This window comes from Triticum urartu, chromosome 7A, assembly GCF_056163025.1.
Source record: "Triticum urartu cultivar PI428250 chromosome 7A, HENAU_Tu73, whole genome shotgun sequence".
NCBI lineage: Eukaryota > Viridiplantae > Streptophyta > Magnoliopsida > Poales > Poaceae > Triticum > Triticum urartu.
Window position 1 is genome coordinate 558558757 of NC_141879.1, and position 72089 is coordinate 558630845.

General features: G+C 44.9%; 1 protein-coding gene across 2 annotated transcripts; it reads left to right on the forward strand.

Annotated features, from left to right (window-relative positions):
• Positions 1 to 9279: 9279 nt before the first annotated feature.
• LOC125519103 (NOL1/NOP2/sun family protein) lies at positions 9280 to 36767 on the forward strand. 2 transcript variants are annotated; one of them, XM_048683985.2, is made up of 12 exons: positions 9280 to 9530; positions 11679 to 12003; positions 12663 to 12810; positions 12982 to 13119; positions 16486 to 16548; positions 18560 to 18681; positions 25011 to 25248; positions 25592 to 25785; positions 33445 to 33545; positions 34126 to 34207; positions 35714 to 35778; positions 36407 to 36767. In XM_048683985.2, exons 1-12 carry the CDS (start codon positions 9349 to 9351, stop codon positions 36519 to 36521), a joined length of 1773 nt encoding a protein of 590 aa, XP_048539942.1. In that variant the 5' UTR covers positions 9280 to 9348; the 3' UTR covers positions 36522 to 36767. The 2 variants fall into 2 exon arrangements, with proteins under 2 accessions (XP_048539942.1, XP_087393323.1); XM_087537197.1 differs by lacking the exons at positions 33445 to 33545; positions 34126 to 34207; positions 35714 to 35778; positions 36407 to 36767 and adding an exon at positions 32947 to 33290.
• Positions 36768 to 72089: the final 35322 nt, after the last annotated feature.

The following is a 72089-nucleotide window of genomic DNA, read 5'->3' on the forward strand; positions in this document are numbered from 1 at the left end:
CCTGAGACACTGTCCGGTGTTCGGAAAGAAAAAACCGGACAGAGGATCAATCTCCTATTGCAGGAAACTAACTAAATTTGTCTGAAATGTATGCACAGGCATCGCTGTTGGCCACGGCCTTGCATACTGCTGAAGTCTCCGGACTGAAGTAGAAACTGGCGGAGGCCGAGGAGGAGCTAGGCCAGGTGAAGAGGAAGCTCCAGGAAAAAAAGGTAAGTAATAACCTGTTATGTATTCGAAAAAAGTAAAATGACATGCATTTGACCAAAGTGCCATGATATGTACAGAAGCGACGACCGAGGTCGAGGCCCTGGTCAAAGCCGAGGGGAAGGCAGTCAAAGAGCAGGCCGCTCTAAAGAAGCTCAAGGCTCGGGTCAATGAGGTCCAACAGGAGCTCGAGGACGTGGTGAAGAAGTGTGAGGCCTTGAAGCGCGATGCGTCGGTTCAAGAGATCGAACTCGCCAAGGCTCGTCAGAGTGCGGATGCAGCCCTGAATGAGGCCCAGGGCGCCGTCCAGGAGATCCAGGAGGCCAGGAAGATCGCGGCGGGTAAGGAATTCAATATGCAAAGCAAGAATGTGAAGATGAAATATCATTTACTAACCCGGATTCAGAGTTCTCCAGGGGCTTTTACTGATCTGCCACGCAGTGTGGCTGACGCCATGGAGTTCTTCCGAGCCGAAGAAGGGAGCTCCTCGGAGAAGATGTTCTGGTCGCAATATCTTGCGCCAGAACATCCGGTGCCCTTCAGCGATCAGCTAAAACAGCTGGTCGAGCTGCATAGGGTGGTCGAACTAGCCATGAAGGATTTAATAATCCGGTTGTGGCCAGCCGAACCTATACTCGGCAGTTACTTCGGCCTCGTGAAGCGACTGGTGGATGCCTGTCCTCGGCTGGACGTCGTCAAGCGGTCCGTATGCATCGAGGGCGCATGTCTGGCCTTCTCCTATTGCAAGGTCTGGTGGGCGAAGCTGGACGCTGTCAAATTAGCGACCGAGGGGCCGCCGGAGGGCAAGGAGCACCGCACACCCGAGCGATACTTCGGCGATGTCTTGGAGGGGCCCCGCATTGTTGCGGATCATTGTGCAAAAGACACTATCTTTGAATGAATGTATTCGAGTTCCCTCTACCTTGTATGATAAAACAAAGTGATTGTGCAATATAATGTTGGTTATGTTTTTCAATTTTTACTTCCTGTGCGGCCGTGTTGTATGAAATCTGAGGGTTAACCAGTCGTCGGCTTCTGCCCCCACGTAGGTAGTACGGGGGTGTTCAGGATGGAATCTAAACAATCTTGGTCCAATTAGATGGTCCTTGAAGAAGTTGTTTAGCGCAACGAACCAGGCAACCAGACTATGCGGCTGTAACGCCCTCACTTAGCCATAGGAGTTCGACAATAAAAACATGGACGCACCCCCTAGTTTCCGAACTAGAGTGCTATAAGCGTATTATCGGGAAGTACCGATCCTTCGCGCAACGTGGAAGAAATCTCCAACGATTTGCAACCTCGGAACAGCTGATCGGCTCTCACTGCATCATGACAGTCAGTTTTCGGCTTTCTCTATTGAGGTGCTCCTTTGGATAAACCGGGGCACAATCGCAGTAGTTCTCCCTTTACTACCTTAGCCAATATAGCAGAACGTAAGGTAGCAAGCACAGGAGCCGGGCAACCCAACTATTGACCAAAGACATGATTCGGAGCCAATGCATATAATGCTAAATTCAGGGTGCCAAACTATACTTATAAAAAGTGTTCGGACTTTTGTTGCTGTAGTGTGGGGTGCTATGAAGCCCCTGCCAAACATCAAACGTACCAAAGTGTACGGGTGCTACCTGATAAAGTTACTAGAAAAGACAAAATAGAAAGAAGAAGAACAAGTGATAAGCTAGGGCCGTAAAATTTGAGCCGCAAACTGTTCTTATTATAATTTCATTGGTGCGTTAAAGCTCGTTTATACAAGTAATGCAATAAGCAGGAGGCTAGTTACTATGCCTTGACCAAGGGAGAGCTGCACGTGGGTCCTGAAAAACAAGTAGAGTGATCGTTAACGAAACCACCTAGAGGAGTCCCCCATATGCCTGTGCTTCTTGCCGCCTTGGTGCGTTTTTCCTTCAAGAGGACCGATGACCAGACCACCAGATGGGGCCTATGGGATTGAGACTTGAAAAGGAGGCAAGGAAAAGTGAAAGTATGTGTGTATCCGATGTCGGTTGAGCCGTACTATGGACCACAAGCTAGCTATGCCTCCGTCGATGCCCATGGGATTTTGAGTGCGTAGTTATGTACGCGTGGCACGAATGCCACCACTCGATCGGGACTGAGACGGAGGCCGGATTGCTAGTCGATCTCCTGACGAGCCGAGCTCTCCTGTTGCAGAGTAGTTCGGATGCTCTTAACGGTGTCCATGGGCTCGGCAGCCGAATTAAGGTTCTGCTCGAGAAGGTCGCTCTACACTTCTGCTGCTAAGGCAGCTATGTGCTCTTCTGTACGGAGGGAGCGTCCGTATTTCCATTGATCATTATGACGCCGCGTGGACCGGGCATCTTGAGCTTGAGATAAGCATAGTGTGGTACTGCGTTGAATCGAGCAAACGCAGTTCGTCCGAGCAGTGCGTGATAGCCGCTACGGAAGGGGACGATATCGAAGATTAAATCCTCGCTTGGGAAGTTGTCCGAAGATCTGAAGACAACCTCTAGTGTGATTGAGCCTGTACAGCGGGCCTCTACACCTAGTATGACTCCTTTGAAGGTAGTCCTGGTGGGCTTGATCCGTGATGGGTTAATGCCCATTTTTCGCGTTGTATCCTGATAGAGCAGATTGAGGCTGCTACCTCCGTCCATAAGGACGCGAGTCAGGTGAAACCCATCAATTATTGGGTCTAAGACCAGTGCGGCTGAATCACCGTGACGGATACTGGTCGGATGATCCCGGCGATCAAAAGTGATCGGGCATGATGACCATGGATTAAATTTTGGGGCGTCTGGCTCTATCGCGTAGACGTCCCTGAGCGCACGCTTGCGCTCCCTCTTGGGGATGTGGGTAGCATATACCATGTTCACCGTCTTGACCCGAGGGGGAAACTTCTTCTGTCCCCCTATGTTCGGTTGCCGGGGCTCTTCGTCATCATCCTCGCTTTGCGATCCCTTTTCCCTGTTCTCGGCGTTTAATTTGCCGGCCTGTTTAAAAACCCAGCAATCTCTATTTGTATGGTTGGGTGGTTTGTCCGGGGTGCCATGAATCTGGCACGGACGATCAAGTATGCGGTCCAAGCTGGATGGGCCTGAATTGTTCTTTCGGAATGGCTTCTTCCGCTGACCGGACTTAGAGCCACTGAATCCGGCATTGACCACCATATACTCGGTGTTGTCACTGTTGTTTCGATGCTTGTATCTATTGCGTCGAGACTTGTCTTTGTTATTTTTAACTTCAGGGGTGCCGGCATCGCTTGCATTTTTTTGCTATGGGCCAACCAACTGCCCTCGCCTGCACAAAAGCGGGTCATGAGTGCCGTGAGGGCCGCCATGGATTTTGGCTTTTCTTGGCCTAGGTGGCAAGCGAGCCATTCGTCGCGGATGCTGTGTTTGAAGGCTGCTAGGGCTTCGGCATCCGGACAATCGACGATTTGGTTCTTTTTAGTTAAGAACCTAGTCCAGAATTTCCTGGCGGACTCTCCGGGCTGCTGAACTATATGGCTTAAGTCATCAGCGTCCGGAGGTCGAACATATGTACCTTGGAAGTTATCGAGGAAGGCCTCCTCCAAGTCCTCCCAACTGCCAATAGAATTTTCAGGCAGACTATTGAGCCAATGCCGAGCTGACCCCTTGAGTTTTAAGGGAGGTATTTGATGGCGTGGAGGTCATCGCCGCCGGCCATATGAATGTGGAGAATGAAGTCTTTGATCCACACCGCGGGTTCCGTGGTTCCATCGTATGATTCTATATTCATGGGTTTGAACCCTTCTAGGAATTCGTGATCCATGACCTCATCAGTGAAGTAATGAGGGTGTGCGGCGCCTCTATATCGGGTCGTATCGCGGCGTAGCTCTGATGGAGTCCGTCTGCGGTTTCCAGCCTGCGCATGACTAAGTTTGTCACGTCCGAATAGGTGGCAGTCGTCGCGTGTCAAGGCACGTCCTTGAGATCCGTAGATTGATCTGGTGTGTCCTGTTTTATTGTTCAGGTTTTGCCGGAGGTCATATGTATGGCCATGGGCTAATTTACCTCTACCTGTGCGATGAGGCGGGGCGGGCTGGTGTTCGGCGTGAGTTGCCGTTTTGTCCCGACCACGTGGTGGTCGGTCGGCCACATTGTACGATGGTGGTATGTATTCCGGCGCCTCCTCGTCAAACTAGGTAGCAATTTGCGCTTTGGGTAGATTTTTGTTGGGCGCTTGAGGCCGTGTTCTTCGGCTGCTAGGACATCGGTCCATTTATCATTGAGCAGATCTTGGTCAGCTTGAAGCTGCTGCTGCTTCTTTTTCAGGCTCCTTGCAGTGGCTATTAGCCGGCGCTTGAAGCACTCCTACTCAAGAGGTTCCTCAGGCATGATGAAATCATCGGTGCCGAGGCTCACCTCGTCCTCAGAGAGCGGAAGATATCTTCCGTCCTCTGAGTCTTCATGTGTGGCCTGTTTACCAAGGTTGACCTGCCCATCTTCCCGCTCATCTTGTTCATTAGTTGTATCAACGGGGTCTTGGTTGTCTTCGGCACCTTCTGGAGTGTTATATTCTCCTGTGCCGGTATTGCTGTCTTTACTGCGGCGTGACTTAGAGCGGCGCCGCTGACGCCGACGCTTGGATTGTATTTTGGAAGGTTTATCCTCAGCCGGATCTTCCTTGTCATCACCACTGTTCTCCTTTGGTGCATCCACCATGTACACATCGTACGAGGAAGTGGCCGTCCAACGTCCGGTGAACGGCGGGTCCTGGGCCTCTTCGTCTCCGGCATCATCGTCCATACCGTCGATGTCATCGGAGTCGTAATCGAGCATGTCGGTTAAGTCTTCGACAGTGGCTATAAAGTGGGTGGCGGGTGGGGAGCGAAATTCCCTATCATCAGCTTCTAGTTCGAACCGGATATAGTTCGGCTGTGAGTCCCCCGCCAAGGATAGGTTCTTTAATGAGCTTAGCACGTTGCCCAAGGGTGAGTGCTGGAAGATGTTTGCGGTGCTGAACTCGAAAATCGATGAACGATCGAGTTCGGCGTCCGTGGGCTCACATGGTTTGGAACTTATAACCGGAGACGAGTCAGGGATTTCGGTGACACATATATTGTGTGAGGTTAAGTTCATATGCGACTCCAACGCCGGGGAGTCTGTGGCCTCCGTGGTGGGGTCGAGCCTCCGATCCTTAGATGTCGCAGTGTGCTTTGGATCTAAGCCAGAGTGGTCACATGAGCTATCTCCTGGATGCGGTCTGACGAGAGATTTAGGTCATGTTCGTCAAGGTGACCAGGAGCGGTCGCCGCGGTCTCGGATCCGGCGGAGATCAAATCTCCACGGATGTCCGCAACTTAGTTCGAGCTCCCAAACCTGACCTGATGGCCAGGGGCGTAGCTCTCAATCTACTCTAGGTGGCCAAACGAGTTGGCCCGCAATGCGAAGCCGCCGAACACGAAGATCTGTCCGGGAAGAAAGGTTTCTCCTTGGACAGCGTCACTATCGACGATTGAAGGGGCCATCGAACCTTTCGTCGAAAACACATTGGAACTCTCAATGAAAGCACCAATGTCGGTGTCAAAACCGGCGGATCTCTGGTAGGCCCCCCCCGAACTGTGCGTCTAAGGTCGATGGTAACAGGAAACAAGGGACACGATGTTTACCCAGGTTCGGGCCCTCTCTATGGAGGTAACACCCTACGTCCTGCTTGATTGATATTGATGAGTACGAGTATTACAAGAGTTGATCTTCCTCGAGATCGTAATGGCTAAACCCTAGAAGTCTAGCCTGTATGACTATGATAATGAATCTCCCCCTCCGGACTAAGCCCTCTGGTTTATATAACACCAGGAGGATCTAGGGTTACATAAGGTCGGTTACAAAGAAAGTAATCTACATATTTGATCGCCAAGCTTGCCTTCCACGCCAAGAAGAGTCCCATTCTGACAAGGGTGCAGTCTTCGGTCTTCGTATCTTCACAGCCCATCAGTTCGGTCCATGGCTAACAGGCCAGACGCCCGAGGACCCCTTAGTCCAGGACTCCCTCAAAGGGCGAAGAGAGAAAGGAAGGGGGGTCGAACTCCTCTTTTTCCTTCTCCAATTCGGCCACATGCCATAGGGGGGAGCGCCACCCCTTGTGGGCTGGTGTGCTCCCCTCTCATAGCCCATATGGCCCATATATTCCCCTCGAGGGTTCCGGTAACCCCTCCGGTACTCCGATAAATACCCGATACACTCCGGAACACTTCCGGTGTCCGAATACTATTGTCCTATATATCAATCTTTACCTCTCAACCATTTTGAGACTCCTCGTCATGTCCGTGATCTCATACGGAACTTCGAACAACATTCGGTCACCAAATCACATAACTCATATAATACAATATCGTCATCGAACGTTAAGCGTCCGGACCTTACGGGTTCGAGAACCATGTAGACATGACCGAGACACCTCTTCGGCCAATAACCAATAGCGGAACCTAGATGCTCATATTGGCTCGTACATATTCTACGAAGATCTTTATCGGTCGAACCGTTATGATAACATACGTTATTCCCTTTGTTTATCGGTATGTTACTTGCCCGAGATTCGATCATCGGTATCTACATACCTAGTTCAATCTCGTTACCGGCAAGCCTCTTTACTAGTTCCATAATACATCACTTTGTGACCAACTCCTTAGTCGTTTGCTTGCAAGCTTATGATGTGTATTACCGAGAGGGCCCAGAGATACCTCTCCGATACTCGGAGTGACAAATCCTAATCTCGATCTATGCCAACTCAACAAACACCTTAGGAGATACTTGTAGAGCATCTTTATGATCACCCAGTTACGTTGTGACGTTTGATAGCACACAAGGCATTCCTCCTGTATTCGGGAGTTGCATAATCTCATAGTCGAAGGAATATGTATTTGACATGAAGAAAGCAATAGCAATAAAACTAAACGTTCATTATGCTTAGCTAATGGATGAGTCTTATCCATCACATCATTCTCCTAATGATGTGATTCTGTTATCAAATGACAACTCATGTGCATGGCCAGGAAACCTTAACCATCTTTGATCAACGAGCTAGTCAAGTAGAGGCTCACTAGGGACATAGTGTTTGTCTCTGTATTCACACATGTATTTAGGTTTCCGATCAATACAATTCTAGCATGAATAATAAACATTTATCATGAATAAGGAAATATAAAATAACGACTATTATTGCCTCTAAGGCATATTTCCTTCGGTTTAAAGAACTGAGTGACAAGGTAGCCGCCTCCTCATGGCGAGATTACCTCCTTATTCTTAGTTGGATGTGAATCCTTTGACTTAATTGAGATGAATTTGGGTTGCTAGCATGACTTAATTTAGATAATCTCAATTGCATCGTGGTCTTGTAATCCTCAACCCTTTGTGTTGTTTTTGAAGTGGTATAATTTGTGGAAAACCAATTCGCCTCTTGGGAGTATATGCTCTTGTGCATCAAAAATATTATTTTACAAATGACAATATTTTTATTTTAAAAAGATGTGTTCATTGTGACATCCAAATGCTACCCACAAATTTTTAGGGAGAAAAGTTAAGCATTTTGACCTTTAAAAAAAACCAAGTCGAACGCTAAATGTTACCTCCAAATGTTACACTTAATATTGTTTCTTTTCACCGATGAAGCACTGCTACCCCATTTCACATGAAAATTGTCAAGCACGCTTGTTACACTAACAAGAATCTAATAAAAACATTTTTTTAATTTTTTTTTTACCTACAATTGATTTCGAGCTAATTATTCATCCGGGAGTATTTGCGCCCGAGAGCCAAAACGATCATCCCATTTGCTTGGGCGGAGATTCTTTTCCCCTTTTCCCAACTCCCTTGCGATGATTTGTAAAAGAACATTTTACAACTAAATTTAGGTTTAACCTACAAAAGAAAACACGACCTTTCCACACCTACTAGTATGAACCCATGGCCTACCACGGGAAATATCCTTTGACTCCCGCATGTATATACACCCTATATGGGGTATTTCTTTTAAATAATTAAACAAAAAGTCAAAGTACTTCAAAAGTATTTTTAGATTAAACTTGACTTACTTGCGCATTAGTATATGAATTTTCGCAAAAAAAACCTATGTTGACTTCACAGCGAAAAAGACAAAATTTATTTGCTATTATAGGTCACTATTCATGCTATATTGACCAAAAAATTGTCTTTTTTGAAAAGAAGTCAAAGAGAAATTTTCTTGTTGTGGAACTTTTCTCACTAATACAATGAAAGGTCAAGTTTATTTCAAAAATATTTTCAGATTTTTTTGACTTTTTGTTGAATTGCTAATTTTTTTCTCATATAGGGTACATATGTACCCAAGAACCAAAAGTTCCCCTCCGGCCTACCACACCTTCAAAGGACTACAAGAGCATGCAGAGCCTGACCAGTTCGACATGCACATGAAAGGGTGATTCCAGTCTCTCAGATCATCTCCATGACCCTTGATGAGTAGATTTTCTATCCTTGAAGAAAGCAACAAAAGCATAAGTTTGACAACTATTTGAGGAGGGTAGTGTTTTGACTAAAATCAAAACTAATAGGTTTTTTTTATAGAAAATGTGCTTTTTAACAAACATGTCCATGTATTCTACATGCTTGCAAATTTGCATCGAAGAATACATGTGCCGTGATTTTAGAAAACAACAAAAACATGTTCAAAGGCTACCTTTTCTAGCATGGATTTTGCTGCTTTCGCATGTTGCAACACATGTTCCTTTCTCACATTTTTTAGATAACACGAAAATGTCTGCCATAAACATTTATAGTTTTTTTAATTTTTAATTGTACATTATTTCTATTGTATTGTCAGCTTGAACAGAGTTTCTTTTGAGGCAAAGCCTGAGCAGAGTTTTTTTTAAGTCGTTGCCCAAAGAAAGTCCAACGCCAGTTTTTTCGAGCGACTTAAAAAATAAGCTGCCTCTTCCCAGTTTAAAAAATAAACCATCCTCTAAATTTGTTGAAACTAATAAATTAGTTATTTTATAACTAGCTTAGAATTTTTTTCAATAAATAAAAGAGACGGTTTATGAAAAAGGCTGAAGAGAAGGCGGCTTATTTTTTAAAAACTACCAAGGCCCTAAACCCAAAAACTCGCCTGAGAAACAGAAAAACCCCAAAACCGCCCAAGTGCCGAATCCCGACCGCCCTCGCAGTTATGGATTCCTCCCCCTCTGCCTCCCCCGCGGCGGCGGCGGCGGCTGCGCCTGCTGCTGGTGCTGCGGCCGCCACGGACCGGTACACGTTCAGGCCGGGGCTGCGGTGGCAGCCCGAAGTCGAGGAGTACTTCGCCTCGGCGTACGGCCGCGACCACTTCGCCCGCATCTCCGAAGCCCTCGCGTGAGTTCGGTTAAATTCCTGCTAATCTTAGGTTCCTTGCTGGTTATTGCCTTGAGTTTGGACGAGGGTAGCTGGAATAGATCCTTAGGGTCTTTGCCGCGATAAGCTTAAACATTTTTCTGCGGGCGGCCTTGCCCTTAGACAGCCGGTGCCTATGCTTTTTATTTTTGTGTGCTTCAATGTTCCACTGGAACAGCTGCGCTGACTAAGAGGAAACTCGAAAAGCTTTTCATCTCGATGCGTTGATAGCAGAATGGTTATGTACGAGCGCAAGGAAGGGCCGGAAGCAACATCGCTAGACCCACTGCGGGGCTGCCCCTGCTTTCGCCTGCAGATGGACCTCAGCCCTGATTGTGTATAGGAAGCTAGTGGGTGTTGGGCTGCACATTGTCGAAGACGGCGGCATTGTGTTGTGCTGCTTGGAGGTCCACCATGCCACAGCATGCTCACTGAATAGGTGCCCTTCCGAGGGGCGGTGTCGGCAGAGTGGATGTCTTGCTGCCACCAGTCCACGAAGTCTTCTCCAATAATGGGCAGCCGGGTGGTCGATCGAATCCATGAAATGGCCTCGTGCCATAAGGTGCAGGGAAGGGGCAGCCAGTGAGGAGGTGGGCCATGGTCTCCTCTGACTGTTCACAAAGCAAGCGCTGTGGGGCATGCTGCAAACCATGCCTCGCGAGCCTGCCTGCAGCAGTCTAACAATGGTCATCTGTTAAGGTTCACCTGCGGAGGAGCCCAAAGAGTTCAGTTAAGCTTCTAATGTCTTGAAAGAATAAAGGTCTCATTGGTTCGAAGACTGTGGTTTAATTTCTCCTATATTGGATGATAGGAATACTTAGCCCTTTCTATGAAACCAAAACAATTTCATAGGAATCAAAACATTTACCTCTTCCTCTATTTTGCACATGCATTTATATCATATTACTTTGCACAGTTTGCATAGATTCATGCGGATAAAAGAGACAAAGAGGCCCTAAAAATCCAAATAGAAAACAAGCTTAACTCTGATCTCTCCTGCATGGTTCGAAAAACAAGCTCAACTCTGAGACTGTTCTATCCTAAGTCAGTCAACTATGATTCTGAAGTAATGTGAGACTACAGTGCCTGTGTACAAACAGAAACAAGGTGCTGATATGATTATGGAAAGACCAGTTCTTAATTTAATGGCTAAAGCAAAACACAACTAGAATTACTGTTTCAAGATTCCTCAATACTTGTTTGACTTTAGACTTTCTACTTAGTTGCTCTGATGATTGAAGGAAAAAAAGTCTTTTTGCATAGTAGTTAATTAAGAAATTTTTTGTGTAAGTAAAAGTTTAGGATTTTTTATGTGATTAGGTTTAAGGACGAGGAACATGAGCATTTGCCTTTGCTTGTCTTGTTTTCAGTTTCCAACCTGCGAACTTGGTTGTGTAATTAACTTTAGCACTGCCTTTTCAGTACAACGAGGTGCAAAGCTTTTGCGTTTTCTCAAAAAAAAAACATGAACATTTAAGTTGGAGAGAAATATAACTCAAAAAGGGGTATTTAAGAACAGAAGTGTGCTTTTACTTGGCCAATTGGTTTATAGAAAATTCATCTTCAACTCACCACTAAAGTGTATTGATTGTCAAATTTTCTGACCCATGAGTGTCTGTTAATTTCCTAACTCATATGTGTGAGGAGAATGGGTTTCGAGAAAGAGATGAAAAACAAGATGATTTGGGTTAAGAGTTAAAGCTTGTGAGGTTTGAGCATGTAATTGCAACTTGGCTCAAACCCCATCCACTGAACTTTGTTGTGCATATGCTTTCGCTGCTTCCACTTATTACTACAAACACCATTTGTATCACTTCACTGAGCATGTGGATGTTGCTAAATCGTAGCAACACTTCAAGGATATTATGATTATGGTGAGTTTTCTTGGGATAGTACTTTGTGTCCTTGGCTTCCTTCACAGTACACTGTACATACTTTTCTTTGCTATGTTTAGTCTTGGGAAATACTAAGTGGAAAACTAGAGTCACTCATGACTTCACCATGCAGTCAAGTAGAGATTGATGGCAGCAGTTGTAAAAGGAGCTAAATTTGCAGTTTCTTGCCAATTTCCAATGACCTACGGTATTAATGTTATGTTATGACTAAACTAAGTTTAACTTTCTTGATCAGGCATCCTTCTTGCTACTCTTGCATCCGTGTGAATACTCTAAAGTCTACCACTGATACTGTCATGCAAAAGCTGCTGAAATTGGTAAATCAGAATGAACTTTCTTGTGGATTTAATGGTTTGAAGATCGGTGAGCAGAATGGTGGAGAGCAAGCACATGAAGGGAGTTACCTGGTGCACAAGTGCCCGTATTCAGGCCTTGAAAATGTTTTATTTGTTCGAGGTTCAGGACCACATGCTCTGCATTACGATGGCCAACCTGGTCACTCTATGAAGGAGATAATTATAAGTCGAAAATGTGCAGAGTCGGTTCTTCGAGGAGCCCAGGTGTGTTCTAAAAACCACCACCATCTTTCAAAAGACACCGTTGGTTATTCCTTCCATATTTTTTTCAGACCCTTCGACATTGATATAGGACATTAGACTTCTTTTTTGCCATTCAAGTCTTGCATGATGTCCAAGTTTTACGTTATCACTCCCAATCCCAAATTTAGCTGCCACATTTTTTTCATGCATATTTATCTACTTCTCAGTGAGTCAAAACATCGTTCGTAATGTCACAAACATGCTCATGATGCACTGGGAATACCTACTGTATCTTACTAAACTACCTTTAACAAGTTCGGAATGATTGTTGTTGCCCTTCTACAGTTAAGCTAATTTATTTCCTTTTTCTGGTTAAATGTAATATGCTTATATTGTTTTTTGCCTTTACTGACTATTGCATCTATTTATTTTCTCTTGAGCTTTTTGACCTGCATTCGACAAATTACTGAAAAAAGTTCTCAGAAGTCCTTGGTGCTACTGGGTGGTGTACATAATCTTATTGTCTTCATCCATCTACATCTTTCCCCTGGAATTTGAAATTTGGAATACCTTAATTACTACTCCTAGATGCTATCTCACTGCAAGTTCACTGTTATCACGAAGTACACACTCCCTTTTCTGTATGTTTGATCTCTCCTGTTCATTTGCTTTTTCTTTAGGTGTATGTCCCTGGTGTTTTAGCTTGCAGTGCACATGTTGAAAAGGGTGATACGGTTGCAGTGTCAGTTGCTATTGAACAACCGGTCAAGGATAGTGGTTGGGCTGTTGGTATAACACGTGGAATCGTTCTACAGGGGTTGCAGTCAGGCGAGTTTTTGTAGTGGAAGTTGCCAGTTCTCTTTGATGCCTTGTTGAATAAATTGATATGTTTTTTCTTATACGCCTTAGAATAGATGGTTGTTATAGTTTGGTGTACAATGTTGTTTCCCCTGATCAAAATACAAGGTCATAAGTTGTAAAGTCTACTTAACATTGCAGATGCACATTATGAAGAGAGAAAGGGTTTGTACATTGGTCAAGGGATTGCTGCAATGTCAAGGGCAGGAATATTTCGTGTTCTTCATGGAGTTGCAGTAGAGATGACTGAGAGGGTATACAAACTACCATCTTTTAATGGTATGTTTTTTTTCTTGAATACGCAAGAGAGCTGCATATAGTTGCATTAAGAAAAAGTGTATAGAAGATTAGAAGTACAATCCCCACAAATCCCCACAAACAACACCAAATTACATATGCGCTAGCGACAACAAAACGACCATGACCGAAGCAATTGAACTACTAAACAGCCTCGGTTGACAGTAGCCTTAAGCTGCATGAACCACTTAGCTCCTGCCAAATAGTATTTTTTGATACATTTTTTGAACATTTTTCTGCAAAGGAGCAAAGAACATCGCTTCCATGCCAGTCGAAAGACGTTGGTCATCCGCTTAAGGCCGAGGTTCAACCCGTCTGCCTTCTCCTTTAGGAACCGCAGGGCGTCCCGTTCGTTGTCATTTAGAAAGGGGTTGAGCCAGGACTTCTTAGTCTCCCGGTGGTGGAGAGCAGACAACATTTCGAAACGATGCCCTAGAATTCTGATGGAACCTGGGTCATGACTGCTTTGGCAGAGGCACAGGGCAGGCCGCCTTGCCTCTGCGGTGCCAACGACGAGCATTGGGTGAGCTTGGGATCGAAGTGGCTGGATACCTCGGCTTAGGGCCACATGCGTCACGTGCACATGGGTCACACCTTTGTCGGCTAGATCGCACACTCTACGGTGAAGTCTCTTCACCGTGGCTGTTTGTACCAAATTGTTTTTGGGACTTCACGAATGGTGTTTGATTGGGGGAACTGATTGGGGAAACCTAGCTAAAAGGTGTGACTATACCAGCTTGGGGAGGGTTGTGGACGTAGAACCAATCTTCCTACCATGTTTATTGGTTTCGGCCTGCTTGTAGATGGTGGCTCCTCCGCACTCGCAGGTCTCGCTCACGTTTGTTTGGTGCTTAACTTGGAATTACCTCCTCCAGAAGCCGAAGTGGGTTTTGACACAAAGAAAGGCCTCACAAAGGGTGATGAAGCACAAGATCGAAGTGGGCGCTGGGGGGGGGGGGGGGGAGACGGTGGATTTTGAGGCAGTAGACATGCAAAAGACCGTAGATGATGAAGGGGGATGAAAAATAACCCGTTCGTGTGGTTCCGACTTGGGCACGGCCTCCGCCAGGACATCGCCGTTCTCCGCCACGATGACCGGAGAGCCTGATAAGGCGACGGTAGGCTGAGGGAGACGGCCACCGTTTGTGAGGCGTTCTAGTTGGCCGTCAGTTAGTGGAAGACATCCGCTTGCCCTTGGTCTTCGACGGTACCTCCTTGGAGGCGTTGACCTTCCCGGTGTTGATGGGCTCGCCGTTCATCAGGCAGCGCTTGCCCATGGTGGCGTGGTGGTGCTGCATTGGGGCTGTAGTGTGCTGATGCAGCGGAGCAGCAGGACGAGACAGTGGCGCGAGGAAGAAGGAAGCGGAAGAGGTGAGAGCGTAAAGCCCTCCCCTCTCTGTTCATTCCCCTTATATAGGTGTATGGGAGGTTGAACAACGACATCAATTAACGCCACGTGGCAAGCTATCTCTTCGTATCCTGATAATAGCGTTGAAGGCGCATGGGGATCGCGGAGTCTGCCGTTAACTGCTTGTGGGAATTGAGGCGCACATCGTTAGTTCATGGGACGTGGCCTTGGTGGGGCCCACTCCCACACGTCACTTTGACCGGCGGTTCAGGTCTGACACATGGTCCGGTTTGACTAGCTGATGAGACCGGTCTGGTCTGATGAGCAAGTCTGACACATGGTCCGGTTTGACTAGCTGATGAGACCGGTCTGGTCTGATGAGCAAGACTGGACAAGTTGCATTTTTAAATGTCATGTGGGAATTCGGCCCGCGAGGATCGGATGCGTGGGAAACTTTTTGTGGCGCTGGTCAGCTATCTTCATCAACAATTCAATACCGAAGCTGTTCGTGCAACTTCGGAAGTAGTCCGTCATTCGAAGGCCGAGTGCGAGCAGATGTTGTTAGGGAAAGCTCGAAGAACCAGTTTCAACCTTGGCTAGCTGAAGACAATGTGCAGTTCGGTGCTGGTCAAGGTGCAACCAAGTTTGTAGACCGATTCGGGGGTTACTGGCGGTGTTACCGCCCAGGGGTGTCGCACCTTGTTGGTTGCCGGCCCAAGGGTGCCCCTATGCCGGTTTTGCCCTAGGCCATCAGTACAGCCCACAGGCCTTGTAAGAGAAGACTCTGGAAGCCTTTCCGTCAAAGACAAGGAAGCCAGAGCCATGGTGGACTCCCCTCCACGTACGTAGCCGACTAGGTTGTGTAACCCTAGGGACCTCGGTATGTTATATAAGCCGAGGCCGAGCTAGTTGATAGATACATTACAATCCCTTGGTTCATACCTGTACTTTGTACACCCCAATCGCAATATACACAGCAGGAGTAGGGTTTTACCTCCACCAAGAGGGTCTGAACCTGGGTAATCTCGCCTCCTTGTTTCCCCTCCGACAATCACCACGCCGGGATACCCTACCGAGGGATTTGCCGGAATCATCTCCGACCGTTGGCCATTGGAGCCTAGTCAAGGCCAATATATAGATGCATGTATAAAAGAAGAGGAATATAGAAGCGAGGTTCCAATTTTTTCTCCAAGTTAACCACATGGTATCAGAGCAGGGTTGATGGAGATGCTCTATCCTGATGGCTGCCGGCAGCGCGTCAGTATGACGACCTGCAGATCGACGATGCTAGGAAGTCAAGTTAATAGGGGGCTTGAATGTGCGCGCGTCCATGTGTGTGTGTGTTTGTCAGAGCCTGATCCACTTAAGAAGAGGAATAGAGAAGTGAGGTTCAAGAAATTTCACCAAGTTAATCACATAGATAAAGTGATTATACGTTGTTATCATTCTTAGTGTGCCTCATTAGTAATTAATAGACACCCCATATATATATATTCAATATACTTTTCTGTGCGTAAACTTAGGGCTCTGATGATATTTTCTCATAGGACTTGTATTTGAGGTATCTTAGAATAATTAGTAAGATATTTTGAGAATGAAAAATCAATATAATAGATTGGTTTAAGAAGTATATTGAATATGGGAGTACCATGGCAATGATCTTCATGAAGCATATCTGGCCTGAAGCTAACTTTACCTGAGCAATCATCTGTGGCAGCGAGAACTAGTGCCAATGATCCCCACGAAATTACCATTAGCCATAGTTAGCTTCCATATTTCCATCGGACATTTCACTGTAAATCATATCTGTTGTTCTGGACTAGTAACTAACACATATTTATCTTGAGTTTGACCTACTAGTTCGTGGTGATATGCATTCCAAAGCTCAGAAAAAGTGATATAGCATGGAACTGTGGATGATGCAAAATGCCTTTCGCATCTGTTGTACTGTACATCTTCAGATTCATTAAAACTAACTGTCCTTTTCTTTTATCATTCAGACGTGCTTGAAGGGGAGATATTTCTTCAAAATTTGCCAAGTATTGTGGCTGCTCGTGTCCTTGGTATGACTTGTATTTTTTTTAGAACATTTCTTTGTTGTTACATCAACCAGAAGTGTGATTTTATCCAACTCATTTTATCTGTTGCTGTGGTCTTTATTATTTGTATATATAATATGTATCTGAAAACAAACTGCTGCTTGCTTTCTAGCAAGTTAGGATTAAATAAAGGTACTGGGTAAACAATAAAAGAATGGCTACAGCTAAGGAAATAGTAGTTATAGGATGGTGTCGCGACCTCACTGAGACCGACTAAGAGTCAGGGACAAGCAACCTAAGGAGGTGTTTGTGGAGGGCAGAGGCACCGCTAAGCACACCCGTCGGCCACCCTATGCAGAAGAGCATGAATGTTTGGCCTAGCTCCCTCAAACACCCTGGCACTCCAATGCTTCCAAACTTCCCAGGCCTCTAGGACAGATTCCATATGCTAAAGGACCTCCCTTTCGCACATGTAGTCCCACATCCTTACCATGGTCTTGTCCAGTATCACCATCCTGTTGATATGGTGTGGGGTCAGTTCCACCATGCTGAGAATAACAATGGGAATGATAATGTGTCTGATCAATTGCCTGTGGACCCTGGACACCCTCCTACCCTGGTTAGAGACCAACAGCTGCAAGATGGTCAGTCTTCAGAGCCTCCTTCCTCTGTTAAGATCTAGCTGATTGATAATAGTGATGCATATTCAGACAGTGTTAGCGACAGTGCTCCTGATCATGAGAGTGTCACTGTGGACACTGCTTGGGCTAACTCTCCTTTCAGTCTTTAGGAAGCGATGGAGTTGCTCCGAATGGCAAAATATTCAGATTCTTAAATGTCTTTTTCTATTGTTAACATCAGAGCTCCTGAAAAGAGGGTCACTGTAGACATGCAGGATCTCAGCCCACCCTTTCCCTCAAACTTACTGTCAATATGAGTACTTCTGCTGACCTTCGTACTGCCTCTAAGAAGCTTTGCTTTGATCAGAATCTGTCAGAGGACCCGCTGCTACTGCTCCCACAGCATGTTTCCTGCTTTGATCGTTTTGAGGATCGCTTCCAGTATGCTAGAGGTGTTCGGATCACCTACTTCAGGTGCAAACACAAACTGTTCATGTCTCTGAAGCTTCACTCAGGAGGAGCCCTCACATAAGCCAGCTTCATGATGGTCTCAAGACGCCATACCCTCTGCAATCTAAGAAGGGCAAGCTCCCGGGGGTCTCATCTCCTTCCTGCAAGAGGAAGCCCTCTTCTAAAACCTGGAGTTGGACATCACACCACCTTATTGCCAGCCTGCACCTTATCTGCCCCTGGACACCATCCAGGCCACGGGAGCTGGCTACTGTGGCATCCCTCCAATGCAGCAAAGCTTCAGCTTCCAAGGATTATCAATGAAGATGTGGATTGATGGCCTTGGTGGGACGGGCTCCTTTGTGTCCTTCAAATCTTTTGGTTTCTTTTAACTTTATCTATGTTATCACTGCTGGCCTATAGCCGTTTGCTTATGTGTCATGTTGGGATTGCTTTTGGATTATCTCATTTGCTATGGCCATGCTGTTAGGTGTATGTCACTGACGGACAGCTCTGCGGCTCGTCCTTACGATCTCTAACTGTTTAAATATGGATAGAAATGTTTCCTGTGGAGGTGGCCACCGAACTTGGAGTAGGAGCTGGCGTGGGGCTGTTGGGAGGGGAGGCACCGGGAGGGGTAGGGGTACGTTAGAGGGTACGAGCTATAGTTATTCAACTGAAACTACAAAAGAAGTTGTTGGAATAGTCAACCAATTACTCTTGCTAGAAACAAAGCAGTTGAAATGTTGAATCGTGGGACATCTGATTTAGTTTTCTCCTATCAACATGCATGTCCACATATGGTTGACCTACAAGATATTACTTGCATGCTTTAGAATTTTGCTGCTGTAATTATATTGGCCTCTAGACCTTATATTATCCTGGGTTTGAGTGTTTTTTCATAAAAACAACAGTATTTCCTGTCCTGATGTGTTTATGTGCAATTTTTTTATTTTATTTAACAGATCCCCAGCCAGGAGAGCAAATATTGGACATGTGTGCTGCTCCAGGAGGGAAAACAACAGCAATTGCTATCCTTATGAGGGACAAAGGGGAGATTGTTGCCCTCGATAGATCTCACAATAAGGTAATTCATTATGTTAGATTCAGCATATGATGTTGCTTTGAGTTAACGTTGCCATCTGAACTTATGTGGTCATGTTTCTCCCCTTTATGTTGTGTCCGGGTCATGGCTTGATGCGTTATATATGGCTTCATGAAATATTCTTCTTTCATGACAAAAGGCAAATATAAACTACAGTGGTTTGTGCTGGTCTTTTGTGGAACTAGAGAAGGGAAGAAAAGATTGCGAATCTTAGGCTTTGATCGGATTGGTAACACAATAATGCATGCTCACCCTCATCTGTGTCAATGAGCTCTGAGCTATGGTTGATTTATTCTGGGTTGGGTGATCCTCTTCTTTAGAAACACCGAGTACAACTTAAAAGCACACGTGTACATGCACCTACAAAAGAATAGTCACAGAGCTTTAAGATTGATGAAGTCACCACAGGCGCCTCGCTATCGGCAGGAAGCCTCTCATTGAAGGAACATCATGCTTGATGAAACACACATGGCTGCAAACTTGGGGTTTGAACCCTGGTGGGCTAGGGGTACAATTAGCCTTCCCGCCATCCAACCACAACTTGGTTTTATGGGTTGGGGTGATCCTGGCTAGGACTTTAGTCTGACTCTTACTGTAGGATAACTCAATTCTAACTCCATTCTTTCCTAATCGATGATCTGACTCGTATGCAACATGGATGCTTTCTGTTTGCTTCTCCAAAAGGCTAAAGCTAGTGCTCTCATCCTATTAGACCTTATTCCATTTCTTACCCAGATTCAGTGATTTGGGTTTTATCTCCTATAAAACAAACCACTTTGCTTAGTCCGGCACGCTCCACCTCAAAGCTTGGCGCTGCTGCAAATTGGAACTAAAGAGTGTCTGCTAAAAATTGGACTTTGTTGCGCTACGTCAGATATATGTGTCTCCAAAAGGAGTTCACAACATTTATTGAGGGTGGAGGACCAATTAAATAACAGAGATTCTTGTGATAGATAATCTTATGACGCTGTGGCATGTCAAGGGAATTTTGCCCTATGGAGAGATCACATGCATGCATGTTATGCATGCATAATCGTCGACCTCATGCTTGCATCATCGGCTTTAATTGCTAAATCCAAGTTTTCAAAATGATTTATCACACAAATTGTTAATCCAATTAGTGACCCGTCTTCACCTGTGAGTTTGTCTCGACGAGGGGCTTCAAAAGTAGTAACAACTACTTTTTAAACCCTAGAAAAGTGGTTGTTACTGTTAGAGTAATATATAAATAGCCGTACCCTTTGTATTTTCCATGTGGCTATTAATTAGAAGAAAGACTGTTTCAGACGCCTACAATTGAATAGGAGTGCAGACAACATAGCAAAGTACAAGATGGCAAGGAAGATGTTTGCGGCGCGGGAAGACTACAATGCAGCGCCACAACGTAGTACTCCCTCCCTTCCTAGATATAGGGTGTATAGGTTTTTGAGGAAAAATCTAGATTATATGGTTCATTGTATTTGTTGACAATTTTACCCTTCGACTGATCACATCCCACGCATCACGTCCCTAGAAAAAAAGGAGATGCTTTATTAGGCACAACCCCAACCCATGCGTTTTCTGCATGCTGCGTGTAGGTTTGTTAGTAAAAAAATTAGACGTGGTGTAGATCTTGCAACTACCCCTTAGTTTTAGGAACGAATAATCTTGTTCCTTTTTCTTGTTCGTTCATGTGAACAGATCGAGCTGCCGGTTGTCTTTCTTCCTTCTCATGGACAATCAGCACACCAAGGAGGCAACCTCCCATCCCATGGAGCCGGCGACCTCCCTTCTCAAGGACGAGGAGATCAAGCCGGCAGACTCCATTCCATTGGACAAACAACAAATCAAGCCGATGACCGTGCCATGCATCATGTGTCTTAAGTGCCCGGGACGACGAACGACTTAATGAATTGGTTCTTGGACTTGGCATCCTACAGGTGTACCGTCTATGGCGAGATATGAGTTTTTGTTCGAGCCGCTCTCAAAAGAATCTTCAATGAGCAGCTCGGAGTTTAAGCCTTTAGTCCCAAACAAGTTGGGGTAGGCTAGAGGTGAAACCCATAAGATCTTGCAACCAACTCATGGCTCTGGTACATGGATAGCAAGCTTCCACGCACCCCTGTCCATAGCTAGCTTTTTGGTGATACTCCAATCCTTCAGGTCTCTCTTAACGGACTCCCCCCATATCAAATTCGGTCTACCCCGCCCTCTCTTGACATTCTCCGCACGCTTTAGCCGTCCGCTATGCACTTGAGCTTCTGGAGGCCTGCGCTGAATATGCCCAAACCATCTTAGACGATGTTGGACAAGCTTCTCTTCAATTGGTGATACCCCAACTCTATCTCGTATATCATCATTCCGGACTCGATCCTTCCTCGTGTGGCCACACATCCATCTCAACATACGCATCTCCGCCACACCTAACTGTTGAACATGTCGCCTTTTAGTCGGCCAACACTCAGCGCCATACAACATTGCGGGTCGAACCGCCGTCCTGTAGAACTTGCCTTTTAGCTTTTGTGGCACTCTCTTGTCACAGAGAATGCCAGAAGCTTGGCGCCACTTCATCCATCCGACTTTGATTCGATGGTTCACATCTTCATCAATACCCCCATCCTCCTGTAGCATTGACCCCAAATACCGAAAGGTGTCCTTCCGAGGTACCACCTGGCCATCAAGGCTAACCTCCTCACACCTAGTAGCACTGAAACCGCACATCATGTACTCGGTTTTAGTTCTACTAAACCTAAACCCTTTCGATTCCAAGGTTTGTCTCCATAACTCTAACTTCCTATTTACCCCTGTCCGACTATCGTCAACTAGCACCACATCATCCGCAAAGAGCATACACCATGGGATATCTCCTTGTATATCCCTTGTGACCGCATCCATCACCAATGCAAAAAGATAAGGGCTCAAAGCTGACCCCTGATGCAGTCCTATCTTAATCGGGAAGTCATCGGTGTCGACATCACTTGTTCGAACACTTGTCACAACATTGTCGTACATGTCCTTGATGAGGGTAATGTACTTTGCTGGGACCTTGTGTTTCTCCAAGGCCCACCACATGACATTCCGCGGTATCTTATCATAGGCCTTCTCCAAGTCAATGAACACCATATGCAAGTCCTTCTTTTGCTCCCTATATCTCTCCATAAGTTGTCGTACCAAGAAAATGGCTTCCATGGTCGACCTCCCAGGCATGAAACCAAACTGATTTTTGGTCACGCTTGTCATTCTTCTTAAGCGGTGCTCAATGACTCTCTCCCATAGCTTCATTGTATGGCTCATCAGCTTAATTCCACGGTAATTAGTACAACTCTGAACATCCCCCTTGTTCTTGAAGATTGGTACTAATATACTCCGTCTCCATTCTTCTGGCATCTTGTTTGCCTGAAAAATGAGGTTGAAAAGCTTGGTTAGCCATACTATCGCTATGTCCCCGAGATCTTTCCACACCTCAATGGGGATACAATCAGGGCCCATCGCCTTGCCTCCTTTCATCCTTTTTAAAGCCTCCTTGACCTCAGACTCATGGATTCGCCGCACAAAACGCATGCTGGTCTCATCAAAGGAGTCGTCCAGTTCAATGGTAGAACTCTCATTCTCCCCATTGAACAGCTTGTCGAAGTACTCCCGCCATCTATGCTTAATCTCGTCCTTCACCAAGAGTTGGCCTGCTCCGTCCTTGATGCATTTGACTTGGCCAATATCCCTCGTCTTCCTCTCTCGGATCTTGGCCATCTTATAGATGTCCCTTTCGCCTTCTTTCGTGCCTAACCGTTGGTAGAGGTCCTCATATGCCCGACCCCTTGCTTCACCAACAGCTCGCTTTGCGGCCTTCTTCACCATCTTGTACTTCTCTATGTTGTCTGCACTCCTATCCAGGTATACGCGTCTGAAGCAATCTTTCTTCTCCTTAATCGCCTTCTGGACATCATCATTCCACCACCAGGTATCCTTATCCTCGCTTCTCCTTCCCCTGGACACTCCAAACTCCTCCGAGGCCACCTTACGAATGCAAGTCGCCATCTTCATCCACACATTGTCCGCATCCCCTCCTTCCTCCCAAGGGCCCTCCTTAATGACCCTCTCCTTGAACGCCCGAGCTTAATGGGAACATGTAGGATTTGATCGGTACTCTACTTTTTGTTAGTAGTAATCCTTGGGAACATGTATCTAAAACTAAAATACATCTAGATACATCCATTTCTCCAACAAGTATTTCCATACGGAGGGAGTATTTACTTAGCTAGGGAGTAGTAGACTAGTGGTAGGCTGGCTGGAGCTTCCTTAGTAAGTTAGTGCATGCATTTAGACAACAATAGTCAATTTGGTTTTTGCATGTACCAGCAGTTGCTAGAGCCGCATGGTCGGTTTGCATAGGAACCGACTTCCCCGGTACTATATATATGCCTCAGGGCAGCAATATGTTAAACAGCTTCAGTGAACCACTTTCCTGTCCACACTAACACTTTCGATGTGTTCGTGATGTAGGAGTTCAAGATTATGACATGCCGGTTTGAGTATGAATAAATTTATTTTTGTATGTGTACTCTACTTTTGATGTGTTGCCGATGTATTCATATAGCTCCACATGACTTTGAGCGTGCACATGTTAATCATCATATATATATTATTGCCATTGAGTGTAAAAAAGAGTTAAAGCCAAGAAGAAAAACATTGAATGGAACACCATTATGAGTAACACTAATCCGATTACATTATTGAAGACCCTTGACTAAACCAATTCGGAGTTCAACGCGAAACACTAAGAGTTGAACGGGAAACCGCTCAACGACATTATCATGGTAAGCACTACACATCCGGTGAATATTCAGTGACATCGGTAACAATGCTTGGAGCGCATAGTAATGCCACCAGGAGATCGCCTAGCCTCTCTCCCAGTTCTTGCCAAGCCTCTCTCCCGGTTCTCCCGAGCCTCTGTCCCGGTTCTCGCTAGAGGCTCAGCGATCTCCCTGTGGCATTACAATGCGTTGCAAGCATTGTTAATGGCCATTGGATCTTTATCGGATGTGTAGTGCCTACCATGATAACGTTGTCGAGCGGTTTCCTGTTCAACTCTTAGTGTTTCCCGTTGAACTCTAAATGGGTTTATTCAAGGGTCTTCACTAATATAACAGGATTAGTGTTACTCATAATGGTTACCCATTCAACTCTTAATGTTGTTCTTCTTGGCTTCAACTTTTTTTCTACACCCAGTGGCAATAATACGTGTATGGTGATTAACATGTGCACGCTCAAAGTCATGTGGAACTGTATGCTTACATCGGGAACACATCCAAAGTAGAGTATATGCATGACAATAAATTTAGTCAAACGAACATGTCATAGTCTTCAACTCCTACAATCGGGAACTCATCGAAAATAGGAAAGTAGAGATACGGCAATAATTTTATTCATGCTCAAACCGGCATGTTCTAATCTTCAACTCCTACATCGGGAACACATCAGAAGTAGAGTACCGGTCAAGTCCTACATGTTTCTGTATTTGCTTTTCTCAAACTCTCTAATCTTCAATCCGGCGTCCGAGTCTCTACCATTATTGTTGTCGGCGCTGCCTTTATACTCCGAGCTGCTTGTTGAAGATTCTTTTGAGGGTGGCTCAAACAAAACTCGTATCTTGCTGCAGACGGTACACTTGTAGCATGCCAAGTCCGAGAACCAATTCATTAAGTCGTTCGTCGTCCCGGGCACTTGAAGACGCATGGCACGGTCGCCGGCTTGATCTGCTGTTTGTCCAATGGAACAGAGTCCGCCATCTTGATCTCCTCGTCCTTGAGAAGGGAGGTTGCCTCCTTGGTGCGCTGATTTTCCATGGGAAGAAAGGAATAAAGACATTCGGCTGCTTAATCTGTTTAGACGAACGAACAAGAAAAAGGAAGGAACAAGATTATTGGTTCCTAAAACTAAGGGCCGGCTGCACGATTTGCACCATGTCTAATTTTTTTTCTAACTAACCTACACGATGCATGCAGAAAACGCACGGGTTGGGGCTGTCCTAATAAAGATGTATGGTACTAGGTTTCTTGTATTTCTTTTTTCGGATTCCTAGTTTATCTCCTAAGGTCATGTTCACATTGATGTGTTAGAAAGCTTTGGGAGATGTCAGCACCTGAGCAATAAAAAATCTGTCATGGTGCACATGCACATGAAAGTATGCCTTTATTTATGTATTTAACATTTAGCATGTGCTCCCTGATGGTGTATATCTTATGTATCTAACATTTATCATGTGTTCCCTGATGGTGTATATCTTTATCCCGAGAATCATATTGTCATTGTAATAACATAAAATTATATTCCAGGTGATGGGTATTTTGAAGTTGGCTGATGAGATGGGCCTAAGTTGTATAAGAGCTTATAAACTTGATGCTCTCAAATCTGTACGGAAGGCTTATGAGGAAAGAAATCTTGGCGTGGCTGATAATTGCTCTGAAGCAATTGTGACGTTAGCGGAGAACTCTGGCCCTATTCGTAGTATAATCGCTGCCAGGGTTACGAATGCAGCTGAAGACAGCTCAACTGCAATAGTTGAGCAGACTGGTAAGCAGCATGCCAATTTATACCCATGTATTCATTTTTCTTCACCACATCAGCTCTATTCTGTGCATCATGTTTCTTGGATTCTTTTTGTTCACATGATGGTATCATATGGATTTTTCAGATCTCTGGATAACATGGATGTTTTAATGTTCCTTACGTATTTCTAGTTTGGATTGAGAACTGTGTCTAAATTTGTTTGAATTATTTAGACACTAACCTAAATTGTTACACTATTTCCTGCAGCGGCAGCAATTGTATTTGTTGTACATGTTGGACACTGTATATGTTGGTCTTTTCCACTATTTTGGAATTTTATTTTTTCTTTTAAATGATGGAAAACCAGATGCCAAAAGGTATGTTAGCAAGGCAGACCTCAGGAAGAATTTAAGGCGAATGAGGAACGGGACAGGAAGAAGTAACTGCTCTGGAGGTAGAGTTGAAGACTCAAAAGGATTCTTTCCAAGCAGCTTTGATCGTGTCCTCCTTGATGCTCCATGTTCTGCACTTGGCTTGAGACCTCGTCTCTTTGCTGGTGAGGTAAGGGACTACTGTACCTAAATTGCGTATGTTGTTGATCGTTAAATTGCACTTTACATTCTTTGCATCACTATATGTTTCAGTTGTTTGCCTATATACAAGAGCAACAAAACAAATAATCATAATTTATAATTACTATTCGTATTATATTTTATATTATAAAATAAACTCAGATCTTTCATGTTTAACATAGTGACAGCTAGTCAAGCTTCAATCCATTATTAAGTTTCATGCACCAACTAGTAGGACCAGAAGTTGGAGAAGGTTGGGCCTTCACATATACTTGAACACCTACATGTGGAAGAAACAGGGCAAGCAAATATTTATTTAAAATGTGAAAGCCAAGACTTGAGCCTAGAGGTTTGGGATTAACAAAGCTTGGAGGTGACGTACTTTCAAAACAACTCGCTATCAGCATAAAGAACTAGGCACTCTGAAGTCCCTGACTTCTCATACCAGGAGGTACCGGACCCAATCGGGCACCCTACGAAAATGATTTGGTAGATGTTGATCTTGTATGGGCCTGGTCCATCACAACTTAGGCCCATAGGGCCGAACTCGTGTAAGTGACTTAGAAGAGGAGGGCTGATCAATGTTTGGAGATGAGCGCATAGAGACAAGCTGCTGGTACACCTCTCCTCATTCAACATGGTAACAGACGCCGGCAGGCGCAGGCGACAACGGGGCCTGACGGGAAGGCGGCTAAGGGGCTCATCTCGGCAGCGGGTACTCATCTCGCGGCTGTGCGCTAGCTAGCGGGGAGGTCCGCAAGTGGCTGCGTGCGAGTGCGGGAGATGTGGAAGTGGCACGTGAGACGGTGGCGGGGCCGTGCGGGAGACACGTCGACAACGTGGCTTGGTCAGAGGAAGACGCTTATGCTGGTAGAAACTGCTGCTACTAGAGGCTTGTGTTGCTGCTGTGGCTGCTGGTTCTATGTGGTTGTGCAGTGATATCATGGACGAGAGTAATGGATAATCCATTTTTCATTTTTATCTTGCATCCAACAAGATTTTCCAGGTCTCTCGAGATTTTCTTCATCATTAGCGCATCCCTTCTGGAGACCCGACCCTGTAGAAGAAATTAGTTCTTCTTGACCACCCACATTTGTAAGGGTGGCTGAGAAGCATTGTATCTAAGTGCGCCAATTGAGAATTTAGGCATTGAAGCAAATGCATTTCTCTTCATAGAGGGGTTAGTATAATCAAATAAATATACTGAGAAATTCTTCGAAGATTTGTGAACATAGTGGTTCGAAGAATAATGCACATATTCATTAGACCAATGATTGTTTCCCTACGAAACAGAGGCATTAGCACGACCATAAGTGGGTCTGCGACCATTTGAAGACTTTGGTCCATATGAAAAATTTGCCCTTAGGTTTTTCTTCATCAATGGTGTCATGACGACATTCACCTGAATACTTTCCAGAAGGCTTTTGGGCATCTAGATTTTCTTCATTGGTGGACCATTCCTGTAGTTAGTTCCAACAAATTTGGCGAATACTTCACCATTTTGATTTTTGAACAGTTTATAGTTGGAGTCAAATGACTCAATAGAGAGATAATAAGTAGCACAGTTATAGCCAAACAAAGTGGATGGATCGACAGGAGGTCGTTTTGCAGGCATCCAGGTGGTTTGGGGGTACTGCTCAGGTTTTCAATAGGATCCATCTCCATTGATTCTTCTTTCAAATGCAATACCCTCTTTCCTAGGGTTCTTCTTCAAGATCTGCTTCTTAAGCACATCGCAAAGGGTTTGATGCCCTTTGAGGCTTTTGTACATGCCTGTCATATACAATTCCTTCAACCCTGCATTTTCGTCAGTGATATTTGTGGCTTTCTCAGATGAGGGGTTAGTAGCCTCCGAAACAGTTGAAGAAATTGCTCTTTCAGAAGCATTTGAACATTCAGTAGAAGAATTTGTGTTTTCACGTTCAAGGCATTTCAAGTATGGTGACACAAATTCTTCATGAGCGGTACTGATCTGTTGAGCGAGCAAGGCATCGTTCTACGTTCGAAAATCATCATGAGACGCTCTCAGTTTTTCGAGATCTCCTCCTTTGAAGAAATTCATAGGAAAGCTTCTCATGATTGCCTGAGAGGGCCACATGACGACTTTGAAGTTCGTCATACTTTGATCGAAGACTTTGAAGATCACCAGTCAAAGATTGATTTCGATCCATTTCCTCATCCAACAGATCATCGCTTTTGTCTAGCAGTTTTTGAATCTTTTCCATAGTAGTTTGCTGCTCAGTTGCAATTTTAGCAAGTTTTTTCATACCTAGGTTTATTTTCACATCCAGAGTCATCTTTACTGAAAGTATCAAAGTAGGCAACACGTGAGGATACCTTGGCGCCTTTTGCCATGAAGCAATAGATGGGAGCAGAGTTGTCGTCACAGGCCTTAGCGTCGGTGACGTAGCCATTTTCTTCATGGTTGAAGATGGACTTGGTGACAAAATCGGCAGCGAGAGCTAGGCCGGCCACAAGAATCTGACTCCTCAGATTCCTCAGCTCCCTCTTGATCGGATTCTTCCTAAGAGTCCATTTCCTTGCTGATGAATGCACGTTCTTGCTAGAACTGCTCTCTTGTATGATGAAGACTTTGAAGAAGACATAGGATTTCTTCTCATCAGAACTGCCATCCTTGCTCTTCTTCTTCTTTGATTCCTTTTCCCAGAGAGGACAGTCAGCAATATAGTTGTCAGGCTTCTTGCATTTGTAGCAAGTTCTCTTGTAGTCTCGAGCAAAATCTTCTTCAGTTTTCTTCCAGTCATACTTTGAAGACTTTCCAAAGCGGTTTTTCTTTGAAAACTTCTGAAATTTCTTCACCATCATTGCAAGTTCTCTGCCAATTTCTCCGGGGCCACCGGAACTGCAGTCAGATTCTTCTTCAGATGAAGAAATTGCTTTGGCTTTTGCTTTTGCCTTCATGGCGCGAGGTTGTCCATAGCTTGGACCATACATGTCTCTCTTCTCAGCTTGTTGAAATTCATGAGTATTGAGCCTCTCAAGAATATCAGCTAGGTTAAGTTGCTTGTAGTTAGGACTCTCTTGAATCATCAGTCCCAAGATGTCAAATGAACTGTCAAGCGATCTCAACAATTTTTGCACCACCTCATGTCGGTGATGTCAGATGCGCCAAGAGCTTGAAGCTCATTGGAGATATCAGTGAGGCGATCGAATGTTTGTTGGACGTTCTCATTGTCGAGCTTCTTGAAGCGGTTGAAGAGATTGCGAAGAACATCCACTCGGGAGTCACGTTGAGTTGAAACCCCCTTGGAGATCATATCCCAGATAAGATTTGAGGTCTCCAAAGCACTCACTCTGCCATACCGTCCTTTGTTCAGATGCCCACATATGATATTCTTCGCTTGAGAGTCAAGTTGTTTGAATCTCTTCACGTCATTAGCATTGATACTCGGTCCAACAGAGGATACCATTCTCGACGACAAATCAGAGATCGTTGTCAATAGCCTCAAGATGCATGCACATCTTGTTCTTCTAGTACGGGTAGTTTGTGCCTTCGAAGATAGGGCACGCAACGGAGACTTTGATCATACCTGCGGTCGACATAACTAAAACTCCAGGTGGTTAAACCAAAATCACACAGAACAAGGGAGTACCTTGCTTTATACCAATTGAAAGCGCAGGTAATCTTCCGGGGGTGAATGGGAGATTTTTACAAATTCATCAAAGTTGGTAGAGTTTGACGAATAACAGAGTGACGAAATAGAAACAGAAGGGAAACTAAATCATCACAGTGAAGCAAAACAGGCGCACATGATAGATGCAAATGAAGAACATGCAGTCATACATACATTCAAAAGTAAACATGATGAACTGAAGGAATGAAAAGCATCAAGATGAAAGTCTTCAGAATGCAAGACACAAATTCTTTAAGTGCACAAGTACTGAAAGTAAAGGGTTGAGGAATTTGAAACCAGGTTGGCTCGGTGAAGACACGGTGATTTGTTTGACCAGTTTCAGTTGTTGTATCAACTGTACGTCTAGTTAGGGAGGCTGAGATTGAACTCAGGAGACACCAAGTCTTCACCTTATTCCTCTTGAGCTAAGCCACTTAGACCCCGCCCAATCACTCATGGTAAGTCTTCAAGGTAGACTTCCAAAACCTTCACAGATTCGTTCTATGGTACTCCACAAATACTTCTTGGATGCTCAGAACATGACTCCTAACCGTCTAGAAGAATGATAGTCTTCAAAGGTAACAGGCGTCGGATCACACATAACAATCTCTTCAGTGATGCTGAATCACTCTGGCTTTGGGTGTTTGGGTTTTTCCTCACTTGAGTTTTTCTCAAGTTCGTTAGAGGAAGGGTTGCTCTCAAATGACACTTGTCGATCTTTCTCTTGGAGCAGCCAACCAACTACTAATTGGGGGGGGGGGGGGATATTTATAGCCAGGGGCAATCCGACATGATAAGACATAAATCCCCTTGGATAAGGATCCACTCAACAGCTGGCACTTGCGCAACAACGGTCGGAACGACAATTTCATCGGAACTCTCATTTTCCTCACATGGTATGCAGATCACACTGGCGAAATCCTAACTCTTCAGTCAGACCAATTTCGTCAACGAACAAAAGAACTTTGCCTCTGTCACTGAAGAACTCGATTGCACTGCAAGAGATTTCCAAAGTCTTCAGTCGAATAAGTAGGTATGTTTTAGGTTTGAGCATCACTTCGGAAATACACCTATATATCACCTAGACCCTCTTTCACAGTATGGTGTTTCCCATTGACTCAAATAAAGAAGCAATAAACTATGAAAACAAAGTCTTCAAGCTTCCAATTCTTCACATCAATTTCTTCAAGGACGCAGCAAATTCTTCACTGAAGAAATACATTTTTAGGTGTCGTTTTTTGTTGGTTAAACCAAATCTTCAGGGACTATATCTTTTGTGTACACTCACAAACACATTAGTCCCTTAACCCATTTGTCTTAAGGGGGCACTAGATGCACTTTTACACCAAAAGAACTCAAAGGAGAGGAAGAAGATGGTGAAGATTTCCCGACACCCGTAGCTAGGTTATACGTCCCAGCTGCGAGAATTTCTCCATCGACCAAGAGTCGAAGTAGGCGCCCCCCTACGGTATCCACGCGTACCGAATTAGTAATTCAGCAAACTCTTCGTCGTCCAGGAGACTGCATCTCAGGATTGTCCTCAGGAGTGCTAAGAAAGAAAATATATTTTGCAAGCAGCTATTGTAGGCGCGTGCCCTGGTGACAACGCTACGGATGATGATATAAATGTCTAGACCAAAAGTGACGACTCCATATTAGTGCAGTACCTGATGCATGCTTCAAAAACTTTTTTGAGAGCTATAGTGCCTACAATATGATCGGTGGAGCTAAATGCTTTGTTCCAGCAGCAAGGTCCAAACGTTATGAGATAACTAAGGCCATGTTTAGCTTCAGGTCGAATTACCCGACACTAGTCGGACTTTAGGACCCATCTTTAGCTTCAAGTCGAATTGCGTGACACCAGTCGGATTTTAGGACCCATCTTTAGCTTCAGGTCGAATCGCCCGACACCAGTCGGATTTTAGGACCGTTCAGTCGGATTTGAGATCAATCGGGCCATCCGACAGTAGCTTCACTCCAATTGCCCGACTGATGCCTCACTCGGATTTAAATACTCGGTTGGATTTATCCGTCAGGATTCCTTCAGCCTGTGTTCCTGATCTTCTTTCGGCTCTAAAGGTTGCATACGACCTTGGATTGAGATGATCCAAAGACAAATTTATTCGTTTCGACGACGAAAATTTTGCATGTTGAGCACTACTTCATTTGAGGCCATATTAATTACATTTTATGCCATGCCATAATCTAGTGTTAATGTGCACACCTCTGAACTTGTTATTACTTCCGCATCCGAACTCTATTTTGGATCATCTTTATATCAACTTTGATCTTCCCAAATAGGGTCATCCAAAGGCAAACTCCATACTTAAATCTGACCTTATACTGCCATGGTTTCAAGCTATCCTTCACATAGCAGCCAGCCTGTGGAGCATGCCGAATCAGCGAGCCGCTTGCCAATTGGGACATGGCAACTTGTATCACCTTGGGAGAGCTCTAACTGGTCACTGCAGATCTGAGTGCTATATCTCGTGTGTGTACCTTGCTCTTGAGTGCTATGCCTCCTGGCTGCTTCTCCATGTTTTGGGCACCTTCCCTAGTGCGCCTCACCTGGGTCTGTCACGGCAGGAATGCCTCGTTCGGCAGGAGTTTTGCCAAAAATGAGTGCAGACACTCTTCAACTCGTCGGCGTTCTACATCTACCTTTGGGGTTCGTATTAGAGCTTAGTAATTGTTACTGTGTGTTTGGCCTTACGCAAGAACATTATATTAGGATCTTGTTTATTGCGTGATGGATATTCATTTCAAGTTTGAGAACAATGGTTGTTCTATATATTTAAAGGATATGTTTTATGGCTGTGCACCTGTTAAGAATGAGTTGTTTATTATGGATCTGGAATGTAGTAATCTCGTCTATAACATTGTCTAGCTAATTGCCTGTGTGTTACAATAGGGGTAATACATATTCTAGTGGTTCAGCACCAATTGTGTCTAACATAAATCTTACACCAATCATATTCTAGATTTTGGTAAGATTTGATCTGATTTGAGTATGGGCAGGGGAAGGCAAGAAATGTTTTGATTTAGTTGGCTCGTATGGCCAGCTCATTAATTGGAATCATAACATACCACTTTTGAAACCCCAGAAAAGTTGTTAATAGAAGAGCTAGGAATTTTTTCGCCTAGAATAAAATAAATTATTGAACATTTTATTTTCTCTATTGCATTTTCTTTTCTCCGGGCCATGTCGAAGTGGAAGTCCACTAGGACTTGAACTTATATCTATCTTCTAGTCAACATCCAGTCCCCCTGCCATCTTTCGTTGGATCCGGTTCCAAACCTACCCCGACATGGACTTGGACCCGTGACCAACGACCCATCCTAGCCACACCTCATTAGTCCTGTGCGAATACATCTTCTACAGCTCCGGAATCTTCCCTTGGAGATCTAAGCCAACTCAGATATCAAAATTATATTGACATTACAAAATTGTATGCAAATTTTATATACAAATTCACATGCAAATTGACAGACAAATTCACATATACCTAAAACAGGAGGACTGCATTTACCTCGGGCCAGCGCACTAGGAGGCCGGGTCTGGCATGGCGGCGTTCCTTGGGACAAAGTGACAGAGATGGAGGGAGGGTGGAGAATGCCAGGTCCGCGTGGCAGTTTTTGTGGACGCCAGAGCTCTGGCCCAATAGCATGCGCTGCGTGGAGGGGCAGAGCCCAGTAAGAGGAGGAGCTGCACGGCGAGGGGGGAGGCTGGGGAGGTTGGAGGCGAGTGTTGCGCAGCGGAGGCCCGCTGGTGAGCTCCCGACGCAGGAGGGAGAGCCATGTGCAAGGGAAGTTTCCTCCCACTCTCCGTCGTTAGGTTTTGGGGCCTGAGGGTATGCCTGTGGGAGTTGGGGCTGGGTGGGAGGGGTGTTATGGGGGGCCCGCATTTTCCTGGCTCTAATAGGGGGCCTGCTGGAGATTCTCTAATATCTAGATGGCTAATTCTAGTACAACTTGCTAACTTATTTGCTGTTTCATAAATTGCATTATTACAGGAAACTCTGGAATCGCTGAGAAAGAATGCGACGTATCAAAGAAGATTGTTTGATCAAGCTGTTAAGCTAGTTCGCCCTGGTGGGTTAATTGTTTATTCCACGTAAGTATGTTGAACTTTTTTTTATTGTTACTGGGGTGGACGGTCAAAAACTCGTGCTACATTGCTCTTTTTTCTGGTGCTGGTACACAGTAGTTCGATTCACGTTTTCATTGCTTACTTGACACAGCTAAGAGATACTGAGTACCCACTGTATTTCCTGTACTGGGATAGTGGGTCTCTGTTTGGATAAAAAGCACAGAGCCTGGATTATAAACAGTGCAGCTAGTGGTCTAACAGAGATTCATTGTAACTGCTGTAGCAATACCAAAAAAAAACATAAATGATGTTTTTTCTAGTCATGCACGAACATTTTATTAGTATTCAGTGGGTGAAACGATCAATTTTGTTCCATCTACATACACTGCTGTGCACGATATCAATGTTAGCTACTTGATGGATAATCGTAGTTGCTCCATAAATTGGATAACTTGCTAGTAGTCATTTTATCTTGCATATGCCCGCCATTTATGCTGGTGTATTGTTTAAGTGACCTACAATTTAAATGAGAAGCAAATAAGCAATACAACTCGACGAACAGTGTTGATTACTACTGGCACCTTATTTATTTTTCTGCTTCCAGGTGTACCATAAATCCAGGAGAAAATGAGTCTTTGGTCAGATATGCCTTGGATACATACAAATTCCTGTCACTAGGATCACAGGTAAGTTCAATGACTTGTATGTTGTCGTGTCTTCGCTGCGGTGGATTAATGTGTCAGAAGATTTTGTTTGTGCTACTGCACATGTAAAGTTTTCCTTTTCTCTTTAAAAGCGATGCATGTCTTTTATCTGCAATGTGTCTACTTGATTCTGCTGTTGGAGAGACGTGTCTTATTTTAGCCATTCGAAAATTTTAACTCCCTTCTGCATTTTCTACTTATGTCACCCTTGTTAGCTCAGACACCTTCTACGGATGTGAGTTTTACATTTTTGGCAGAACTGCAGCCGTGAGAAGTGAGCTCAGATCGTTAAATTTGTAATGTTACTTTTTCCCCTTGTCTGTTCTCAAAAGTTACCCAGCACATTTTCTGTGTCCTCTCCGTCCCTCTCCTTTCACCCACGAGTCCCTTCTTTTTCTCATTCATTTGCTGTTGGGAGCCAACTGGCATGATTGCTCGACCCTGATCCCCAGCCATGCGGATCTGTTCCTCTATCTTGGTGCCATCGTGACACACAGAGTTATCCACATTTGCGGCACTACATTCCACAAGTATGCCTCCTCGCCTCATTACTGTATTACTGCCGTGTCAAGCCACCTCAGCGCTGAGATGCCTTGAGTTCCACTCATGCTGGTGCTCTCCAGGGTGTCTTCGTCTTGGACAGTTGGATGCCGCATGGCTGCTTGGCTCGTTTACCATCGTTGACGGTGTGCCAACGGCGCTGGCCCCTGGTCCTGAGATCCAGGACTGGTAAAACATGAGTGCCCAATTTTCTTTTAACGGAGTTGAGCGGCAGAAGTACTAAAAGCAAACAGGAGTGGCAAAAGCAAGGGACACCTTCTCCAATGCAAAACCCAGTAGCTATATATTTGCAGCGCAAAACTTGAAAATATGCCATTAATTCATCTGTTGCATTTCATCACTTGTTTAAAATTAATGGTTGTTGCAAAAGTTGGCGCAAAAGCTTGATCGGTTTGTGAAGATGCCACTGAGCTGCTCACCTGCCTGGGCTTGAATCCCTCTGCCTGCTTTGTTCATAACATAAGTGAAATAAAACTGGAAATTCGTTATTTGCGAAACAATAGTTTACTCAACATTATAGTGCATGTTAAAGCTGGTGAACTTGATTTAAAAATGATAGCATGCCACCTTAAGACAATGTAGAAGCAAATTAGGTCTTGGACCCTTTGGTGGTATCTGCATTTTTGCTTCAAATATGCATACGTATTTCTAACTTGAGTAGAGAAACTGAGTGCTTTTCTTATACTCCATTTGTTCCGAATTATAAGATGTTCTAACTTTTTTTGAATCTGATGTATATAGACGTGTTTTAGTGTGTTCGTTCACTCATTTCAGTCCGTATGTTGTCCATATTGAAATATCCAAAATGTCTTATAATTTCGAACAAAGGGGATATATAATATGTGTACTTGAGACAATTAAACTTGCTGTGCTATATGACTCATTGCTAAACTTCCGACACCATTTCTATTGTCAACCCTTTTTCAGCACCCAAAAGTTGGAGGACCTGGTATTATTGGCTCGTGTAAGCTGCCCAACAAGGCATATACTGAGTAAGATCGAAATATTTTTGTTATATCTTTGTTTGAATTTGGCTCCTGAACCTGTTATCTAGATTATGTTCTGGAATGACCATTTCATGATTTGGCAAAACTCCATGCCATAATTTGGCACATGGCTACAGTCGGATGTGGTACATTTGGGGATTGCATCCCAAACTTTCATTGTTTCTTTTGCGAATAGTAGAATAACATGAGGCATTTCATATGCATAGGCATCAGCAATCTACACTAGTTTGATAAGCCGTCCTTGTGCATAAGACTGTATTGGGCCAAATAAGCTGGTTTGTTAATCAAACTGCTGGACAAGGTTTGTTTTAATAATTCTGGCCCTTCTTGCAGCGTGCTGCTCTGTAGTACTAGAAGCATTTTACATTGTTGGAAGATCTTTTGGTCTATGGCATTTTATTTATTAGCATTTTCAGCTGTTCAGACATATAACAACTAGCAGGCGACACTTGGCTGAATCAATATATGTTTAATCTTGCTTCAGTATATAAAATGGTTTGTATTACTATGTGTAAAATAGTCATGTACCTACCCTTTATCCATGAGACTTTTATTTTGCATGTGTTCCAGTAAAAGTTGCCTGGACAACTCTAAAAATCAAACGCTCTTGCAGGCAGTGGTTGACGGAGGATGAAGCACAACTTGTCCAGAGGTTTGATCCATCATCATCACTGGATACGATGGGTTTCTTCATTGCGAAGTTTAATGTTGGGCAGAAGGAGGACTGAGCAAAGGGCGGTTTGTGTTGAGCACCATATGTTGGGTACTAAAAATCTTCGATAGAATCAGTTAAATTGCAGGCATTTTCAGTAGTCACTGGCATGTATTGTTGCAACTACCTGCATTGCATCCAAACATTTCTTGAGAATTTTGGTTATCTAGGGGCTTATGTAGTAAGGAAATCACAAGATGACTATGATTTAAACATGTGTAAGTTTGATATGATAGAAAATTTTCGAGGTGTTTCTAGGTTATTGCGGGATGGGTGGTGGGTTGGAACAGAATTAAAGAACAATGTTGGGTTGGCCTTCATGATAGGCCTTTCGCTGGAGAGGTGACTAGTTCAACTGTTCATGGTGTATTGTTTTGCAAAACTACAATATTTTCTTATTATTTGGTTTTTGGTTACTTAAAAACATCTCTAGCAGATGGTGTTAATCCAGTAGTCAATATCTTCACATAGGTTATTAACTGAAAAAAGATTCATGTGTACGTGATTTTGAGATCTTGTTTTGAAGCCCTATAGGTTATTGTTAAGTTTCATGCACTAGCCAAGCAACGATGGCCACGTTGTGCCGTCTCTAGTATTGAGAGCCATGAAAAAGATACACATAATGACATGTTGCGCCCGTGGCGTAAAAAAGACAAATGTGGCCAAGAAGTGATAGTAACTATACGAAATTGTATATTAAAGTTATTCTAAGGGACACGTAGGTATATAAGATGGGTTTTGATGTAACCTAATATGAGTGGTACAGTGGGCTGATGTAGTTTCATTCGGTCTTCGGAGGAATGCCTTCGGAGCTTGTCATGAGTGGGCAACTCAGGTGTCGACTCGCGATCTATTGGAGGTGTGTTCTAAGGCCTTGTTTGGTTCAGCTTTTATCAACGGATTTCGCTGCCGCGCGCGCAGCAGAATCTGAACCAAAGGGCGAACTCATCAGAATCCGATTCTAAAAATTTGCTGCCAAAATTTGAACCAAAAGCGGAAGCAGCACAGGACGTGCTTTCCAAAATCTGATTCCGCTGCGGGCCAAAATCTGAAAAAGTTGTATCAGCTGGTTTGCCAAATGACCTACATCTTTTTCACATCAGATTTTCCATAACTGTTTTTTTACAGCTACTTTTAGAAATCCACAGCCGAACCAAACAAGGCCTAAGTGCTGCGTTGTTGCTTTGGCTATGGGACAGCCAGAGCCCGGACACATGTCATTTGTAAAGTGTTATTCCAAGTAAGGATGTCGCTCTGATTTTGAATACACGGGGTAGATTTGTTGTGTAGAGCGACAGAATCGATATTTAGTATAAAGTATACCTGGCCATACCTCGGGCCCGGCCGGGCTTCGGGCCGGGCCTAGCCAAGCCTGACGCAAAAAACCCAGGCCCGGGCTTGGCCATCAGGCCTGTTTTCTGGGCCCGAGCCCGGCCCGAACACGTAAAAATCCATTGGACTTCGGGCCGGCCTGGCCCAACCTTCAGGAAAGTGCAAAAACGACGGCCCAGGCCCGGCCTGGCCCGACCATCGGGCTCAAAATCTAGGCCTGAGCCCGGCCCGGGAGCAGCGTTGGGCTGGGTCGGGCTTTTTCGGGCCGGGTCGGGCTGGCCGGGCCGGGCTTCCCATGGCCAGGTATGGTATAAAGGTAGCATAGTCTTACATGTAAGACTAATGCTCCCTTACCCGCAAAAAAAAAGACTAATGCTCCCTCCTTGACACCTTTCTTTTCTTGGGCTCCGCCATCTGGTAGAAATTCTTGCAGACGACCAACCCTCTCCTTTGCCTCGACGTTACCGAGGTGGCACTTGTGTGTCACTCATTTGGTCTTGTCCTGCTCGCCACCAGACTTGGCGTAGATCACCAGTACCTTATTCTTACCAGTCAGGTTGTTGGCCTTCAATGCCAGTCTATTGCCGGTCTTGTGCTACGTCGTCACACCATCTATCTTGTGACGTTTTCTCATTCTACTCTTGCACGCCTTGGAAGGACAGAAGAATAAATGCTTGCTCATGTCATCCACTATCACGCCTGCTCAAGCGATGATCAGACACAATAATTGATAGTTAGTTTAAGTATTGTTGCGTGTGTCTGTGAGATGTGAGCTTTCAGCGTTATCTTGGCCGCAACGAATCGGAATATATGACATATTCCATATCCTAACCAAACCTATGTTAGTATAAGTACACAGTCCAACAAATATTGCTAGCGTACGGTTCAAATAGTATCTTTGTTCATGGCTAGCTAGCTAGGAAGGAAGGAATGTCGATGAGTGTCTCACCTGGAAATTTCTCAGGCGCAACATATGCCTTCCTTACGGCTATGGTGGGTAACAAATGATCAATCAGAAGGTGAGATCTCATGCCCTCATCTTTCACTTTGGCCTCAAGGTGCTCCATTAGTTCTTGGTATGTGGGATTGAACACGAAGCTAGCCAGCAACAATGAAAAATACTTTTTGCACTACAAACCGGTCAATTCCCTTGCAAATGTGCTCAATGTATCAAATCCACGCCCGACCGACAGATAAGGAAACTGCCAATTCAAATCTACAAGTACAAGAAAACCCCAACAAATTTAGCACACCTGATAGATTTAGAAACCCTAACAACAATCCAATCCCTTCCATCGATTAGTAAAACTCAATAAATGTCCAAATTTGTCGGACAAATACTTACAGGGCAACCACGGTGATAGTTCCTTCCTCCATGAATTATGGGGTAGTGTAGATGTTCATAAACACACTTGTATCTTGCCTTGAGTGTGTGTGTTGTGGTGTCGAGTTGTATGATGGTCGATGCTTTATCTATAAAGCAGGCATGTGACTTTTTGGGTAATTCTAGGTTCAGATCACCAACCCACTTCACATGTTTCTATGAGTGGGTGGAGCCAAGTACATATACATGCATACATGTAGCAACCCTACATATCACATACGCCACCACTGTTCCTCCCTACATTTAGGTTACGACAATAGTGATTAAGGGTCTCTCCGTGGATGTAGCTAAAAGAGGTTTTCCATAATCACCTATCAAGAGATCAAGGGAGGAGGGAGCTAGCTTCTGTCACTACAGTACCTCCTCAACCCACCATCTTGCAATGATAGTAATATGCTTCCATCCATAAAGGAAAATGTCGAGTGGTTGACCTTACACAACATTGGAAGAACATTAACATAAACATACAAAACAGGATTTCATATCCTATCATCGTTCATCACCTAAACATACTAGGGTTCCTTCATATCCCCGAGAATTAGGGGAGTTACTCAGACATAGATACAACAAGCATCATAGGCATAATCATGGCAATCATGGATGAATACATGATCAATGTAAAACATGTAAGAATCCACCTAGGGTTTTGGTACTTCAAAGAGATTAATAGAGGGGTGATGATGATGACGATTGTTGATATTGGAGTCTCCACGACCAGGTTGATGGCATGGCAGAGTAGTTATGCAGATTGCCCCTTCGAAGGCTAGGGTTATTGGTTTTGGTGCGTATTCTGATCTATTTGTGTCTCCTATCCGCGATCCGACGGCACGGGGTTGAAGTAGTCGGTCAGGGGATGGGGGCGCCTCGTGGTATGTGAGCTGGTACATCAGGCGCGCTCGTACTAGACACCGTATTGCCTCCGAAAGCTCCATTGCTGCAGCTTTTCCTACCACTTCATTGTTGCTTCGTTTGGTAGGTTATTATCACACTGATTAGTGCGGTTTTAACCACATAATGAGGTTCTCTTCTTTAACGCCTCAAATATTCTCCTTCATTAGGATCCCGATAGAATCAACCAAAGAGGATGTACGAACACAATAAAATCCCCCAAATCCTATAACTGCAATGCAAAACAAGAAGTAAAATATGATGCAAAATTGGACTCATCACCTCCTTCAACGAGGTGCACCCTAGACGCAGCTCATCTAGAGGGTTGTACCCATGCTAAGACTGCGCGAGTGCTTGGATCCGAGCCACCGATGACTGGCCGTTGCTGTCCTTGCGTGAGGAATAGCGCCTACCGCTCTTTGGATGTTGCTGCCACCTCCCGTGTCGGTCATCCCCACCCCTACGACGAGTTTGTCCAAGTGGACTCACCCATGTGCTCGGGGTGGTGGTGGGGGGACTAGCTGGGTGTTTCCATCAGGGCGCGCTGACCGTCGGCCTAGTGTGCTACGAGTTAGCAGCTTACAATGAATTGTTGGGGCCCGACATCTTGTCATGTCGAGGCGTTGCTGTTCGTTGATACGTCTCCAACGTATCTATAATCTTTGATTGTTCCACGATATTATAGTATCAATCTTAGATGTTTATTATGAAATTATATATATATATTTGGACTAACCTATTAACTTAGCACCAAGTGCCAGATGTTGTTTTTTGCCTGTTTTTGGTTTTTCAGGAAATCAGTACCAAACGAAGTCCAAATGCCACGAAACTTTTTGACGATTTTTTCTAGACATAAGAGACACTAGAAGCTTCGGGAAGAGACTAGAAGGCAAAGGAGTGGGCCATGAGCCACATGGGCGCCCGGGACCTCGTGGGCCCCTCGTTCCTCCGTTTGACCTAATTTCAGCTCTGTAGATTCTCTAAAATCGGGAAACCAACAAAGAGCCACCCAAAATACTTTTTTCGCCGTCGTAAGCTTTTGTTCTTGTGAGATCCCATCTGGAGGCCTTTTCCGGTACTCTGTCGGAGGGCAATCGATCACGGAGGGCCTCTACATCATAACTAGATGGCTTCTTCTCTCTCTTTGATCTTCAATACAATATTCTCCTTGATGTTCTTGGACATCTATTTGATGTGATCATTTTTTGTGGTGTGTTTGTTGGGATCCAATGAATTGTGGGTTTATGATCAGATTATCTATGAATGTTATTTGAGTCTTCTTTAAACTCTTTTATGCATGATTATGATAGCTTTGTATTTCTCTCTGATCTATTGATTTGGTTTGACCAACTAGATTGATTTGTCTTGCAATGGGAGAGGTGCTTTGTGTTGGGTTCGATCTTGCGGTGCTTAATCCCAGTGACAGAAGGGGACATGACACATATTTGTATCGTTGCAATTAAGGATAAAACGATAGGTTTTATTCATATTTATTGAGTTTACTTTGTCTACATCATGTCGTCTTGCTTAAGGCGTTACTCCGTTCTTTATGAACTTAATATTCTATATGCATGCCGGATAGCGGTTGATGTATGGAGTAATAGTAGTAGATGCAGACAGGAGTAAGTCTACTTGTCTCAGACGTGATGCCTATATACATGATCATTGCCTTGTATATCGTCATAATTATTCGCTTTTCTATCAATTGCCCAACAGTAATTTGTTTACCCACCGTATGCTATGTTCAAGAGAGAAGCCTCTAGTGAAAACTATGGTCCATGGGTCTTATCTTTATCATATATTAAAATCCAAAAAATACATTGTTGTAATTTTATTTACTCTAATTTATTTTGTATTTTATTTATCTATCCATCATTACGAGATTTGATCCTTGCAATTAACCGCCAAGGGATTGACAACCCCTTGTTTGTGTTGGGTGCAAGTATTTGTTATCTTGTGTGTATGTACTGCTAACGAGGTGTTGCGATGTTCTCCTACTGGATTGATAACCTTGGTTTTTAACTGAGGGAAATACTTATCTCTACTGTATTGCATCATCGTCTCCTCTTTGGGGAAATCCCAACGCAGCTCACAAATAGCAGGAAAAATTTCTAGCACCGTTGTTGGGGAGACATCACCAAAACCTATCAAGTACCATCACATAAAATTTCATCTCCTTGCATTTACATTATTTGTCATTTTCCTCTTATTTTCATCTCCCCCACTTCTAAAATGTTCTTACAAAAAAACACAAAAAAAATCGCTTGCCTTTTGTTCGTTTGCTTGCGTGCTTTTATTGTCTTCATGACAACACTCAAAAGAACAGAAAAGAAATAAGAAAAATAAGATGGATCCTCTTCCTCTTGCTAATATTTTTAAAAGATCCAATCGTGATGAACCAATTTCTAGTGAGTTGAGTGCACTAGATTATCATTATGAAATTTTGCTTAAAATTCGTGAATCTAAAAATTGTGATGAAGTGTTAAAAGAAGAATTTATAAAGTGATTCACGATAGCGCCTTGAATGGAAAACATGATTGTAATGATGTTATTATAAATTTTATTAATGGTAATTGTGTTAACGATATGCAAAACCCCAAGCTTGGGGATGATGATTTTGTTATGTCCACTACTCATTGTAATGATCATAATTAGGGTGATGCTTCTTATGATCTTGAAAATTTATTTAAGCCTCATGATGAATATGAAATTGATAATAATGTTTTCAATAATATTGAAAGTGGGTTTGGAAGAGTGTCAACTTTAGGAAAAAAGAATCCCACATATTTGGAGAGTATTCAATGTCACGAAATTATCGATAAAAGTGGGTTTGAAGAGGTCATGACTTTAGTTAACGTTAATCCCATTATCTTGGAAGATTATAAAAAAATATGCATGTGGATCATAAAGAGAATATTGTTTATGATAGCTACATTGTTGAATTTGAATATGATCCTACATGTAATTATTACGAGAGAGGAAAATATGGTTGAAGAAATTCCCATGTTACAAAATTACCTCTCATTATGTTGAGATCGTCAATGTTTTATTCTTCTCCCTTGCATATGCTAGATATTTGTTGTCTTGATAATTTATTTGCTTATAAAATGCATATGCATAGGAAGTATGTTAGACTTAAATGTGTTTTTCACTTGCTACATAATGCTCTAATTTGTGTTTCAATTATTATCTTTCATGTGAGCATCAGTAAGATCTCAAGCCCATCTTAATGGATATAAAGAAAGAGCTTGTTGGGAGACAACCCAATAGTTATCCTTTTTTGTTTTTCGTGTGTGCACACAATTATGCTACTGTTATGGTTGTGTTTTTGTGTTTAAATTACTGTTTGTGCCAAGTAAAGCCTTTGGGATGATTTGCATGATAGTTGATTTGATTCTGTGAAAAAACAAAAACTTTTGCGCCTAGTAGCAGAATTGTTTAGGGCCAGTTCTTTTGAGCTATGATGTGGAAATAAGCTCCTGTGGAAATAAGTCCCAAATAAGCTCCTGTGGAAATAAGCCCCGGATAATAAGCTAGCGAGTTCTTTTCAATGCAGCTTATCTGTGGTATAGCCAGTGAAAAGTCTATAATGCCCTTGAAGTGTAATGTTGTCTCATTAATGATATTCTTTGAAATAGAGAATTTATTCGTATTTATTGAAACAGGCCTACTGTCAAATACAAATAATACTCACCTACCAGTGCATCAACGTCATCTAGCAGTTCAGAGGTAATCTAATCTAGAGGAAAAACAAAATATAGTAGTACATCCCAAACTGAAATTTGTTTATCAAATTGACCACATGAGGGCTACTAACACCTAATCAGCTTCATCTAGCATCACACATCAACATCTAGCAGCAGCACATCCGGGAGTACATCTAATCTAAAGGGGAAAAGCAAAAATTTGTGGGGAGAAAAGGCAGAGGAGCCTCTGCTCCGACGAGTTGCTGCTCCTGCATGAAGGATGTTGCGGATTGAGTGGTAGAATAGGGCGCTGGAGTTGCTACTCTTCGTCCATGTCTTGGCGGCAGAGGCTGCCGGAGTGGGGTGTCGGCCGGAGCAATCATGAAGGCTGGAAGCAGATGGGGAAGACGGGTTGCCTAGTGAGGCGCGAGAGGGAGGTGCAACAGCGGTGGGTAGCCAACCCGCCGTCCATCGTGGCGGCGGCGGAGGGAGGGATGGGATCGACGGCGGCCGGCGGCGGCTGCTGGCCTAGGGAGGAACCCTAGCTTCTCTGTCGTTGTGAGCGCCTCTCCTGTGCAAGACGAGCGAGCAAGAGGACGAGCGAATCATTTTCCTCGGGGGAAACAATAATGGCAACAAGCTATACCCTTTCGTTTTTAAATGAGAAGCTGCGGGAAGCTATCCTCCCCTAGCTTTTTCCATTATGAAGGAGGGGGAGGTGGAAATAAGCTAAGATAGCTTCTCCAAAATGAGTTCTTTTGAGCTTCTAGCTTATTTTGACAATAAGCTGCTAGAAGCTACAAAAGAACTGGCCCTTAAATTCACTGGAAAGTGTTTTTGAACTGGTTGTTTTACACATGATTGATGCACAATTTTCCACATTGTCCTAAATTTTCAGAACTTTTAGAGTTACAGAAGTATAGTCATTATTCAGATTACTACAGACTGTTCTATTTTTGACAGATTCTGTTTTCGTTACATTGTTTCCTTGTGAAAGGATCGATATGGTTGACTAGAGGGGGGGGGGTGAATAGGCAACTAACAATTTTTAACTTTTCTTTACCAAATTAAAATTTGCATCAAAGTAGGTTGTCTAGATGTGCAACTAGGTGAGCAACCTATATGATGCAATAACAACAAACAAACAAGCAAGCAAGAGAAATAACACTAAAGAGCTTGCACAAGTAAAGGTAAGAAATAACCAAGAGTGAATCCGGTGAAGACGAGGATGTGTTACCGAAGTTCCTTCCTTTTGAGGGGAAGTACGTCTCCGTTAGAGCGGTGTGGAGGCACAATGCTCCCCAAGAAGCCACTAGGGCCACCGTATTCTCCTCATGCCCTCACACAATGCGAGATGCCGTGATTCCACTATTGGTGCCCTTGAAGGTGGCGACCGGACCTTTACAAACAAGGTTGGGGCAATCTCCACAACTTAATCGGAGGCTCCCAACAATACCACGAAGCTTCACCACAATGGACTATGGCTCCGTGGTGACCTCAACCGTCTAGGGTGCTCAAACACCCAAGAGTAACAAGATCCGCTAGGGATAGGTGGGGGAATCGAAAATCTCTTGGTGGAAGTGTAGATCGGGGCCTTCTCAACCACTCCCGAGCAAATCAACAAGTTTGATTGGCTAGAGAGATAGATCGGGTGAAAATGGAGCTTGGAGCATTAATGGAGCTTGAGAGGGAAGAGGTAGGTTAACGGGGAAGAAGGGGACCCCCTTTTATAGTGGGGGCAACAATCCAACCGTTGCCCCACTAAACAGCCCCGTAGAGGGTGGTAGTACCGCTTGGGGGGCGGTACTACCACTGAGCCAGCGGTACTGCCGTACCAACTAGCGGTACTGCCGCGCAGAGGAGAGAAGCGGGGACCTGGACCCAGAGCGGTACTACCGCGGTGGTAAGGGCGGTACTACCGCTGAGAAGCGGTACTACCACCTCTACTACCGCAACTAGTGCCGCAAATCCCGGCACGAGAAAAAGAGCCCTCGAGTCAAGGCGGTAGGGGCCAGGCAGGCCAGCGGTAGTACAGCTACGGAGTCACCGGCGGTACTACCGCTGCGGAGCGGTACTGCCGCTTGTGACCCCTGAGTGGTACTACTGCTGGGTAGCACGGTACTATCGCTGGGACCCATACAAGACACACAAGAGAGAAAAGATCTCTCCGTTGAAGCGGAAGTCGAGGAGGAGCTAGGCAGGCCAGCGGTAGTACAACTGCGGAGTCACCGACGGTACTACCGCTGCGAAGCGGTACTGCCGCTTGTGACCCCTCAGCGGTACTACCGCTGGGTAGCACGGCACTACCGCGGGGACCCAGACAAGACACACAAGAGAGAAAAGATCTATCCATGAAGCGGAAGAGCTCTGAGGGTGAGAAGCGGAAGTATACGTGTTGATTCCACCCAAGCAATACCACAGCGGACCCCCTCTTGATAGTACGGTGCCCTCTACGCAACTAGACCACCGAAAGAGAAATGAAAGAGTTACACCGTCTTGAACGACACTCCGAGGGGAAGAAATCGTCTCGTGCCAAGGATGAATCTCTGAAACGCTCAAAGCACATGATTAGTCCGCAAACACGTTGTCATCAATCACCAAAACCACATCGAGAGAGAGATGCCTCGACAATCTCCCCCTTTTTGGTGGATTGATGACAACTAGGGATTTGCACAAAAAAAGATATAAAAGTAAGGATACTTGGAACTACAAAATATAGACGGGCTCCCCCTGAATGTGTGCACCTAGTTAGTGGAGCCTTTGGAATGCAAGACACACACATCCGGATCAACACTCCCCCTATATTTTATAGTCCAACAATTCTAAGCACATGATATAAGAGAGAAGGGTAAAACACAGGATAAGCATGCAACTCATAAGATACTACAGTACTGAATAGACATAAGTAATAAGGTAGCGATAGGGAGCATATGTCTCACACCATATGACTAGAACTTAGGTCTCACTGGCACCAAACCAAACCAAACCAAACAAAGACAACTAGAGAACACACGAGAAAACACAAGACACAAAGACACACTCGCAACACAGCAACAACCCAAATCCCTAACTCTCTCCCACTTTGGCATCGAGACACCAAAAGGGCAAAGAGCGTTGCTACGGCTCCAGGTGATGGCCAGTTGAGGATCTCGAACATCACATCTCAGCGTGATCATCTGCATCTCCGTCGTTGGTCGGAAACTGCTCGGCGTCTGAATCAGTCCAAGGGCAATGCTGGTGAATCCATTCTTCCTCTTCAGTGATCTATCCCTCAGAACCGCTGACAATGGTCGCACCCAGGTGACGCATGAGCTCCTTGTGGCGCACCCTAGCCTGCTTCTCAGCCACATGAGTCATGTACTGACCATGAGACTCCATGCAGAAAAGCTTCTTCATCTTGCGTTTGAGCTTCTTTGCCCAAGAAGGTTCTGCACTAGCGGTTCCAAAGTCCTCCTCGTGATCATCAGTTGCAGCCTCACCCTTAGCTTTCGTGGCAGCAGCAGCAGTAGATGGACCCCCGGGTTTAGGCGCTGGGGTGCCCCAATTGTCCTTCTTCTTCAGACGCTTGATCTCATGAGAAACCAAGTCTCCAGTTTCCAGCAACACTCTGGGATAGACACGAGCCCAGGCCTTCTCAATGAGCCTCATGATGAATGGACCATATATCGGGCACTTGCGCTCAGAAATGGCAGAGAGAAGTTCAGACCACATAACATGAGAAATGTCCAGGCTCTCTCCAGTGTTTGCTTCCTTCTCATGCTGGCAGAAAAGAAGCATGTCCATGAGATAGGAGTGGACCTGATCCAGATTCCCGATGCGAGGGAAGAGAATCTCACGGAAGACACGATGAAGAACGTACATATACGTAGACAGCTCATAGGTTTCCTTCTTGGTCACTGGGTGAACCTTCACAGTGCAGTAGGGCCAAAGGGCTTGCTTGTGAGTGGATGTAGCATTGCGGTGAGGGCGGAAGCCTACTGGAGTCTCAAGCCCGTTATCTTCCACATCAAGTAACTCCATGAAGGCCTTCCACTTGACGGAAAGCAACTTGCCATTGGTCATCCAAGTCAGAGTCCAGTCAGCATCAGTTCCAAGATGAACGGTAGCAAAGAATTGGGCCACCAAGTCTGCATCGAAATCCTTGTTGAACTGCATGATCCTGAGAATGTTCAGCTGATTACACATCTGAAGGGCTTTGCCAAAGTACTCAGGGTCCTTCTACATGGCATCAGTGTCGATGGAGCGAACATCAACATAGAGATTCTTCCTGGCCTTGATCACATCAAAATAGATGGCAAACTGAAAGCGGTTCCAGAATGGGCGGTTGACCAAAGTGGGATCTTGGTCCGCCTCATAGGGGTTGCGGCGACGCTTTTCCCAAACTCCTTGGCAGTCATCTCAGTCACAGTCTTTCCCTTTGGCTTGCTGGCGGATCTCTTCGACTGCTGAGGTGGTGGAGGTGCACTTGCGGATGCGCCTGCTGGTGGCGGTTGAGTGCTAGAGGAACCACCTGCTGGCTCAGAGGTGTGGTAGCGCGTTGACGTTGCACGCCCGGGGTTGACACAGCGGACCTGCTGCTCAGGATGATCATCACCTGGAACCAAACACAAGAAAACACAAAACAACCAGAAAGAACGAGCATAAGCCAACAAACACAACAAAAGGATCAAGGTATGGCAGGAACATGATGGAACTTGGCAGGCAGCGGTAGTACCGCGCCATGCATGCGGCAGTACTGCCCAAGCGGCAGTACCGCTCCAAAGAGAGCGGTAGTACCGCTCGAGGCGGGGAAACAACAGTTCCCTACTACCGTGGTCAGATCCGGCACTACCGGCCTGCCAAATTCAAAAATATTCCTACCAAACTCTAATCTAGATAGTCTAGTTGCCTTCTCCAACCTACTCAAGCCTAGATTTAGCCAAAAATCTAGAGATGCAACCACCATTGCCCCTAAGACGCAAAATATGAAAACGAGACAAAAGGAGAGAAGGAACAGGGGCAATACCGGCATCCATGGCAAGAGAACGAGGTGGGGATCGACTCCACCGAAGGAAATGGAGAGGGACGCCCCGGAGACGAAGATCCGCCGGAGTCCTCCCGCGGCGATGCGAGGCTGGAGAGAGGAAGAGGAACGAGGGGGCAAAGCGAATGGGTATGGGGGAGAAGAAACGTCCCCCTGCCCCGATATAACCCCCCGGTCCCGTCCCTCAGCGGTAGTACCGCGCTGGGGGGCGGTAGTACCGCTTATAAGCGGTAGTACCGCGCTCCACCAGCGGTAGTACCGCCCAGCACGCCACGGCAACTAAACAACACGGCTTAGCTCGAAAGAAAAACAAAAAGAAGGCAAGAAGAAGAGAGAACACACCAGCAAAAGGCCAAGACACACCTCTTCAAGAGAGGGCGGTGGCCGAGGCCACCTATGTTTGAGTCAAGAGGTATGGCGCCGTGAATATTTTAACCTTGGGCCCATGACCAAAACTCGTCTTTGAAGCGCAAGTACCATCAACAATGGCTAATGTGAAAGACTTGATCAATTTGTGCATAATGGGGGGAGGGAGAGTTCATTGAGAGAACAACACCCCCTATGTCCATGCCTACATCTAAACTAGACAACAAGTTGAGTGTGGTGGGGTGTGCAAGGGTTCAAGTCACATTGCTCGAATCAATGATATTTAGCTCATGCCTTAACTCGCGAAATCTTGCTTCATCCAAGGGCTTCGTGAAAATATCTGCAAGGTTATCATGAGTGTTGACATAGTTGAGCTCGATCTCTCCTCACCTAATGTGATCCCGGATGAAGTGATATCGAATCTCAATATGCTTCGTCTTGAAGTGTTGCACCGGGTTGAGAGAGATCTTGATGGCACTTTCATTGTCACACCAAAGAGGCACTTTGTCACAAATGACACCGTAATCCTTTAAAGTTTGCCTCATCCATAAGAGTTGTGCACAACAACTACCGGCCGCTACATACTCTGCTTCGGTGGACGATAGAGACACACAACTTTGCTTTTTAGAAGACCAACTTACCAAAGAGCAACCAAGGAATTGGCACCCTCCGGAAGTGGACTTCCTATCCACTTTGTCTCCCGCCCAATCAGAATCCGAATACCCTACAAGCTTGAAGTTTGCTCCCCTTGGGTATGTTGGGGAACGTAGCAGAAAACAAAAATTTTCCTACGGTTTCACCAAGATCCATCTAGGAGTTCATCTAGCAACGAGTGATTAGATGCATCTACGTACCTTGTAGATCGCGAGCGGAAGCGTTCAAAGAACGGGGATGATGTAGTCGAACACGACGTGATTCAAATCACCGATGATCTTAGCACCGAACGGACGGTGCCTCCACGTTCAACACACGTACAGAACGGATGACGTCTCCTCCTTTCTTGATCCAGCAAGGGGGGAAGAGAGGTTGATGAAGATCCAGCAACACGACGGCGTGGTGGTGGATGCAGGGCGTCACAGTAGCAGGGCTTCGCCTATACTACGAGAGAGACGTAACGGGGAGAGAGGAAGCACCAAAGGCTGAGATATGAAATCCCTCCTCTCCCCCACTATATATAGGAGGGCCAAGGGGGGGTGGTGCGCAGCCTAGGAGATCCAATCTCCTAGGTGCGGCGGCCAGGGGAGGGTTTCCCTCCCCCCCAAGGCACCTCGGGGTGCCTTCCACCACTTGGACTGCTCCGTGGTGGAAACCCTAGGCGCATGGGCCTAGTAGGGCTGGTGCCCTTGGCCCATGAAGGCCAAGGCGCACCCCCTACAGCCCATGTGGCCCCCCGGGACAGGTGGCCCCACCCGGTGGGCCCCCGGGACCCCTCCGGTGGTCCCGGTACAATACCGATAACCCCGAAACTTGTCTCGATGGCCGAAACAGCACTTCCTATATATATAATTCTTTACCTCCGGACCATTCCGGAACTCCTCGTGACGTCTGGGATCTCATCCGGGACTCCGAACAACATTCGGGTTACTGCATATTCATATCTTCATAACCCTAGCGTCACCGAACCTTAAGTGTGTAGACCCTACGGGTTCGGGAGACAAGCAGACATGACCGAGACGACTCTCCGGTCAATAACCAACAGCGGGATCTGGATACCCATGATGGCTCCCACATGCTCCACGATGATCTCATCGGATGAACCACAATGTCGAGGATTAATCAACCCCGTATACAATTCCCTTTGTCAATCGGTATGTTACTTGCCCGAGACTCGATCGTCGGTATCCCAATACCTTGTTCAATCTCGTTACCGGCAAGTCACTTTACTCGTACCGTAATGCATGATCCCATGATCAACCACTTGGTCACCTTGAGCTCATAATGATGATGCATTACCGAGTGGGCCCAGTGATACCTCTCCGTTATATGGAGTGACAAATCCCAGTCTCGATCCGTGTCAACCCAACAGACACTTTCGGAGATACCTGTAATGCACCTTTATAGTCACCCAGTTACGTTGTGACGTTTGATACACCCAAAGCACTCCTACGGTATCCGGGAGTTACACGATCTCATGGTCAAAGGAAAAGATACTTGACATTTGGAAAAGCTCTAGCAAACGAACTACACGATCTTTGTGCTATGCTTAGGATTGGGTCTTGTCCATCACATCATTCTCCTAATGATGTGATCCCGTTATCAATGACATCCAATGTCCATAGCCAGGAAACCATGACTATCTGTTGATCAACGAGCTAGTCAACTAGAGGCTTACTAGGGACATATTATGGTCTATGTATTCACACGTGTATTACGATTTCCGGATAATACAGTTATAGCATGAATAAATACAATTATCATGAACAAAGAAATATAATAATAATACTTTTATTATTGCCTCTAGGGCATATTTCCAACAGTCTCCCACTTGCACTAGAGTCAATAATCTAGTTACATTGTGATGAATCGAACACCCATGGAATTCTGGTGTTGATCATGTTTTGCCCTAGGGAGAGGTTTAGTCAACGGATCTGCTACATTCAGGTCCGTATGTACTTTACAAATCTCTATGTCTCCATTTTGAACATTTTCACGAATGGAGTTGAAGCGACGCTTGATGTGCCTTGTCTTCTTGTGAAACCTGGGCTCCTTGGCAAGTGCAATAGCTCCAGTGTTGTCACAAAAGAGTTTGATTGGCCCCGACGCATTGGGTATGACTCCGAGGTCGGTGATGAACTCCTTCATCCATATTGCTTCATGTGCTGCCTCCGAGGCTGCCATGTACTCTGCTTCACATGTAGATCCCGCCACGACGCTCTGTTTGCAGCTGCACCAGCTCACTGCTCCACCATTCAACATATACACGTATCCGGTTTGTGACTTAGAGTCATCCAGATCTGTGTCGAAGCTAGCGTCGACGTAACCCTTTACGACGAGCTCTTCGTCACCTCCATAAACGAGAAACATGTCCTTTGTCCTTTTCAGGTACTTCAGGATATTCTTGACCGCTGTCCAGTGTTCCTTGCCGGGATTACTTTGGTACCTTCCTACCAAACTTACGGCAAGGTTTACATCAGGTCTGGTACACAGCATGGCATACATAATAGAACCTATGGCTGAGGCATAGGGGATGATACTCATCTCTTCTATATCTTCTGCCGTGGTCGGGCATTGAGCCGAGCTCAATCTCACACCTTGCAAAACAGGCAAGAACCCTTTCTTGGACTGATCCATTTTGAACTTCTTCAAAATCTTATCAAGGTATGTGCTTTGTGAAAGACCTATGAGGCGTCTTGATCTATCTCTGTAGATCTTGATGCCTAATATATAAGCAGCTTCTCCAAGGTCCTTCATTGAAAAACTTTTATTCAAGTAGGCCTTGATGCTGTCCAAGAGTTCTATATCATTTCCCATCAAAAGTATGTCATCTACATATAATATGAGAAATGCTACAGAGCTCCCACTCACTTTCTTGTAAACGCAGGCTTCTCCATAAGTCTGCGTAAACCCAAACGCTTTGATCATCTCATCAAAGCGAATGTTCCAACTCCGAGATGCTTGCACCAGCCCATAAATCGAGCGTTGGAGTTTGCACACCTTGTCAGCATTCTTAGGATCGACAAAACCTTCCGGCTGCATCATATACAACTCTTCCTTAAGGAAACCATTAAGGAATGCCGTTTTGACGTCCATTTGCCATATCTCATAATCGTAGAATGCGGCAATTGCTAACATGATTCGGACGGACTTTAGCTTCGCTACCGGTGAGAAAGTCTCATCGTAGTCAATTCCTTGAACTTGTCGATAACCCTTAGCGACAAGCCGAGCTTTATAGATGGTCACATTACCATCCGCGTCTGTCTTCTTCTTGAAGATCCATTTATTTTCTATGGCTCGCCGTTCAACGGGCAAGTCAGTCAAAGTCCATACTTCGTTTTCATACATGGATCCTATCTCGGATTTCATGGCTTCTAGCCATTTGTCGGAATCCGGGCCCGCCATCGCTTCTTCATAGTTCGAAGGTTCACTGTTGTCTAACAACATGATTTCCAAGACAGGGTTGCCGTACCACTCTGGTGCGGAACGTGTCCTTGTGGACCTTCGAATTTCAGTAGGAGCTTGATCAGAAGTATCTTGATCATCATTAATAACTTCCTCTCTAGTCGGTGCAGGTGCCTCAGGAACATTTTCTTGAGTTGCGCCATTTACCGGTTCAAGAGGCAATACTTCATCAAGTTCTACTTTCCTCCCACTTACTTCTTTCGAGAGAAACTCTTTCTCTAGAAAGGATCCATTCCTGGCAACAAAGATCTTGCCTTCGGATCTGAGGTAGAAGGTATACCCATAAGTTTCTTTAGGGTATCCTATGAAGACGCATTTTTCCGACTTGGGTTCGAGCTTTTCAGGTTGAAGTTTCTTGACATAAGCATCGCATCCCCAAACTTTTAGAAACGACAGCTTAGGTTTCTTCCCAAACCATAATTCATACGGTGTCGTCTCAACGGATTTCGACGATGCCCTATTTAAAGTGAATGCGGCAGTCTCTAAAGCATAGCCCCAAAAAGATAGCGGTAAATCGGCAAGAGACATCATAGATCGCACCATATCTAATGAAGTGCGATTACGACGTTCGGACACACCATTACGCTGAGGTGTTCCAGGCGGCGTTAGTTTGTGAAACTATTCCACATTTTCTTAAGTGTGTGCCAAATTCGTGACTCAAGTATTCTCCTCCACGATCTGATCGTAGAAACTTGATTTTCCTGTCACGTTGATTCTCAACTTCACTCTGAAATTCCTTGAACTTTTCAAAGGTTTCAGACTTGTGTTTCATTAAGTAGACATACCCATATCTACTTAAGTCATCAGTGAGGGTGAGAACATAACGATAGCCACCGCGAGCCTCAACACTCATTGGACCGCACACATCAGTATGTATGATTTCCAATAAGTTGGTTGCTCGCTCCATTGTTCCTGAGAACGGAGTCTTGGTCATTTTTCCCATGAGGCATGGTTCGCACGTGTCAAATGATTCATAATCAAGAGACTCTAAAAGTCCATCTGCATGGAGCTTCTTCATGCGTTTGACACCTATGTGACCAAGGCGGCAGTGCCACAAGTATGTGGGACTATCATTATCAACCTTACATCTTTTGGTACTCACACTATGAACATGTGTAGTAATACGCTCGAGATTCATTAAGAATAAACCATTGACTATCGGTGCATGACCATAAAACATATCTCTCATATAAATAGAACAACCATTATTCTCGGATTTAAATGAGTAGCCATCTCGTATTAAACGAGATCCTGATACAATGTTCATGCTCAAACATGGCACTAAATAACAATTATTGAGGTTTATCACTAATCCCGTAGGTAAATGTAGAGGTAGCGTGCCGACGGCGATTACATCGACCTTGGAACCATTCCCGACGCGCATCGTCACCTCGTCCTTCTCCAGTTTTCGTTTATTCCGCAGCTCCTGCGGTGAGTTACAAATATGAGCAACATCACCGGTATCAAATACCCAGGAGTTACTACGAGTACTGGTAAGGTACACATCAATCACATGTATATCAAATATACCTTTGGTGTTGCCGGCCTTCTTATCCGCTAAGTATTTGGGGCAGTTCCGCTTCCAGTGACCCTTCCCTTTGCAATAAAAGCACTCTGTCTCAGGCTTGGGTCCATTCTTTGACTTCTTCCCGACAGCTTGCTTGCCGGGCGCAGCAACTTCCTTGCCGTCCTTCTTGAAGTTCTTTTTACCCTTGCCCTTCTTGAACTTAGTGGTTTTATTCATCATCAACACTTGATGTTCCTTCTTGACTTCTACCTCTGCTGATTTCAGCATTGCAAATACTTCAGGAATGGTCTTTACCATCCCCTGCATATTGAAGTTCATCACAAAGCTCTTGTAGCTTGGTGGAAGCGACTGGAGGATTCTGTCAATGACCGCGTCATCCGGGAGATTAACTCCCAGCTGAGTCAAGCGGTTATGTAACCCAGACACAGTGAGTATGTGCTCACTGACAGAACTATTTTCCTCCATCTTACAGCTAAAGAACTTATCGGAGACTTCATATCTCTCGATCCGGGCATGAGCTTGAAAAACCATTTTCAGCTCTTCGAACATCTCGTATGCTCCATGTCTCTCAAAACGTTTTTGGAGCCCCGGCTCTAAGCTGTAAAGCATGCCGCACTGAACAAGGGAGTAGTCGTCAACACGTGTCTGCCAAGCGTTCATAACGTCTTGGTTCTGTGGGACGGGAGCTTCACCTAGCGGTGCTTGTAGGACATAATCTTTCTTGGCAGCTATGAGGATGATCCTCAGGTTCCGGACCCAGTCCGTATAGTTGCTGCCATCGTCTTTCAGCTTGGTTTTCTCTAGGAACGCGTTGAAGTTGACGACTACGTTGGCCATTTGATCTACAAGACATATTGCAAAGATTTTTAGACTAAGTTCATGATAATTAAGTTCATCTAATCAAATTATTAATGAACTCCCACTCAGATTAGACATCCCTCTAGTCATCTAAGTGTTACACGATCCAAGTCGACTAAGCCGTGTCCGATTAACACGTGAGACGGACTAGTCATCGTCGGTGAACATCTCCATGTTGATCGTATCTTCCATACGACTCGTGTTCGACCTTTCGGTCTCTGTGTTCCGAGGCCATGTCTTCACATGCTAGGCTCGTCAAGTTAACCCTAAGTGTTTTTGCATGTGTAAAACTTCTTACACCCGTTGTATGTGAACGAAAGGATCTATCACACCCGATTAACACGTGGTGCTTCGAAGCGACGAACTGTAGCAACGGTGCACAGTTAGGGGAGAACACTTCTTGAAATTGTTGTAAGGGATCATCTTATTTACTACCGTCGTTTTAAGTAAACAAGATGCAAAACATGATAAACATCACATGTAATCAAATAATAATAGTGACATGATATGGCCAATATCACATAGCTCCTTTGATCTCCATCTTGGGGCTCCATGATCATCCTTGTAGATCGTCATACTCATCGACATGTAAGTCGTGATTCCTTGTACAATAACATGATCAATCTCATACATCACATATATCATTCATCACATCCTTTTGGCCATATCACATCACATAGCATACCCTGCAAAACAAGTTAGACGTCCTCTAATTGTTGTTTGCATGTTTTACGTGGCTGCTATGGGTTTCTAGCAAGAACGTTTCTTACCTACGCAATGACCACAACGTGATATACCAATTGCTATTTACCCTTCATAAGGACCCTTTTCATCGAATCCGATCCGACTAAAGCAGGAGAGACAGACACCCGCTAGCCACCTTATGCAACTGGTGCATGTATGTCGGTGGAACCTGTCTCACGTAAGAGTACGTGTAAGGTCGGTCCGGGCCGCTTCATCCCACGATGCCGCCAAATCAAGATAAGACTAGTAACGGCAAGCATATTGAACAAAATCAACGCCCACAACTACTTTGTGTTCTACTCGTGCAAGAGAACTACGCATAGACCTAGCTCATGATGCCACTGTTGGGGAACGTAGCAGAAAACAAAAATTTTCCTACGGTTTCACCAAGATCCATCTAGGAGTTCATCTAGCAATGAGTGATTAGATGCATCTACGTACCTTGTAGATCGCGAGCGGAAGCGTTCAAAGAACAGGGATGATGTAGTCGAACACGACGTGATTCAAATCACCGATGATCTTAGCACCGAACGGATGGTGCCTCCGCGTTCAACACACGTACAGAACGGATGACGTCTCCTCCTTTCTTGATCCAGCAAGGGGGGAAGAGAGGTTGATGAAGATCCAGCAACACGACGGCGTGGTGGTGGATGCAGGGCGTCACAGTAGCAGGGCTTCGCCTATACTACGAGAGAGACGTAACGGGGAGAGAGGAAGCACCAAAGGCTGAGATATGAAATCCCTCCTCTCCCCCACTATATATAGGAGGGCCAAGGGGGGGTGGTGCGCAGCCTAGGATATCCAATCTCCTAGGTGCGGCGGCCAGGGGAGGGTTTCCCTCCCCCCCAAGGCACCTCGGGGTGCCTTCCACCACTTGGACTCCTCCGTGGTGGAAACCCTAGGCGCATGGGCCTAGTAGGGCTGGTGCCCTTGGCCCATGAAGGCCAAGGCGCACCCCCTACAGCCCATGTGGCCCCCCGGGACAGGTGTCCCCACCCGGTGGGCCCCCGGGACCCCTCCGGTGGTCCCGGTACAATACCGATAACCCCGAAACTTGTCCCGATGGCCGAAACAGCACTTCCTATATATAATTCTTTACCTCCGGACCATTCCGGAACTCCTCGTGACGTCCGGGATCTCATCCGGGACTCCGAACAACATTCGGGTTACTGCATATTCATATCTTCATAACCCTAGCGTCACCGAACCTTAAGTGTGTAGACCCTACGGGTTCGGGAGACAAGCAGACATGACCGAGACGACTCTCCGGTCAATAACCAACAGCGGGATCTGGATACCCATGATGGCTCCCACATGCTCCACGATGATCTCATCGGATGAACCACGATGTCGAGGATTAATCAACCCCGTATACAATTCCCTTTGTCAATCGGTATGTTACTTGCCCGAGACTCGATCGTCGGTATCCCAATACCTTGTTCAATCTTGTTACCGGCAAGTCACTTTACTTGTACCGTAATGCATGATCCCGTGATCAACCACTTGGTCACCTTGAGATCATAATGATGATGCATTACCGAGTGGGCCCAGTGATACCTCTCCGTTATATGGAGTGACAAATCCCAGTCTCGATCCGTGTCAACCCAACAGACACTTTCGGAGATACCTGTAATGCCCCTTTATAGTCACCCAGTTACGTTGTGACGTTTGATACACCCAAAGCACTCCTACGGTATCCGGGAGTTACACGATCTCATGGTCAAAGGAAAAGATACTTGACATTTGGAAAAGCTCTAGCAAACGAACTACACGATCTTTGTGCTATGCTTAGGATTGGGTCTTGTCCATCACATCATTCTCCTAATGATGTGATCCCGTTATCAATGACATCCAATGTCCATAGCCAGGAAACCATGACTATCTGTTGATCAACGAGCTAGTCAACTAGAGGCTTACTAGGGACATATTATGGTCTATGTATTCACACGTGTATTACGATTTCCGGATAATACAGTTATAGCATGGATAAAGACAATTATCATGAACAAAGAAATATAATAATAATACTTTTATTATTGCCTCTAGGGCATATTTCCAACAGGGTACCATAAGCCAAAGTTTGGGGTATGAGCCAAATATCGAAAGATTCGTTTGACCGCCACATAGTGACTTTCCTTAGGTGCGGCTTGAAACCGTGCACAAATTCCCACACTCAACATGATATCCGGTCTAGATGCACAAAGGTAAAGCAAGGATCCAATCATGGAGCGATATACCTTTTGATCCACCGCTTTACCATTGTGATCTATGTCAAGTTGGCACTTGGTGGGCATTGGAGTGGAAGTCGGCTTGACATCACTTAGCTTGAATCCCTTGAGCATGTTTTGAGTGTATTTGGCTTGGTTGATGAAGGTTCCTTCTCTTCTTTGCTTCACTTCGAACCCTAGAAAGAACTTCAACTCTCCCATGGAAGACATCTCGAACTTTGAGGTCATGAGAGCGGCAAATTCCTCATTGAAAGCTTTGTTAGGGGAACCAAAGATAATATCATCAACATATAATTGGCACACAAACAACTCCCCTTTGACCTTCTTAGTAAAGAGAGTGGGGTAGATTAGCCCAACTTCAAAACCACGGTCTTGTAACAACTCGGTAAGGTGGTCATACCACGCACGTGGGGCTTGTTTAAGGCCATAGAGTGCCTTATCGAGTTGATACACATGATCGGGAAAGTAGGGATCCTCGAACCCGGGGGGTTGCTTGACATAAACCAATTCATTAATAGGACCATTAAGAAAAGCACTCTTCACATCCATTTGTTGTAACTTAAAGTTATGATGAGAAGCATATGCAATCAACATGCGAATGGATTCAAGACGAGCAACGGGAGAAAAGGTTTCACCGTAGTCGATACCCTCGACTTGGGAGTAGCCTTGTGCTACCAAATGAGCCTTGTTGCGAATGATAATCCCATGGGCATCTTGCTTGTTCTTAAATATCCACTTGGTTCCAATGACATTGTGGTTCCCCGTCGGTCTTGGCACCAATCTCCACACTTTGTTGCGCTCGAAGTTGTTGAGTTCTTCATGCATGGCATTGAGCCAATCCGGATCTTCGAGCGCCTCATAGACCTTGTGGGGTTCGACACAAGAGACAAACACGTGATGCTCACAATAGTTTGCTAATTGTCTATGAGTGCTTACCCCCTTTCTTAAGCTTCCAAGCACATTCGTCATGAGATGATCCTTGGTGGAGAGCTTTGAAGCAACCTTGGCGGCACGATGCTCCAATTCCTCCTCGGGGGTGAGACGAGAAGAGGTCACTTGATCATCTTGAGTGTCATCTTGAGCTTGTTCTTGTTCTTGAACTTGCTCGGAGGAGAGAACTTGACCTTGGGCATCACTTGGTGTGTTAACAACGTCTTGAGCATGATCATGCCCTTGGTCTTGTTCTTGAGGATGAAGGCCTTCATGTTGTTCTTCGGAAGCGTGTGGGCCTTGGGTTGGTGATGGCTCCACTTGAGTGGAGCATTTTCCTTCTCCTTCGGCCACAAGGGGTTCCTCAATGGGTAGGATAAAGCCAACACCCATTCTTCTTATGGCTTGAGGAGGAATTTCATCACGTACATCACAAGTGCCACTTTGCTCCACTTGGGAGCCGTTATTTTCATCAAACTCCACGTTACACGTCTCCTCAATAAGTCCCGTGGATTTATTGAGGACACGGTAAGCATGAGAGTTTGTAGCATAACCAACAAATATGCCCTCATAAGCTCTAGCTTCAAATTTAGACAACCGAACACCTTTCTTGAGAATGAAACACTTACACCCGAACACCCCAAAGTACTTGAGGTTGGGCTTGTTACCGGTGAGTATCTCATATGGAGTCTTGTTCAAGCCCTTGCGGAGGTAGAGCCGGTTGGATGCATGACACGTGGTGTTGATGGCTTCGGCCCAAAAGTTGTATGGAGACTTGAACTCCGCCATCATGGTCCTTGCCGCATCCATCAACGTCCGGTTCTTCGTCTCCGCAACACTGTTTTGTTGAGGGGGTGTAAGGTGCGGAATATTGATGCTTGATCCCCTCATCACTAAGAAACTCATCCAAGGTGTAGTTCTTGAACTCAGTGCCGTTGTAACTTCTTATTGTCAAGATCTTTGCATTGTGTTGACGTTGTGCTTCATTGGCAAAGTCAATGACGGTTTGTTGGGTCTCGCTCTTCCTCTTGAAGAAATACACCCAAGTGTATCTTGAGTAGTCATCCACAATCACCAAGCAATACTTCCTACCCCCAAGACTATCGAAGGATGGAGGCCCAAAGAGATCCAAGTGAAGGAGCTCCAAAGGCCTCTTTGAGTAAATGATAGTTGTGGGAGGGTGAGCCTTCTCATGTAGTTTTCCTTCGATACAAGCACTGCAAGCACGATATTTAGCAAAACCAACATTCATTAGTCCACGGACATGGTCCCCATTGAGAAGACTTTTCAAAGATCTCATATTGACATGGGCTAAACGGCGATGCCAAAGCCATCCCACATCAACTTTAGCCATTAGGCATGTCGCGGTCTTAGTGGGTCGCTCCGAAAAGTTAATCACATATAGACCGTTCTTGCATGCCCAACAAAGGCTACTTTAAGAGTCTTGCTCCACAAGAGGGCCACGGCATCGATATCAAAGAAAGTGGCAAAGCCCATGATTGCAAGTTGACGAACGGAAAGTAAATTGTATGCAAGGGACTCAACAAGCATGACCTTCTCGATCGTGAGATCATGAGAAATGAATACCTTGCCAAGTCCCAATACCTTAGAAGATGAGGCGTCACCCCACTCGACATTGGTGGGCATAGATGGAATCTTGTGCACGTCCACCACCAAGTCCTTGCTTCCGGTCATATGATTTGTAGCTCCGCTATCGAGCAACCATGATCCCCCACCGGAAGCAAACACCTACAAGAGATCAATGCTTGGTTTTAGGTACCCATTTTGTAATGGGTCCTTTGATGTTAGTAACAAGGGTCTTTGGAACCCAAATAGACCATTCAATGTACTCATGAGGGGAACCAACAAATTTGTCATAGACATGCCCATCACTAGCCCGACATAACACATAAGTAGGATTAAAGTCGCCGGCTTTGATGGGAGGAGTGGCATTGCCCTTTTTGACACAGCCACCCTTCACATTGTTCTTCTTCTCCTTGGAAGCACTCTCTCCCTCCTTCACAAAGGTTTGCATGAGAGGAGGAGGTCATTTGGTCTTGTCATTCTTCTTCTTGTTCTTGGACTCGGGCACGTACCCAATCCCTTCCTTAGCCACAACTCCCTTTTGGTTGGTCAAGAGGTCGTTGAGATTCTTCTTGCCTTGTATGCAAGACGCAAGACCTTTCTCAAGTTGCACCTTTAGCTTAGCGTTCTCCTCAACAAGATGCACATGCTCACAACACGGGTTAGTAGCATTTGCATTATCAATTAACATCATACGAGGAAAAGTGGCTTTTTCCTTGGTTAGCTTTACTTGAAGTTGATCATGAGACTCTTTGAGGCTAGCATGAGCACCCTTCAATACCTTGTGAGCCTTGTCAAGTAGATCAAACTACTCTTTGAGTCTAGCAAGATCAACCTCAAGTTCGGCCTTCTCGGATTTTAGCACACGAGAAACAATGAGAACATGATCAAAATCTTTATTTAACTTAGCATGATCAATGTTGTGTGACTCCTCAAGAGCCAAACGAAGACCACGCTCTTCCTCAAGAGCATTGGAAAGATCCGAGATATCATCGACATAGTCACGACTATGCCCTTCCATCTTAGAGATGGTATCTTCGTGAGCCTCGATCATGTCATTGGCTTCACCAAGTTGTTCCAAGAGAGCAACAAAGTGCTTCTTGGATTTACCCTTAAGTTTGCCCATAAAGGCATCAAACTCATTCACCTCCACATTAGCTCCCTCATGTTCATCAATGCTATCCGTCGAAGAAGGATGATTAATGATGGTAGTTTTGATGTTGGAGGTTACCTTGTTGGTGGCTTTAGCCATGAGGCACTTGGCGGTGATGCTCTCATTGGGTGAGTCGAAGAGAGACACCCGTGGAGTCATTGCAATGGCAACAGAGGCCATGGCAACCGACTCACCATCTTCATCATCGTCATCATCCTCATTGTACTCTTCTTGTACCACCAATGCCTTGGGGGGAGTCTTCTTGGTGAAGTTGCTCTTGTTGGGGAACGACTTGGCCTTGTCCTTTCGGATGAGCTTGCCACCATTGTCTTCCCTCTTCTCATACGGGCACTCCGCAACAAAATGACTCACATTGCCACAATTGTAGCAAGTCCTTACACGTTGCTTGCTCTTCGTGCCACTTGAGTTGTTTTTGTTAAAGTTTGGCCTTGAGTTTTTCTTGCTCCAAAATTGCCTTGAAGCAAGTGCCATGTGTTCATGATACACTAGTAGAAAATGGAGCTTTAAAACCGGTTCGTAAGGGCCTTTAGTGCCGGTTCCATAACCGACACTAATTGGTGGGCACTAAAGGCCCCCCCTTTAGTACCGGTTCGGCACGAACCGACGCTAAAGTGCCACCACGTGGCGTGAGCTCGCGCCCTGGTATGGGGGACCTTTAGTACCGGTTGGTGTTACCAACCGGTACTAAAGGTTTTTTTGATTTTTTTTTAAAATTTGGAAAAAAAATTTTGATTTTTTTTTCGATTTTTAATTTTTCTGAATTATTTGGTGATTTAGTCTCTAATCACCTCTCTTAACTACTCAAGTGTGGATCACTCATTCCAAATCATCTAACTTTCCGACCGGTCACCCATCCCTCTCACTACTCCAGCCCGAGCACGCTTAACTTTCGGGTTCTATCCTCCTTCGTTTCCAAGTCTGCACTTGTCGTTTTCCTGACAATAGTAAGATGTCAATCCTATTAACCCGGAGGAGTTTAGCTTGAGCATGAAGTCACACATTTCACTGTTTGAGTTTGAAACTATTATTCTAAAAAACAGTAATTATTTAGTAACACTAATATTTCTTGAATAAGTTTGACCATAGTTTGACCATAGTTTGACCATAGTTTGACCAGATTTGACCAAAATTCAAAAAATTGAAATAATTATTTAGTAACACTAATATTCTTGAATAATTATGTAGTAACATTAATACTTCTTGAATAAGTAGTTTGACCAGATTTAACAAAAAAAATTAAAAAACTTAAATTTGACCATATCTTTTTTTCCTTTTGGAATTTGAGGATTCTAAAAAATTGCAAACAGGCCATAGGCCGTCTCCATCGGATGCGGATTTTTGGGCTGAATTTTTTGATATATTATACGTTTTTTCTGACATCATATGCAAAAGTTATAGCCGTTTTACATTTTCCCTACACTTTTTGCAAAACATGTCCAAATTTAAGTTTTCAAATTTTCCTAACTAGTAGATGTAGTAATATAACTACCTCTCGAAGGATTTTATTTTTTGAAGTTTTTATCATTTTCTTTTGATTTTTTCAGAACTGAAATGGCGACACACAGGGGGGGGGGGTAGAGTTTGAAAATTGCCCTATAGTGCCGGTTTGTGTCACAAACCGGTACTATAGGTTAAGACTCTTTAGTGCCGGTTTGTGACACAAACCTGTACTATAGGTTAGACCTTTAGTACCGGTTTGTGTCACAAACCGTCACTAAAGGGGCTCGTGGGGCCCTGGCCTGACGCCAGCCTGCCACCACCCCTTTAGTACCGGTTCGTGGCACGAACCGGTAGTAAAGGTTCATTACGAACCGGCACTAATGCATAGCCATTCGAACTGGCACTATTGATCACATTAGTGCCGGTTTTTTTACAAACCGGCACTAATGTGCTTCACGTTTGACCCTTTTTCTACTAGTGATATGCATACTTTGTATCTTCGGGGTTGCTCTCCTCTTCTTCCTCTTCTTCTTCTTCAACGCAGAGCTTGGCCTTCAATTCAAGGTTGGGCTTCTTTGCCCTTTGAGAACGAAGCACCACATTGTCGACAGTCTTGTCCAAAATGTTCATGGCCACAAACTCATCCAACACTTCGCTTGAGGTCAAAGTGTGGAAGTCCAGCCTTTGACGAATGACGGAGGACATGGCCTTGTGGTAGGGCATCATTGCCTTGAGGAATTTGCGCTTGATCCAATTGTCATCCGTGTCCTTGCTCCCGTGATCTCGGAGTGAGACCGCGAGTTTGGTTACTCTCCGATAAAGCTCACGAGGTTCTTCATCTTCTTTCATTGCAAACTCATCGGCCTCATCTTGCACCACTCCATAGTTGGAGCGTTGAATGCTTGCGCTTCCCCGGTAGAGTGATACAACACAAAGCCATGCGTCTTTGGCCAAGGCGAAGGGCCGAAGATGAGGTAGATCTTCGGGTGGAATTGCATCTTGAATGATGAAGAGAGCATTCTCATTGAATTGATTATCCGCGGCTTCTCGAGGAGTGAAGTTGCTTGGATCATGCGGATAGAAACCTTCTTCAATGATTCTCCAAAGATTAGTGTTCACATGATTTAAATGACGTTTAAAGTGGTAAACCCAAGAATCAAAGTCCTCATTTTTCACAATCTTAGGGGGAGGACCGGCATGATTCAAATGAGTGGAAGGAACCAATCCACCATAAACAAGTGGTGGTTCCACATGAGCAAAGATGCCGGTGCCATTCTTACCACTAGAAGAAGGAGCCTTTTCGCTACTAGCTTCCCCCTTATCGGAGGTAGCATCCGTCACCTTGTCGGTGGGATTACCCACTTTCAACGATGCGGTGGATAGTTTAAGCCCTTCAAGGAATTTAGTAAACATGCTTTCAACCTCGGTCGTCATGGAGGTTTTCAATGTCTCCAAGGCCACATTGAACTCCTCACGAGAGACCGAGGTTCCCCCATCGCCCGTAGATGAGATCGATTCACACCGGAGTGTTCCTCCACACCGTCTAGGGTATCAACCATACTCTTCGGACGGTAAAGTCCTTAGTAAAGAGATGAGGCTCTGATACCAATTGAAAGGATCGATATGGTTGACTAGAGGGGGGTGAATAGGCAACTAACAATTTTTAACTTTTCTTTTCCAAATTAAACTTTGCATCGAAGTAGGTCGTCTAGATGTGCAACTAGGTGAGCAACCTATATGATGCAATAACAATAAACAAACAAGCAAGCAAGAGAAGTAACACTAAAGAGCTTGCACAAGTAAAGGTAAGAAATAACCAAGAGTGGATCCGGTGAAGACGAGGATGTGTTACCGAAGTTCCTTCCTTTTGAGGGGAAGTACGTCTCCGTTAGAGCGGTGTGGAGGCACAATGCTCCCCAAGAAGCCACTAGGGCCACCGTATTCTCCTCACGCCCTCACACAATGCGAGATGCCGTGATTCCACTATTGGTGCCCTTGAAGGCGGCGACCGGAACTTTACAAACAAGGTTGGGGCAATCTCCACAACTTAATCGGAGGCTCCCAGCAATACCACGAAGCTTCACCACAATGGAATATGGCTTCGTGGTGACCTCAACCGTCTAGGGTGCTCAAACACCCAAGAGTAACAAGATCCACTAGGGATAGGTGGGGGATTCAAAAATCTCTTGGTGCAAGTGTAGATCGGGGCCTTCTCAACCACTCCCGAGCAAATCAACAAGTTTAATTGGCTAGAGAGATAGATCGGGCGAAAATGGAGTTTGGAGCATTAATGGAGCTTCAGAGGGAAGAGGTAGGTCAACGGGGAAGAAGGGGACCCCCTTTTATAGTGGGGGCAACAATCCAACCGTTGCCCGATGACCCACAAGTATAGGGGATCTATCATAGTCCTTTCGATAAGTAAGAGTGTCGAACCCAACGAGGAGTAGAAGGAAATGATAAGCGGTTTTCAGCAAGGTATTCTCTGCAAGTACTGAAATAAGTGGTAACAGATAGTTTTGTGATATGATAAATTGTAACGAGCAACAAGTAACAAAAGTAAATAAAGTGCAGCAAGGTGGCCCAATCCTTTTGTAGCAAAGGACAAGCCATAACAAACTCTTATAATAGGAAAAGCGCTCCCGAGGACACATGGGAATATCGTCAAGCTAGTTTTCATCACGTTCATATGATTCGCGTTCGATACTTTGATAATTTGATATGTGGGTGGACCGGTGCTTGGGTACTGTTCTTATTTGAACAAGCATCCCACTTATGATTAACCTCTATCGCAAGCATCCGCAACTACAACAAAAGTATTAAGGTAAACCTAACCATAGCATGAAATATATGGATCCAAATCAGCCCCTTACGAAGCAACGCATAAACTAGGGTTTAAGCTTCTGTCACTCTAGCAACCCATCATCTACTTATTACTTCCCAATGCCTTCCTCTAGGCCCAAATAATGGTGAAGTGTTATGTAGTCGACATTCACATAACACCACTAGAGGCTAGACAACATACATCTTATCAAAATATCAAACGAATACCAAATTCACATGACTACTCATAGCAAGACCTCTCCCTTGTCCTCAGGAACGAACGTAATTACTCACAAAGCATATTCATGTTCATAATCAGAGGGGTAATAATATGCATATAGGATCTGAACATATGATCTTCCACCAATTAAACCAACTAGCATCAACTACAAGGAGTAATCAACACTACTAGCAACCTACTAGCACCAATCCCGGACTTTGAGACAAGAATTGGATACAAGAGATGAACTATGGTTTGGAGATGAGATGGTGCTGGTGAAGATGTTGATGGAGATTGCCCTCTCCCGATGAGAGGAGCGTTGGTGATGACGATGGTGATGATTTCCTCCTCCGGGAAGGAAGTATCCCCGACAGAACAGCTCTGCCGGAGCTCTAGATTGGATCCGCCAAGGTTCCGCCTCGTGGCGGCGGAGTCTCGTCCCGTAAAGTTCCTCTTTATTTTTTCTCATCGAAAGACCTCATATAGGAGAAGATGGGCATCGGAGAGCCACCAGGGGGCCCACGAGATAGGGGGGCGCGCCCCCCACCCTCGTGAGCAGGGTGTGGGCCCCGTGGCCTTCATCTTTGGCGTGGATTTTTCTTTATTTCTTTTAAGACGTTCCATGGAGTTTCAGGACTTTTGGAGTTGCGCAGAATAGGTCTCTAATATTTGCTCCTTTTCCAGACCAGAATTCCAGCTGTCGGCATTCTCCCTCTTTATGTAAACCTTGTAAAATAAGAGAGAATAGCCATAAGTATTGTGACATAAAGTGAAATAACAGTCCATAATGCAATAAATATCGATATAAAAGCATGATGCAAAATGGACGTATCATTGCCCCACTAAACAGCCCTGCAGAGGGCGGTAGTACCGCTTGGGGGGCGGTACTACCGCGCAGAGGAGAGAAGCGGGGACCTGGACCCAGAGCGGTACTACCGCGGTGGTAAGGGCGGTACTACCGCTGAGAAGCGGTACTACCACCTCTACTGCCGCAACTAGTGCCGCAAATCCTGACATGAGAAAAAGAGCCCTCGAGTCGAGGCGGTAGGGGCCAGGCAGGCCAGCGGTAGTACAGCTGTGGAGTCACCGGCGGTATTACCGCTGTGGAGCGGTACTGCCGCTTGTGACCCCTTAGTGGTACTACCGCTGGGACCCAGACAAGACACACAAGAGAGAAAAGATCTCTCCATTGAAGCGGAAGTCGAGGCGGTAGGAGCCAGACAGGCCAGTGGTAGTACAGTTGCGGAGTCACCGGCGGTACTACCGCTGCGAAGCGGTACTGCCGCTTGTGACCCCTCAGCGGTACTACCGCTGGGACCCAGACAAGACACACAAGAGAGAAAAGATCTCTCCATGAAGCGTAAGAGCTCTAAGGGTGAGAAGCGGAAGTGTACATGTTGATTCCACCCAAGCAATACCACAGCGGACCCCCTCTTGATAGTACGGTGCCCTCTACGCAACTAGACCACCGAAAGAGAAACGAAAGAGCTACACCATCTTGAACGACACTCCGAGGGGAAGAAATCGTCTCGTGCCAAGGATGAATCTCTGAAACGCTCAAAGCACACGATTAGTCCGCAAACACGTTGTCATCAATCACCAAAACCACATCGAGAGAGAGATGCCTCAACACCTTGTTTTGATGAATCTATGGATTGTATTGGGGGGTATTGATACGTCTCCAATGTATCTATAATTTTTGATTGTACAATGCTATTATATTATCCAGTTGGATGCTTTATATGCATTTATATGCTATTTTATATGATTTTGGGACTAACCTATTAACCTAGAGCCCAGTGTCAGTTTCTGTTTTTCCTTGTTTTTGAGTTTCACAGAAAATGAATATCAAACGGAGTCCAAACGAGTTGAAAATTTACGGTGATTTTTTATGGGCCAGAAGAAGCCCCTGAAGCAAAAGAGTTGGGCCAGAAGAGTCCTGAGCCAACCAGAAGGTTGAAGGGCGCGCCCTACCCCCGGGCACGTCCTCCGTCCTTGTCGTTGACTCGTGGACCCCCCTGACTTGTTCTTGATGCCAAAAATTCCTATGAATATAGAACCCCCCAGAAATAAACCTAGATCAGGAGTTCCACCACCGCAAGCCTCTGTAACCACCAAAAACCAATCGGGAACCTATTCTGTCATCATGCCGGAGGGGGGGATCATCACCGGTGGCCATCTTCATCATCCTGGTGCTCTCCATTATGAGGAGGGGGTAGTTTACCCTCGGCGCTACGGGTATGTACTAGTAGCTATGTGTTTGATCTCTCGATCTCTCTCGTGCTCTTGATTTGTTACGATCTTGATGTACCACGAGCTTTGCTATTATAGTTGGATCTTATGATGTTTCTCCCCCTCTACCTTCTTGTAATGGATTGAGTTTTCCCTTTGAAGTGATCTTATCATATTGAGTCTTTAAGGATTTGAGAACACTTGATGTATGTCTTGCAGGTGCTTATCTGTGGTGACAATGGGATATTCACGTGATCTACTTGATGTATGTTTTGCTGATCAACTTGCGGGTTCTGTGACCTTGTGAACTTATGCATAGGGGTTGGCACATGTTTTCGTCTTGACTCTTGATGACCCACAAGTATAGGGGATCAATTGCAGCTCTTTTCGATAAGTAAGAGTGTGGAACCCAATGAGGAGAAGAAGGAAATGACAAGTAGTTTCCAGTAAGGTAATGTCTGCAACTGCTGAAATTGTAAGTACCAAAGTAGTTTGATAGCAAGATAATTTGTAACGAGCAACTAACGATAATAGTAACAAAAGTGAAGCAAGGTAATCCAATCCCTTTGAGGCAAAGGACAGGCCAAAACGGTCTCTTATGATAAGCAAAGCATTCTTGAGGGTACATGGGAATTTCATCTAGTCACTTTCATCATGTTGGTTTAATTCGTGTTCGCTACTTTGATAATTTGATATGTGGGTGGACCGGTGCTTAGGTGTTGTTCTTACTTGAACAAACCTCCTACTTATGATTAACCCTCCCGCAAGCATCCGCAACTACGAGAAAAGCATTAAGAATAAATTCTAACCATAGCATTAAACTTTTGGATCCAATCGGTCCCTTACGGAATAGCGCATAAACTGGGGTTTAAGATTCTGTCACTCTCGCAACCCATCATCTAATTTCTACTCCACAATGCATTCCCTTAGGCAAAAATATGGTGAAGTGTCATGTAGTCGACATTCGCATGACACCACTAAGGGAATCACAACATACATACTATCAAAATATCGAACACATATCAAATTCACATGATTAGTTGCAACATGATTTCTCCCGTGACCTCAAGAACAAAGGTAACTACTCACAAATAATAATCATGCTCAAGATCAGGGGGGTATTAAATAGCATATTGGATCTGAACATATAATCTTCCACCAAATAAACCATATAGTAATCAACTACAAGATGTAATCAACACTACTAGTCACCCACAAGTAGCAATCTATAGTTCCGGTAACAAGACTGAACACAAGAGATGAACTAGGATTTGAGAGGAGATGGTGTTGTTGAAGATGTTGATGGAGATTTCCCTCCCCAAGATGGGAGAATTGTTGGTGATGATGATGACAATGATTTCCTCCTCCAGGGGGGAAGTTCCCCTGACGGAATCACTCCGTCGGAGGGAAAAAGTGCTCCTGCCCAAGTTCCGCCTCGAGGCGGCGGCGCTTTGTCCCGAAAGTCCCCCCTTATTTTTCTAGGTCAAAATGACTTATATACCAAAAGATGGGCACTGGAGGTGGGCCGAGGAGGCCACAACCCCCCAGGGCGCGCCAGGGGGCCCTGGCGCGCCCAGGTGGGTTGTGCCCACCTGGTGGCCTCCCCTCTGGTAGTTATTTGCTCCAATAATTATTATATATTCCATAAAAATTCCCCGTGAAGCTTCAGCTTGTTTGAAGTTGTGCAGAATAGGTAGCCTAACATAGCTTTTTCAGGTCCAAATTTCTAGCTGCCGGAATTCTCCCTCTTGGTGTGTTCCTTGCAAATTATGAGAGAAAAGGAATTAGAATTACTCCAAAAAGCATTATTATGGATAAAAACATTATAAATAATAGTAAGAAACATGATGCAAAATGGACATATCAAGTCCCCCAAGCTTAGACCTCGCTTGTCCTGAAGCGAAAACCGAAATCGAAAAACAAGTCCACATGCTTTGAGAGAGAGGTGTCGATAAAAACAAAATACGGACATAGAAGCATCATGTTGATTATTATAACATCAATAAAATTAAACATAGGACTTTTATCATATACTTCTCATGAATAAGTAATAGTTCATCACACAATCGAAGTATAAAGCAAAAACTCTATTAGAAACCAACAAACTATGTTCTCAGTCAACTTTGCAACTACAATTCAGCATCTTTTCAAGAAGGGTCACGTGTCAGAGCCTTTAGGCAAGTCCACATACTCAACCATCATGTAATCTTCTATGATTGCTAACACTCACCTCGTACCCATGAGCAAAACGTTTCAACCGGGCACATAGAAAGATAGGGGCTTATGATTTTGCTTCCCAACATACTCACCTCAAGGGTGATGTCAATAATAATAACTCATGCCACCCATATTCAACTGGACATATGTGCCTAGATGTTTCCTCACCACGTGATGCTTGCCAAAAGAGAAAAATAAAATGAATAGAGAGAAAACCTTTGACTCTTTGCATAAAAGTAAAAGATAGGCCCTTCGCAGAGGGAAGCAGAGGTTGCCATGCGCTTATTTGTTTGTATGCTCAACCCCTTAGTGCAAAAGAACGTAACGTTACATTGCCCCTTGTGATAGCGACCTTTATTATGCAGTCTGTCGCTTTTACTCTTCACCATCACAAGTTCGTGCAACGCTCAATTTTCTCTTACACTAAATGATCTCACACTTTTAGAAGCAATTTTTATTGCCTTTTTTGCACTGATGACAACTTACTTGAGGGATCTTGCTCAATCCCTAGGTAGGTATGGTGGACACTTGAAAATAAGATTTGGGTTTAAGGGTTTTTGGATGCACAAGTAGTATCTCTACTTAGTGCAGAATTTTTGGCTAGCAAAGATAGGGGGCAAGCACCACATTTTAAAGGATCTATGACAATATGACTTCTATGTGAATATGAACAAACCTAAATCATTAGGTTGTCTTCCTTGTCCAATGTCAACAATTTTGGCATCTAATATTTTGATGAGGGCTCACAATCGCAAAAGATTTCTAGGATAGTATATTTATATGTGAATCTTCTCTTCCCTTATTAATTCTT

Excerpts from the sequence above, each read along its gene's own strand:
- LOC125519103 (XM_048683985.2), top strand. The coding sequence starts at position 9,349 with ATGGATTCCTCCCCCTCTGCCTCCCCCGCGGCGGCGGCGGCGGCTGCG. Across the intron at positions 12,811-12,981 it reads TCTACAGGGGTTGCAGTCAG|ATGCACATTATGAAGAGAGA; the intron begins GCGAGTTTTTGT and ends TTAACATTGCAG. Across the intron at positions 34,208-35,713 it reads TCCTGTCACTAGGATCACAG|CACCCAAAAGTTGGAGGACC; the intron begins GTAAGTTCAATG and ends ACCCTTTTTCAG.